Here is a 71,133-nt window from a genome sequence, read left to right on the forward strand (position 1 = left end):
CCGGCGTCATGTTCCGGCATCTCACCTACGCCGTCGACGAGAACAACGCCACCAACATCACCACCGCCGTGAACAATGCCACCAACAACAGCACCGTGGAAGCCAGCGCCACCACCGCCGTGAACAACTTCACCAACAACAGCACCATGGAAGCCAGCGCCACCATCGCCGTGAACAACGCCACCAACAACAACACCGTGGAAGCCAGCGCCGCCGCCACCACCATCGCCGAGAAGAACGGTACCAACAACACCATTGTCGAGAACAACACCACAAACAACAACACCGTGGAAGCCAGCGCCACCAACACCACCGACACCGCCGAGAAGAACGGCACCAACAACAGCATTGTCAAGAATAACGCCACCAACAACAACACCGTGGAAGCCAGCGCCACCAACACCACCACCGCCGCCGAGAAGAACGGCACCAACAACACCATCGTCGAGAACAACACCACTGGGAATGCCGGTGACGAAGGAGACCTGAAGAGGAACGTGGCGCTGAGCCACATCGAGCGGCACCGGCTGGCCGGGGTCGTCCACTTCGCCGCCACCTCTGCCATATATGACCTCCGGTTCTTTGAAGAGCTCAGGCAGACTCGGTGCGTCCTGCTTTCCCTTCTCTTGCAGCTTTGCAACATGTTTCTTTCCATTTTGCGAATTTTGTCACCCAGCACAAGAGCAACATAATAACATCACTTGTACAATTCTTGATCCAGGGGCGTTGCAGCATGGCCAACGGCAACTGTGTCATCAGCAGACCAGAGAGTAACACTACAAGGACCAACCTGTAACTCATCACAGATAACAGGCTGGTACTCCGAGGACTCAGGAATCAATGCAACAGCGACACATACAACAGATGCGGCTGCTGCACAAGATACAGGCGCAATCCGCAACAGCTCCTGTTTACCTCCTGAAATAAGCATATCTGGACTTGGGTTCAGGAGCTCAATACTCTGGGAATGGTTCATCAACAGCAACATCTCTTCAGGAGGCAGCTCTCAGGACTACATCCAGCTTGTACGACAAATGGCAGTCGGCGACGAGGACGGGTGGAAGGGCATCCCTTCTGACTGCTCCGAGTCACGGATAATGATGTGGCACCTTGAAATGCCAAAGCACACTCCAGAAGTTGAAGAACAGGAGACTCCACGAGAGCAAAGTCTATTGGAGGAAGACGAAGAGGACTATATGAATTGATATTGCGAGCTAGAGAAGAACCATATTGCAGTACAGCTATATCAATAGAGTAGATAGATGAACAAATGTCACGCAAAACTCAACACGCATGTAGTACATCATTTATTCCTTAACCCAGCACAACTTTGGTCTTGGAAGTGTCAAACAGTCAAAGAACCTGCTACGTCAAGACATCTAATGTTCTTTCTCCAGAAATTTCAGTGATACACCAAGGCTTTTGTCTGCCTTCTAGTTCTAGGTGCAGAGTCTGGAGGTGCAAAAATAATAGTATCTTCATCCGGTGAGCACATTTTGCATGATATATGATCAAAAGGCTGAACCACCTCCTTTAGTTTTCCCCAGCAAAACATCTTTTGCCTCGTTGATCTTCGACGCAAGGTAATGGCTTCCTCCTGCATCCGGGTGATTGGCAACCATGACCCTCTTGTGTGCCTCTTTCACCTTATCAGGACGGACGTTTTCCCTGAAGGAATCAAAAGGAAACATGGCAACTTAACAATGATGATAAGACACACAAAACACGTCTCAAATCATAAATCACAAACAAAATTGTTGAATCACAAGTAAATGGCACTTATTCAAATGTCAGAATGACCAGTCTGGCATGCCAAGATGCATATAAATTTAGAAGGAAAAAGATGAAGACCTAATTCTACATGTTGGTCATATAAGTACAGGGGACACTATCAACGAAAAAAGATAGCAGGTCAATAATTGATAACTCCTCCTTCATGAGCTCAACAGTTTGTTTTTAATCAACTGAGTAAATATCTTTCTGGCGACGTGCAGAAAATTCAGAAGGACAGGCCTGAGGCAGAGGTGAAGTACTCAGCACTTGTGCCAAGAGGTTCTGGGTTCGACGCAGCCTCGCTGCATTGGACTTTGCAGGAGTATGGTCCTGGGTTTGACGCAGCCTCGTATAATCCTTCCCCAGACCCTACCTGGTGTAGGAGCTTCTAGCAATGGGTCTTTCTTTTCTTTTTTATATGTACAGAAAAGTCGAGACATATCATTGCAAGCAGGCGCTCAATTTGCCAGGGAATTATTTGCTGATGCATTCAACTGACCTCCAGGCCAAACTAGAAACATATATACAACATTGCACCTAGTTTGAGATGGCAATTCTATCCTTTTATACACAGGTAATTACTCAAAAGGCTCCTTTGGATAGGTTCAGATTTCAGAACTAAGATCCATGTGAATTCGGTCAGGAACCAAGCATTTTAATCCAAATCAAATCTAATGGGGTTGTGGGGTGATAAATTGATCCAACAGACTGTTCGCAACAAACTTAAGCCCAGATATATTCTCACCCCAAGCCCAAATATCACTACAGCTGTGGGCCTGTGGCCTACTTAATCTCACTCTTAAATCTTGTTCCACTTTAGCCACTATGATGGCCTGAGCCTTTACAACGCAACATCTGTCTCCTTATTAACACCGATCTGCAGAAGGGTGACGGGAACACAGGAGCTCAGCTCGGTTAAAGTTTAGACTTTGTCAGATGGCAAGCCAGTTCTATAGTTCGTGACTTGGCTGAGATGCAAGCAGTGGTCAACAAAGGTTGACTAGGTTCTCCACTCCATTATGACACTAAATGGTCAAATCTTACACCACAATTTAAACCCACTGAAAGCAAGCTATTGCTTTTGATCTTAAATGGCATTTGTAAAGTATTCTGTAGTTGGAAGTGAGAGAGTTCCCTTTGCCTTAATTGCAAGATGTTCAGCTGTAAATTAATGAAGCAGCTTAAAACCACATTTACAGCTTATGGTATAATTATTTGTTAAGTATAGCTATCAATCTGTACATGTGTATGCTAGTGTGTTAATGTCAGAATGGAGTATGGACTAAAAGTGAATCTGTTTTTAGTATGGAATTGTACAGTATCGCCACATGACTTTCTGCAAGGTTCCAAGTATCTTCTACGTACTGCAGGGAACGAAATGAAGCTAGGACAACTAACTACAAAATATTACAATTAGCTATCTCAGCAGACTACTCAGAAAGCATAACAGTTGCAGCATACGTAAAGGAAGCTAATGATGGCTATTATCCTTTTACATCACTTTTAGGGGATTTCTAGTGTCCATTTGAGAATGGTACCGGTAAAAACAAATTCTTCCCACGAGTCTGATGGGCGGGCGAAGGGGTCAAAGTAAGTTCCCTACGTGTGCTGTGCTGCATAAATTGTATCTTTCCGTGCTATTCCTGTTCTGTACAGAAGTAAATGTAATTTCAATGGCATGAGATTGAACTAGAGTGCTACATATGAATACATGTATGCTATATATAAGAATACTTGACTATGGTATGCAATGTTCAAGAAAGCGGAAAGCGTAAGCGAAGCGGAAGGCCACAGCTTAGAGCAATGAGCGCTTAAGCGCAGCTTAATCGCACTTGAGCGTTTTTTGAAATTGGCTAGAATTTGACAGATTTTGAATGATATACACATGAAAATAGGAAGCATGGCACATGGGTAATTGAAGTAGCATCTGAAATACAGTTCACACAATAGCAAATACATATCAGGTTCGCATAGCAAGCAAAATAACAACTAAAATGCAGTTCAGTTCAAATAGACATAACCTAACAGATATCATGTGGACAGAATTTTGCCAAAATATGAAGGAAATAGTTCTTGAACATAGCCTAGTAAAAAGATAAATAGCATATTTCCATTATTGCACAAGCAGACCAGCAGAAGTAGTACAAAAATTGCCAAATTTTGGTCAAATTTAGATAAAAACGCTTAATCTACCGCTTAGGGCAAAAGCGAAGCGCTTTGCCATCGCTCAGCGCTTAATCGCGCTTAAGCGTCGCTTAAAAACGCTTTCTTGAACACTGATGGTATGGGTGTTATGCTTTTATGCAACACAGACCTGATACCCAAGATTAGACCAGCTTCCCGTCGGGTCATTGTAGCTTGAAAGCCACCTTCATAGAATTTACGCATCCTTGGAACTATGGGCCTTGCCTTGTAAGCTTGCCAAGCCTGGATGCCATATCTACCCGCAAGAGCAGTGGCTGCCACAGCAAGTCCAGCTATGAGTGGTGTGGCCTGCAGAAATTGGATAAAAGTAAGTACAAACAATTGTAGCTTTACCATGTTGCATATCCATATTTACCTATTTTTTGGACACTCTACATTCATGCATCAAAGTGGAATTGAACTATCAGCTGGTCAAATAATCCAAAAGATGATTAAATAAATAAGCGTCTACTGATGAGATGCACGTAGGGAGAGAGGGACAGTAGGAATTCGCTTGCAGATTGCAACATAGCTCAAGGTACATAACTAAACATCCATGTGTTGTTACTTGTTAGTAATCGACAACCACTGTTGAGTTATAATCAATATTTAACCATCAAAAATAGATCTAGGACTATCCAGTGGGGTAAAGTCTGAAACATCATTTCTTCCCAAAATACATCTGAAATTCAGAACGATAAACATTGAGCAGGTGAAAAAACATGTGAACTGGAAATTGTGATTTACACTAATCTGGTCTCATTCTCGGCCAGCTACTAAAAGCCACTTCCATCAGCTACCAGAAGGATATAAAGTTGGGACACAAAATGTCGTGAAAACCAGAAGAATTTTTCTAAATCGCTCCCATATTTAAGTTTAACTGAACAACCATGCTCCTCCCTAAGGCCAGCATTTAAGCAACATTTGATCCCCCTAGCCGCACATTGACATCACTACGCTCAGAAATGTCACAAAATGTGGATGCAACCTCCAGATTAAATTACACCTTGCTTCGATAGAATCGATTCAATCTAACGGTAACAAGCACGCAGCGATAAAAACTACTATTAATAAAAAGAAGCGTGATCTCGCGTGTTTGAATAGAGCTCACCATCTCCACGACCAGTAACTCCGGCGAGTTGTTCAAGGCGGAAGGGCGCAGAAGACGCGGCCGGTGAGTGGCTACACGCAGGTGCGTACGTGGACGGCGTTAGGGCCGGAGAGGAGAACGGCGTCGGCGGCGTCGCGTCGCGTGGAGGGTACTGGAAGCTTCGCGGCGGAGGGAGGGATGGGTGGATCGTGGAAGACGGAACCCTACTTGGGCTGGGCCTTTGGGAGCGCCCACGAACTGAGCCGAAGAGGGAAGCAGGTACATGGGACCCACTTGTCAGTTGCCACTGAAACGGAATATGGACCATTTCGGGTGCCGTCTTCCAGGTCCGAAAGCGTACTCTGGTAGAGTTGGAAAGTTGCTCAAAAAAAAAGGATAGAGTTGAAATTCGGTCTTGGATTCCCTCAAAAAGAAATTATGTCCTGATGATTTCCCCGCACGTTGCTGCGAGAATTTAAAGTTTAATTTCAGATGAATTGTCTACGAGAAAATCATCTAAATCAAAAGATACTATTTTATTACTGTAGAAATGTTTCGTACTTACACTATTTTGTGATGTGAAAGGTCACATGTTAAGAAAAATATAGTTAGTAGGGGTCAACTATCTAAGAATAGTAGATGCACATTGTTATCTTTCTTGATAAAGACGGGTTTGCCCTATTTCATTATTGTAAACCAAATAGGACTTTGTCACACCAGCTACCAAAACCAAAGAAAACCAAAGTATTAGCCTTACAATAAACCGGATTCTTCTCCAAAACCATGCAATAAGCACATTATATTTTTCGTACAGAAATGTGCTCACACCATTCACCAATTGAATAAAATTAGAGTACAAATGAAGAAAAGGTCATCTTCCACATGATTACTTCGAGGATAACTAGCAAAATGTCGAAAAGCTGAGTGTCTCTGGTAGTGCGGCGAAGTTTTGAGCATTCACCATGCTTCCGTCATTTTAAATGAAAGAAACGGGGAGGAAGATGACTTCATCTAGATCAAAACCACTCCCCTAACATTTCTCCTCAATGGCATTTCTAACTCCTACCCGCCCCCCACACCCCACCACCACCACCACCACCACCACCACCACCAACAACAACAACAACAACAACAACAACAACAACCCTTTTGTCATTCGCTTTCCTTCAGTAATGCTCCACTGACTTCTTCCATTACTAGTCAACATTTCCTATCGTAGTCTAGTCCTCCCACACCTGTAACCGTATTCAGGCAAACATAAGTTTTTGTCCATGTCCAAGGTACCACTGGTGGTCTTCACATATATTTTCTCCAGCTAAAATTAATTAAAGTTTTAGTTTTGTCTTAAATATAAAAATCTATTTGACTAGATAACGAACGTTTGGCTCTCGGCCTCCATGGAGGTCTTTTCTTGAAAACAAATCAAAATTCAAACTTTTTGGTTTCAAAAAAATCTGAAGAAAAAAATTGTGCAAGTAAACAAGGATGTTGTGTGTGTGTGCGCGTAAATTTTTAGGATGAAAAACGTTGAAATGTGACCTGTACAAAAAAAAGACAAATTCATGACCTGGGAGGATGAGTAGTATCATGTGTTAAAAAGGCCCAGATTTGTCTTTTTGCAAAGCCCTCATTTCAATGTATTTTTTCCTTGAAAATTTATAAACATGTGTGTTATGCCTTCATGTATATCTGTGTTTTTTTCAGAATTTTTGACACATAAAAAATATGAAATTTGATGAAATTCAAACTTTTCAAAAACGAGCTCCATAGAGCTGGCCTCCAAAGACAATATTCGGTTTGACAAAGTTTATATAAAATACTCATTAGATAGGCTATGTCTCATTGGATGCCCTGTCTATTAGTCTATACTTCCTCCATCACAAAATAAGCGTCTCAAAATTAGTGTCTTGAGACACTTATTTTGGACGGAGGAAGTATAAAATAGTTTGGCCGGGTCTATATAAAAACACAATGACAACTAGCAAAGTTAAACAAGACTGAAGTTGTGCCTTATAGTGGAGACAAAAGAAAAAAACTTCAAAACAGTTATCAACAATCTACATCCCCAATTATATCTGCATCAACAATCTCTTGACATCAGTTGTGATGTTGCTACCACTTTTCGTGATCTCCACGGCTACTTGCATAGCACAATCATGACATGAGGCGCCACTCAAGTGAAGACCATGCTCACACAAATTAAAAGTCGACTTGTGACAAGAGCCGGTCGCCACTAAGAGCATCGAACAACAAAGGTCACCACCACACTTGCAACGGAGATCGAGGGAGGAAGGTCACCAACACCGTCAGATCCCATTCGGCACGCTCCGACAGGCGCACCGTCCTTATGCTTTGCCATCCTCATTTGTGGCAGCAAGATCGGGTAGCAAAACAAACTCGTCGTTGCCACCGGATCTGAAGATCCACGATACACGGGCCCGTCTCGGCAATCACGTAGCGGCGCAAGATCACGCCATCGCCTACGTGCCCAAGCAGAGAACTATTGTAACAGGACAATGTCGCCCACGTACGTGCAAAATGGGATCGTGGCCACCCAGTGTCTCACTACCGGAGACTGCCGACCCGGCAAGAAAATCCATCGTCGCTGCTGCACATCCATGCCCTCTACCTCAAGCTGTCGTCCATAGATCTCACTTTAGAACAACGTTGAACATGCTACTTCTGGCTCTGACGATCGAGTTAGCTCCAAGACAATGCCTCCAAGAAGGTCAACGGCAAACCACCACCATTGTCTGTCCCGAGAAGGGAGCTAGGGTTTCCCCGTAACAGACACCATGAGGAAAGGAATGGAGCAATGTAGCAACACCTTTAACAAGGGATTACAACGCCCAAAGGCACCGTCGTCGTTGCTCCTGGCACGAAGCCGAGACAGAATTTCCCCAGCTCCCCTCACGCCCTCCCCTACGCATCAAACACCAGGACCAAAGGCTTCTTGCCCAACACGCCAATGAAAGAAAGACAGGCCGCTGAAGACCCATCCTAAGCGACGCTAAAGATCAGACCACAGACCTCCGTGAACCAGGCCACCACGACAAGAGCCGTGTTGTGAACTTGTGCATGTGGTGGATATGATGATCCAGCGATCATTTGTTTTTTACTTTTTTATGATCAAAGAAATATTATAAGATTCTTGGAGGATCGAAACTCTTAAAAAATAATCCTACGTTGGTCCTTTAATTATAGGAGTGGATTCCATAGGAATTTTTTTCTATGAAATCTTTTGTACGACCACATGTCATAGGAAATCTAACATCCATTCAAACATTTTTTTACAATTCCTTTGTTTTCTCCGTGACATCAAACATCCCTTGCCATTCTTATTGGATTTATTAAATGAATATTCCACTTTGATTTTATACTTTTTCTATTTCTGTATTTTCAGAGCCCCCCGAATCAAAAGGGCCTAAAAATACACAGTACAATTTCATAAAAAAAACATCTCATTCTACTCGTCCTGGCGTCCAGCGGAGTCCTCTCCACAGTTAAGAAAAAAAGAGCTCCCCACCTCCTCTGTCTTCACAGCGAAGGAAGCGAGCCATCGTCTCCAGCGTCCACGCCACGCGCTTCGCCCGCCCTATTTTACTCGCCTCCCTCCGCTCCCCCCTCCCTCCACGCTCCTCCGAGTCTCCTCCCTCCTCTCAATCCCCTCCGCCTCAACCCGCGACGACCCCGCTCGCGCTAGGCTACCCCCCCCCCCCCCCCCCCCCCCCTCTCGCCATGGCCGCCGCCGACGAGCACCACGAGGAGGCCAGTCCCCTCCTGCCTCCGCCCGCCGACGAGAAGCTCCCCCCGGCGCAGGATCCCGTCAAGGGCTGTGCCGATGGTGTCCCCGTCGTCATGGGTGAGCCGGTCGCCGCCCCCGACGGCGCCGCGCCGCGTGAAAGCTGGGACTCCGGGATCCTCTCCTGCCTCGGCCGCAACGACGAATTCTGCAGCAGCGACCTCGAAGTCTGTACGTGCCCCTCGTCCTCCCAGATCTCTCTCGGTTTCGATTAGGCTTCGTGGTCGGGGTATGGATCGAGAGGAATAGGTGCCTGCGCTGCTTCTATATAGCTCGATTTTGGCGGAAACATAGAATTGCCTAGGATTTTTAGTAACTTTGATAATGAGATACCTGTGACGTGTTAGACTCGGTGTGCGACTGTTATAAGATTTGTAATATGTTCGCTTCTTATTTGAAATTTAGGCGTAATAGTAGAACCAAATAGGACTTGGGACGCAACATTTTGTTGGAATTGGGTTGCTGTGAACTAGTATCAGTTGCAAAATGTGTTACATATTGACGTGGAGGTCGGGATCATGACTCCTGGAGGCCTTGAAAGTAGGAATATGCATACTTGTTTCAAGGATTAGGTAAAGTTGTCATGATACATTACATTCATTCTGAGTATGGAAGTTGCTTCTTCGAAGGCGACCCTAGCACTAAATTTTCTCTGTGCCCTTTCAAATTTCAGCTATATTGCCCCGACTGGGATGCAACTTAAGCAATATTAGTATAGGAATCTGCAAATTAGTGTTGGCTGGCTCACACATGACATTCTTAAATTTGCAGTACACATGCCTTGGAGAAGATGCATTGTTCAGTTCTAATTAAGTAGTTATGGACCCGTTGAATTACGGGCCAAGCCCAGTGGTGTGCTAAATGTTGTTATCTACCTAAGCACCTGGAATTTTGTATGCAGAGGGTTATCAGCTATTAAACATATGACAATCCTGTTCTAACTGGCCAACTAACTTGGCCATCTGAAGTTTGTATGTTTGAGTTGTTGGTGTTCGTTGTAGTGCATGAGGCGGGATTTATGGTGATGGCTCTTTCGAGTCTGCCCTTTTTGTTTAAACTCCAAAAAAATAACTAAATGGTTTTTCTATATCATTTAGGTCTTCTTGGAAGTGTAGCGCCATGTGTTCTGTATGGTAGCAATGTTGAGAGGCTTGCAGCAGCACCAGGAACTTTTGCAAACAGCTGCTTGCCTTACACTGGTCTCTATATGCTCGGGAACTCTCTCTTTGGGTGGAATTGCCTAGCCCCATGGTTCTCTCATCCCACTCGTACAGCCATTCGTCGAAGATACAATCTTGAGGCAAGCTTTCTCTCATTAAGCATTGCAACGATATATCATATATCTGTTTCTAGTTTTCACCCTTGAACATTATGAAGTAGGATGCTGGGCCGAAACTTGCCTATTGTAAAATGACTAGTCTAGTTTAAACAAATTTCTAAGACTTAACTTCTATGGGCGCTTATCCCGTCCTCCCATGGTAGCGCTGTTGCAAGCAATATACTGACATGGCTGCTCTGCATGTTTACAGGGTAGCTTTGAGGCTTTCACTAGGCAATGTGGGTGCTGCGGTGGCCTTGCTGAGGACGAGGAGAGGCGTGAGCACCTGGAGGTCGCCTGCGACCTTGCTACCCACTACTTCTGCCACCCTTGCGCCCTCTGCCAGGAGGGGCGCGAGCTGCGCCGCAGGGTTCCCCACCCTGGCTTCTACGGGCGCTCCGTCGTCGTCATGATGCCACCCACGGAGCAGACTATGGGGCGCGCCATGTGAACTGGTCCAGCTTGTACCCTGCCCTAGCTGCTCTTGTGCGCCTTGATGTTGTGTTGCCTTGGTTCTTTTCACCTCTCAGTCCGTAAATACAGAATAATGACATGTGAACATGTTGTAATGTGATTATGTGAATGTGAATCTCAACTGTTTCTATTCGTTACCAACTGCTGCTGTGTCCGTGTGAACTGCAATATATGATGTGTGCTTTTTCTCTACTCCTGAATTTTCAATGTCGAGCCCAGTTTTAGTGGGCATCCTTGCCTTTCCTATTGGTTAACATGCTGAAATGCTTGTTACCTTTTTTTACTGCTAAAATTTTGGCAGAAACAGTTGAATTTTCTGGAAAACCCTTTATTTTGCCTGATTGATTCCATGTTTTGCCTTTCTAAAATTTTGGCAGAAACAGTTCAATTTTCTGGAAAACCCTTTCTTTTGCCGTCAGCCGCGTCAGAGGGATCAACACACGTCACATGGGCCCTATGCACCACTTCAAGCAAGCGTTCCTCTTCCATCGATGATGATCCTGGAGTTCGTCTCTCACCATTTCCTCTTCCCCATAACCTCCCTTCGGTCCCTGCCCTCTTCCACCCTGGGCGGCAAGCTGTTGCTGTTGCTACAAGAGGCGCCGCTGCACTGCAATGGCTGATGTTCGACAATGGTGAGGAGAAGTTGTTGTTGCGAAGGGGCGTTGAAGCTAATGCGGCGTGCCGCCGGTGCTGCACACGACGATGGTGTGGCAAGGCAGCCGCCGCTCATTGTGCACATTGCAATCGGGGGCCAGGGAGAGGAGCTGCGCAACATGGGCCGATTCACCGCATGGTGGTGCAGGTTGGCCTCTGGGTTTGCAGCTGCAAACCATCCTGTCGCAACAATCTCCGTTGCTATAGGGGCGTCGGGACGAGTTGTAATGGGGTCACGTGGGGTCACGTGCTAGGTTGTCGCAACCGAGGGGGGGGGGGGGGGAGACGCTTTGCCCGTGCTACAAGTGAGAGCCCGGTGTTGCAACCAGGGGGTTCGCCAGTTTTGCAACATCACCCTTGCTGCGCATGGAGCATCCCGGCCCACCGGTGCCAGAATGAAGCATCACTGGGCCGCCCGTGCTGCACTGGAGCATCGCCGGTCCACGGGATGCTATGATGGATTGCCCGTGGTACAATGGCGGGGCTACTGGTCGACCGACACTCCGACGAACAAGAGACGTTGCACTGCCGTCCAGGGGGGTGTTGCTGTGATGATCGAGCACCTACACTACCTTGGTGGATGTGACGTGAGAGGAGGATGTGAGGCGAGAAGAGGAAGATGTGATGTGTTCATGCGAGCTTGCGATCAAACGACCACGTGCACTAAGATCATTCCCTAAGATCTTTCTCTAAGATCAGCCGACCGACGCCTAGCAGCTGCCCAATTTTCGGTACGACGTAAACCCTACTTGCAAAATCCTGTTGCGCAACAAAGCGATGTACATTCCAAATTGCCAACACCTTGGGTTGAGTATGATTTTCGTGCACTCCCCCCTACATGTTTGCTAAATCCATCATTTAGTTTGTGCTGCGAATTCGTCGTCAATTAGGTAAAAACAATTTGGAAAAGATATTATAGTAACTAGCAAAAATGCCCGTGCGTTGCAACGGGAGATGAAAAAATAGTACATATCTCTAAAATGACAAGCATTTCAAGACCTTCATCTATGCACGTCCTCTGTTGTAACATGACGTATCATCGATCGATTGAGGGTAGGTTATTTAGGATGCCATTTCGAAACATGAGATGTGGTCGCAGGCCACTTATTAGTTCATTCTGGAAAAAAAATGGACGTAATGCCACAAGCTAAATTTAAAAATAAACGGAAAGAAATATATGGACGTAATGCCACAAGTTTTATTGTTGATCAAATATATGGCACTCCATAGATAAACAAAGAGTGGTCAGAATTTTATTGGTGAATTTGGATTAAATTAAATTTCCTTGGTTCATCAAAAAGAAATAAACTTGCTTCCAATTGGAAAATAACCTCTGCACATGATGCTCAATGGAAGCAAATATTTGTGTAAATCTATGCAAAACTAAATCAGTGAAATACATGATGCAATTTCAAAGAAGAAAATGCAATATCGCTTATATTATGACAAAAGGTCCGTTCAGCTATACTTATCGCTGTTCTTTGGAATATTTGGAATATTCGAAAATGTATTTTGTTTTGATTTTAATTAAGTGGCTCAGGCCGGTGTATGTCTGTCGTAGTCCCCCTCAATCGAAAAAGGAAAATAACTTGAGAAACTCACGTCATGTATTCATGTAGGCAAACAACTTAAGCAAGACACCAAGGGCATCGTTCCTCTCCTGAATAAAGAACAGGAGGTGCAGTAGAATAATAACATCAGAGACTAATTTAGTTAGGAGATGAAGTAGGGATGCAAGTTCGTTACCGCCGGCTCGTCGTGGCCGAAACCAAGTGGCGCTCCTGCCTGCACACGTAAGTTGTCGCCTCGTCCATGGGCTGCTCCAGCCCGCACGCTCAGCAAAGAATCATGTTTTCCTGAACATCCACTTTGATCTCGGAACCTTCTCTGAATTGCCGTGGGGCCGCGTGGGGTCGGGTCGCGCGCGCTGACAGAACCCGGCCATGGCGTCCGCAGAGCCCCGCACCATAGACGGCATCTACCTCACACGCGCTCGGCGGCGCGGACCTCGCGACAGGCCCTCACCAGCGGCATGTATTTTCCCCTCATAAACGATCATATATCCATCCATATTCCTCCTGTTTAGATGCGGCATATCTTTTCTCATTGGGTCATCACCATCCATCTTCTTCCTCAGTTTTAATTTCTTTGTCCACCCTTCCCTATTGATCCCAACTGGCTTATTGATTTGAATTTGCAGTCATACTTAAATTGGCTTATTTGCGTGTAAGGTAGCGAGGTGGGATTATATAATAGGGGACTAAACCATCTTTTCTGCACATACTCGTGGCTGGCTCAGTTGGACGTCCCCTTCTCTCAATTGTTGGTTGTGAGGAGGCTGCTTGATTTGTTTGATGGGCTGAGGCCCATGCTGCTAGCTGGTTGGGACGCCTTTGACTTACGGGAATTTTAGTTAGATACTCCCTCCGTTCCGAAATACAAGTTTTTTTAGACATTTCAAATGAACTACAACATACAGATGTATGTAGACATATTTTAGAGTGTAGATTTACTCATTTTGCTTCGTATGTAGTCATTTATTGAAATCTCTAGAAAGACAAATATTTTGAAACGGAGGGAGTAGATTAGTACCACCTCGGATATAGAAAATAATATAGACGAAGTGGACGAACGACGGACGGACCAAAAACGGACGAAATTACGGTGGTAAGAAGCAATAACCCCTTTATTAGTAGGTATAGATATAGATATAGATATAGAGGTATAGATTTTGAATTCATTTTTTTGGCAAAATCTTGGCTGAAATGTGCATAACTCGATATAGGCCTTTCGTACGTCGCGCTCACACCACCCCTTGAGCGTTCTTTCAAGGACCTATGACATTTCGTTTTGTCAGAAGAGGAGCCGGAAGCTTCTGATCCGGGGTTTCGCCCCCCCCCCCCCCCCCCCCCTTTTTTTCTTTCTATTTATGTTTTTTCTAATTAGTTTAGTTTAGTTTTTTTTCCTTTTTCATTTTATTTTTAAAACATGATTTTTTAATTCGTGAACAGTTTTTTCCAAACTCTGTTTTTTTTTTGCAAAATTCACTAATTTTCTTAAATTCATGTTTTTTTTTGAATGTATAATTTTTATCTATAAAAAACTGGTTTCCGTTTCATTCCTGTGAACCAGTTACCAGTTGCTTTTTTTAATAGAAAAATTACCTTTTTCCTTAGGCTTGAGAGAGAAAAGTTACCAGTTGTTGGGGTGGTGAGCGAGTTTTTTTTTTTTTGAGAAACAGGTGAGCGAGCTTGGAGTGGCTAACGAGAACAGTTAATGGGCCGCGGCCTGCCTAGTCCATAGGTGAGGTCTCTCGTGATATACACAACAATAGGGGCCTAGCCCAGGCTGCACTGGCTGCACGATAAAACTGAACTATCTCGAACCCGGCCCACCGTACGGTCTTGCTTAGTCTCCGCCCCGTCCCCGGTTTGGTCCGTTCCTATCATCACCGAGCCTCGCAGCCGTCGAGCTCCGCCGCCGTAAACGATGGCCGACGGCAACGCCCCCGGCTCGCCGGCTTCTTCGCTCCAGAGCCACCGCTACGCCATCAAATCCTCAGGTCCCCACTCCAACACTCTCCTCCTCCTCTTTGCTCACCTCGCCGTGCCTCTGGAATTCCGTCGAACAGTTCGCGCACGGCGGTGGGGGAAGCCCTAATTAGTCTCCTAAGCAAGCCCGGAAGTCCCTTTGATTGCGGGGATAGGAGCGGCGAGCGCGAAGTGTCTCTTGCCTTCTTGGGGCAAGAAGCATCTCGCCGACATGGTTCAGGCAGTGCTAGGTCGAGCCGGTTCGAAAGTTTAACAGTAAGCTGGTACTAGTAGCGTTTTATCGTGCCCACTGCCTACAAACCCTTGATTCTGGTTTGTGCATCTAAAACCGGGCAAGTTAGAATTGGTCAGACATCAATTTGGCATGTTGTGAATTGGGACCCCGAAACTTAGGCAGTAACTTGAAATAGACTTGTTCAAGATAGTTGGCCAATTATAGGAGTTTTGAACAAGGTCACCATGACGGCGTGTCGGTGTGACCGCGCGATGCACGCACCGGCTGCCACGTACACGTGGCGTCGCAGCACGAAGTTTCGCATGACCCGCGTGACCGATCGTGTGGAGTAGAGACCATCGCACCCAGAGATGGCGCTCTGGACGTTCATGCTCTATGATTAAGGTTTGAACAATTTATAGGAGTGAAACTTTATCAGCTTTATTGTAGTGTCATGTCTGCTGCCACGAGAAAACGCTGTTAATTTTCTAGTGTTTTAACTTCACAAGGGCGCTTAAATCTTATCTGCGATTTGCCAAACTACCATAAAAATTTATCTGGTGTAAATCACAGGTTAATTATGTGTCAACGTGGACTAATCACTCATGACAATTATAGAAGGTTCAACATATTTGTATGGGAGCTTGCTGCTTGAGTGTTAGTTATTACTTATTATAGTCTTTAATTGGTTGGAAGTCTGGTTGCAGTGCACAATACGGCAGCTAGCCGGAGGCGTGAACAGGCTATAGCAATAGGGAAGGAAAGAAGGGAAGCCTTAATGCGTGCAAAGCGTGTGTGCCGTGCCCCACTTTCTGGCAGCGATGAGGCTACAATTGAAGATGGTGATATGGTTATTGACGAGAAAGCAGATCTTGAAACAAGAACTGCTCAAGCTGTTGAAGAATTGAAATCAGCTTTGTCAAGCCAGTATGTGCGGCCTATCTTTTTTCTTCTTCTTAAGCAATGCAAAGAAACCCACTGCCTCTAACTAGTTAGGTTTGTGGTTCTTCTTGGATATTCCATATGCTGGAGATCACAATTCATCTTGTAATATTTGCCTATTTGGTTGTGGTGTGTGTCCGTGTGGGGAGAAGAATTTTCATTATCCCTTACACATCTTATTATATTGGATTCCAGAAATATATGCTTCCATCATTATGATTTACACTACAAAATGCGACCTTAGTATGTTGGAGATTCTTTTTTTTACCTGGCTTAGTGGTTTTCCTCTATGAGGATACACATCTTTAAGTTGTAAGGTTTGGTTTAAGCACTTGTGGATTTTGGAGAAAATTTACACTCTGGATTACAGTTACTTATTTATATGAGAAAAATTTATGGTGTGTATTTTCCAACCTTTTTATGCTTCTTAGGGGAAAAGGGGCCCAGAAGAAGAAGATAGAGGCACTTCGTGCAGTGAGACGCGTGTTGTCACAGTCTGAAGTACCTCCCATTCAAGTAGCAATTAAAGCTGGGGCAGTTCCTCTTTTAGTGCAATATCTGTCCTTTGGATCTTCAGATGAACAGGTTGACCATTTTGCACTGGAAAAATACAGACTCCAGCTTTCTACATAACCTGGAAAACAACTTCTATGCTATCTGTTTACTGTTATACAGTTAGATATGTTCATTGTTAGCATTGCATTTTTTTCTGTGCACATCTGAACTATGTCTTATGAAGATTATTTATGCTTTTATTATTGCAGTTGCTAGAGGCTGCTTGGTGCCTTACGAACATAGCAGCTGGGGAGCCAGAAGAAACAAAATCCGTGCTGCCCGCATTACCATTGCTTGTTGCTCACCTTGGTGGTTCGTTTTCTCCATTTTGTTGGACAATTTTTTTTAATTCCCATTAGGAATATATATTAATCTCTGGTCCTATGTAATGCACATTTCTCACGAACGTTGGCTAGGTAGACATTTGCAATTCAGTTGGAGTTGGAGCTTTCCTTATATTAAAAATGTTTCCTGGTCTATTTTGTTAGAGAAGAGCTCCACACTTGTTGCTGAGCAATGTGCATGGGCCATCGGTAATGTTGCTGGTGAAGGAGCAGACCTGAGAAGCACATTAATTGCACAGGGTGCTTTGTGGCCTCTTGCCCGCCTAATGCTATCAAGCAAGGGTTCTACAGCAAGAACTGCTGCTTGGGCATTGTCAAATCTCATCAAGGTTATGATCTCTTGCTTTGACTGTATGAGTCTCAAGTTTCTTATGCCAGAGTTCAACAGTTATCTCTTTCCAAGTTCTTATTATGGATTAGGAGTGCTTCGGCAAAAGCGTAAAGTAAGCCCTATTTAGGAATTAGGATTGCTTAAGCTAAAATTAACTTGATGGTAAGCTTGGGTCCTTCTGTTAGATATATTAATGAAGGGTTTCCTTAGTGTAAGACTTATTTGATCTCAGCAAAATTTCAAGCCATATTCAAAACATTTCATGGCATGCATACGTTATGAGGTTTTTAGAATCTGAATCCCTCACTCACTCATTTTCTTTTCCTTCTGCTTAACAGTTTTTATCACTTTCAGACTGGTACATATGCACGTAGCTGTTCATGAAGCATCATTTTTACTAAAGTGTCAAATGTCTGTTCTCTTATAATCCAGGGGCCTGATCCCAAGGCTGCGTATGAGCTTATTAACATCGATGGTGTGCTAAATGCGATCATAAGGAACTTGGAAAAGGCGTATGTCTCTTAATGGACATCTTTCTATTTTGCATTCAACTTTTATTAATCATTTTATTACTGTACATTTATGAGTTTCTAAAATCCAAGGATTGGCTTCTTACTCATTACAAATGGTTGCAGTCTTTATTCTTAGTTCTTACAGTTACATAAAGAACACTGTTCAAATTCACTGACCTGTGCTTTCTGACATGTCTTCACTGTATGTTCATTATATATGCATGTAGCAGTACTTCCTTTCAATCTCTTCATTAGTAACCTAGATCGTGTGCCAAGTTGTATTTACTGGACACTTGCTACTCTTCTCCTTGTGCAATTGTTTAGTCCTTGTTATATTTTGTGGTATTTCTGAGATGCATGAATGACATGGAAACATTTACTAAAGTTTTTCAGAGTGACATGCATGGTTTTGCTCATTACTGCCACTGATGAGTTAAGTGATCTTTCAGGGACGAAGAGTTAGCAACTGAGGTGGCATGGGTAGTGGTATATCTTTCAGCACTTTCAGAAAAAGCTATCAGCTTAATAGTACGAAGCCATGTGCCTCAGTTGCTGATTGGACGCCTGCTGGCATCTGAGAACCTGCAGTTGCTCATTCCGGTATTGTCTATTTGTTTCTCTCTCTCAATTTCATAGTGTTCCTTTATCTTATTAACAATTTTGGTGCTTTCCCTGGAAATGCTTATTGCTTACACTTTTCATCGTACTTAACTACTGCTGAGCAAAATGACCATATCTTTTAAGAGGAACACGGAACACCTCATAGTTCAAACTCCAAACTTTCATAACCCTGTGTATACATGGTTGTCAATTTGGTAACCAATGTAATAATGAGCAGGTAATTTCTGTAGAGAGGCATGCTTTTATTAGGAGGCGTATTGATTATGATTTGCAATTAATATATAGCTTTTCTAAATATATTTTCTCAGTTATTGTAGAATTCTGCACTTTGTATGAACATCCAATAATGTATACGATGTTACTGTGGGGTAGTGTATGTGATTTCACAACGCAGCAAATTGACACTTCTACGTTGAATCAGGTGCTTCGTGGTTTAGGGAATCTTGTAGCCGGGGATGAATACATGGTTGATTCAATCCTAATTGTTGGAAACAGTATCACAGGTTAGCCAATCATCCTTTTGTCTCCAGTTACATAACAGCACTTATGATATTCATCACGAGGTACAGTTTGCAAGTACTAACTAAATATTGTTCTCAGATCAAGCTTTATCAAGTCTCATAAAATGTTTGAAGAGTGACAATAGGGTTCTCAGAAAGGTCCTCTTTCATTTGCTGGTTCAAGTTTACTTCATCTAGCCGACATATACTATATTATTTTTGATTTATTTGTGCTTCGAATTTGTGGACTGGTTATGTAGGAGGCTTCATGGGCATTGTCAAATATAGCAGCAGGCAGCTTTGAGCACAAGAAATTGATTTTTACCAGTGAGGCGACGCCTTCGCTAATACACCTCCTGACGAGTGCACAGTTTGACATTCGCAAGGAAGCAGCTTACACCCTGGGCAATCTGTGTGTTGTACCAGCAGGAAGTACCGAGCCCCCGAACATAATCACCGAACATCTAGTCTCGATCATAAATGGTGGAGCCCTTCCAGGATTCATAAATTTGGTCAGGTCTGCTGATATAGAGAGCGCAAGACTTGGACTTCAGTTCCTGGAACTGGTGAGGGAATCTTACCGCCTTTTAACTATTCCTATCTCATTTACTAACCCGGTTCTTACAGTACTTTTCAAATGTAAACTGTCTCTTCAAGTTGCGTGTGGGTGGATGTATCGAATTTGGAAGTTACATTTAGACCCAACTTACCATCTTTGCAGGTCATGAGGGGATACCCCAATGGACAGGGTCCACAGCTTGTGGAGAGGGGGGACGGCATCGAGGCCATGGAGAGGTTCCAGTTCCACGAGAACGAGGCGATGAGGAACATGGCCAATGGGCTGGTCGACAAATACTTCGGCGAGGATTACGGACTCGAGTGAGCGGCGACTGTGGCCGCCAATCCTGCATCTGTTTGTGAACCCAGCAGCAGCTGCTCGTGTACTCAAACTGTAAAATGCAACTTTTTTGTAACCGTGGAATGTATACAAGACTGTCTGAGGTAGCGTAGTTGCTGTGTAACTTGGCCATCTTCATGGATGTGTGTGTCGATGGGGTTGTTGTAGCTGGAAGCTTGAAGTGAGCTTGGTAGCTACCGTAGTACAGTGTGACCTGTGTAAGAAGAGAAGATTTTGAGTCTTTGAGCTATATATTGTACTAGAGAAATGCTGTTCAAACTCTTGCTGAAAACCGTTGCGACTAGCTTTGCATAGTTCCACAGATCATCTAGATGGGATAAGCACTTGTGTGTCCTTTGCAAAATCGATATTTAACGAATCCCAGCTTCAAGATGCAGAAAACAACGTTGAGAAAAAAAAAAGCAAGGGCAGAAGCTTCAAGATGCGGGCATCAATATCACAGACGTGGCATCATCGGGCAAATCTGGACCGGGGTCGTGCATGGCAGTGGTTCCACGTTCCATGTCATAAACATATAACCCCTTTTCTCCGCGCCTCAAATAGTAAACGCAGTTCCCCTTGAGACCAGCTCCTTCCGCGCCGAGCGACGCGCCAAAATGGGCTGCATCGACCAAGAAGGCCCGATCCCCGATGGCGTCCACCTCCACCCAAGCCCTCGCCGGCAGGTCGAGCCTGCGGACGACTATCTGCGCAACCTTGTCACACCGCTCCATCAAGGGGTGGTACAAGGAGACGCTGAAGAGCTCCCCGCGCGACTCCAGCAGGTGAAGGCTCCAGACGCGGTACATCGGGATCGGGTGACATGGCTGCTCCGCGATGGGGGTTTCTGTGAAGGCCGGGCCCGCCGGCGAGAACTCCAGCGTCAGGACGGTGGCGCCCAGCAGGCTCGCGTAGAACTTCCCGCTCGCCGCCGTCACAAGGCTCATTGCATGGATGACATCGTCACGACCGTGGTGGACGCCCAGGCCGCCTGCCTGGTAGTAGCCGTGCTCGGACCACTCGGCTGCTCCCGGGCGGCAGTGCCAGAGCACCGTGTCCACGGAGTTTACGACGAGCACCACGCAGCTTGGGTCCGTGGGCTCGTGCGAGAGCGCGCACCTGACCGGGTTCCTCGTGAGGAACCTCTCTCGGTCAGGGGGCAGGTCGATTCTCCGGCGCGTGAACGGGTTCCACAGGAATGTCAGGCGTGAGCCAGGGTGCGCGTGCGCCATGAGCAGCCAGCCGTGCGGCGTTGTCCAGTACAAGTGGTCTCGGAGGTCGTCCACAATCTTGCACACCGAGCGTCTTCTGCTTATGCTGTAGAAAAACATCGGGTCTTTTGCCGTCTCGTCGTCTCCTCTTTTCGTGGCCTCGTCGGCGTCGGTACCGTGAGGCCCAGGGTGCTTGCGACCGAACAGTAGCAGCGGGGAGAAGCTTCGATCCAAAGCTGAGTCTTCGGTTCCCTTCATGGCTGTATATGTTAATGCATGGTGAGTCAATTAGCATAATAGAGGAAAAGGGAACGCTCATGAAAACAAGATATAACTACGTTAGCAGCATTGATCGGTTCTTATTTGATCTTTGGCTGTGGCAGTGTGTTTTGTTAAGCTGTTAGCAGGACCATTTTCTAATGTGACCCTCCGTGTCACATAGCATAATGCCTATTGATTTTCTTTAATTAAAGTAAAGACTTTTTCTTTTTTTTTTTGAACATCAGTACAAACGCAAGCTCTCATACATACGAACGCACACACGCACACCCTACCCCTACGAGCACCTCCGAGAGACTGAGCCGGCATGTTATCTTGAAATTTACGAAGTCACCGTAGGCGCCTCGTCATCGACGGAAATGTCTCCTCCCACTGAAAGCGCATCGCCGGAAATCCTGAAATAAATCCAGGAATAATGCGAGCACCAGGACTTGAACCCTGGTGGGCTGAGGATACCACTGTTCTTCTAACCATCCAACCACAAGTTGGTTCGCAAGTAAAGTCTTTTTCGTGATAAATGCTCCAGTCTATTGATAAAATGCAATGGCAGTACAAAAATACAATGGATTAGCAGAAATTGCAGCCACTCTGAACGCCTTCGTGTTGCTTTGCTATTGGCATCTATTTTTTTCTTTCTTTTGAAAAAGAGGATAACCCCGCTGTCTATATCAAGACGGTGCTCCAATCTGTTGATTATTTCTATTGGCATATGTGGAAGTAGAGGAAACCCCCTCGTCTTCATGGGGGTGTCACCCTCCCTCTCCCTCACCCCCAATTGATGTCGGGATGACGCGATGTTATGGCCCGACCGGCTCCCGATAGACACAGTCACCTAGATGTTTGGTTGCGTGCTCTGGTCGAGTCGCACCTTGCCGGCAGGGGTGTGGCGTGAGCGGTGTGTACTTGTTGTGTTCCTGTGATATGTTTGTTGTGTGTGGCCCCCTCCCCCTCGCCCTCCATTCTCCTCCCACCGCTAGAAACACTTGGGGTCTTGGCCCTTGTATTATAAACATTCAGGTGAGGGAACCTCCCCTGTTTGAAAATTTAGAAGATAAAAATCACAGCAACCTAACGATGACTATAAGCATTGGACCAAACTAAAGGTGATCCTCCGTCATCACTCCTCATACGACAGAACCACACAAACCTTCTTGCAGCGGATAGTCGCCCAACTAAGCCCCCCAAAAACTTGCACCGGAACAGCAAAAGTCTCTTACAAAAATAGCTATGCGTAGATCGGAGCTACCACACCTGCAAGCGCGCCGACTAAAACGAGGGTCGACCGAATATATACGAATCGGTCGAAGAGAAACGTCGATTAGATTCAAACAGATCCATCAAAGACCAACAGCGAGTAAATCTAAGGAAATTCTTCGAAGACACACCTTCACACAGCCTTTGCGGTAGCTAGGGCAAAGAAAACATTATTCTAAGTTCTAACTAGGGAACGCCACCGCCGCCTCGTCGGCGCAACTTGACACGCAAACTACTTCCCTCCTACCGCGTGCTCCGTCTTAGTAGTATCTCCAAGGCCCAAGGGCCATCGGAGTCTAGCTTGCAACCTCCGTCAGAAAGCTATATATTATATAACTCCGCGTACCTTCGCGTGCTTATCGCAGGCGCCGCTACTTGCTGAGTTCCTCTCCCAGCTTGCCTGCCGCCGGCGTCCTCTGCATGCACTTACGATCGACGGTGCCTTTGGGTTTGCTTTATATACGTTATTATAATAGCAAAAGAGCCCGTGCGTTGCAACGGGAGAGAAAACATAACACACACTCTTAACCCAACAACCATCACTCAAGACCACAATAGGTCCATCTCCTTTATTTTTGCGAGGCATCATATTTGTGTTGCCGCTTATCCTCCTTCTCACCCTCGCCGGCGATGGCCCCGGTGTTCACACAAAACAAAAAAGACGTGTTTGAATATGTTTAATCCTAAGGCGTCTCTCTCCCTCTCTCCTCCCTCTCCCTCCCCACTAGTAGGAAAAGGGGCTTTTACCCCGGTTTGTAAGGGCCTTTTGTCCCGGTTTTCGAACCGGGACTAAAGGGTCGTTACTAAAGCCCTAACCCTTTAGTCCCGGTTCTTACACGAACCGGGATAGAAGGTCCTCCACGTGGCCGCTGCTGCCAGCCCAGGCAGGGGGGCCTTTTGTCCCGGTTGGTGTCACCAACCGGGACCAATAGGCATCCACGCGTCAGCATTTCAGGGGCTGGGGTTTTTGTTTTTTTGAAAGGGGGGGGGGGGTTTGGGGGGTTAATTTAGGTGTTTCATATATTGTGTTAGCTAGCTAATTAATAGAGAGAAGTGTCCTCTCTTATCTCCGTGCTTGGTCGACGCTACGTACTATATACGTATGGAGAGGACTAGACACGCTAGCTAGTAATCAAATGAAGGAAACAGAAGATCGTCATGAACATATGCATACAGAGAGAAGTTATATCGACCACCTCTCCTTCTCCGAGAGATTGGTCGAACAACAAGTTCTCGTATATCTATCCGACACTACCGGCTACATATATACAATAATTATCTCTTACAATACAATCTCCTAATTAAATTGTAAGAACACAGGGTCCACATAGTATTCTCCGTTTTCAGCGATCACGTGGTCAAGGAAGAATGCCGCCAATTCCTCTTGAATTGCTCGCATACGATCTGGTGCTAGGAGTTCATCCCGCTTCCGAAACATATAATTTGAAGAAGGGGGTCAATACATATATATATATATGAATAAATGAAACTCAACACAAATGATGGTAATAAAATAAAATTGTGAATATTATTGCTTACGCACTTCATATTGTTCGTCAGAGTAGCCCCGCTCACAGGTCGTGTAGCGGATGGACTCGCAAACGTAGTATCCACAGTAATTATTCCCGGGTTCCTGCCACAACCACTTTACAAGGAATAGAGGTCAATCAAACTGATAAGCAAGCATGCTAAATGGTATTGATGAAACTAGCGCTTGAATCACTAGGAGATGCGCGGAACATGCTACTATAGTACTTACTTTCGGGTGTTTAAATTGCAGCTTCTTCGGCAGTCCCGGAGCTTTTGTGGTGAATTTTCTCCAAACCCTGCCAGACAAAGAAAACAATTACTTGATATCAGGAAATGAACAAAGTTGCTGATATGGTGGATAATGATCGATTTAACTTACTTCTCAAGTATTTGAGTCATGTTCGCATAGTCCTGGGGATCTTTTCGTCTCGAGTCTAAGACGGTTACTACTCCCTGCTCAAGCTTAATCTCTAGGAGAATATAGTGAAAGCTGCGCATGCATGCATAAGTCATCAATTACATTACCATAACCTGGACTAATAAGGGAAACCGAATATGCACAAGACAGTAACACTCACTTGAAGTTGTAAGGAAAGAGTATTATATCTTTGTTTTGATTTAATACCAACGATCGTAGCAAGTTGGCCTCGGCTTCTTTGGCATGTTTTTCAACCGTATATGCATCTATGAGATTTGTGTTAATGAACCCAATATCACCGATTTGTCTTTTCTTCAATTCGGCGATCTTCAATCTGCATAATATAATGAGGATAATTATAAATACATGCAATGAAAGAGCTGACCTATATAGAGAGACTTAATGACAGAAGTAGTACTACTTACAGACAGTAGCAAGTGATCGTTGTTTTATTGAGGGCCTTTTGATTGTAAAACTGGAAGAAATCCTCAAATGAAATATTCAGCAGTTCAATTCCAACGAGGTCATGCTCCGGTTTAACTCTCAGCGTCAAAGTACTCATCCCATCAGACTCTCTGCAGGTTTTCATGTACCAATCATGTAATCTTCGCATCATCGTTGTTAGAGATCTTTCATCTTTGACGAGAGGCTTCCCATAATGGTATTTGTGTTCGTCCACCTCCATGATTTCATAATGTACATCGTCGGGCAGGTAATCTCCAAGATTGCTATAACCGGCCACCATCCTCGGATCATTAGCGACGATGTCTTTTGACACCTTGAGCGGGGGGCACGATTGGTTCGCTTGTTCGCTGAGCTGGGCAATTTTTTTCCCATCTCGTCGTTCTTTTAACCTTTGATCACTGACAGTACTTCCCGACCGCTCCGCTTCGGCATATGTCTTTGCAAGAATGCGCTCATAGTTGCCTCTCGGCGGAGACTTTGGTGGTTTTGTTAGGGTAGCCAGAGTGCGCTTTGCTTTCACCGGATCTACCTTCTCCTCCGGAGGTGGATGTTTCTTTGCTTTCACCCCTTCAAAGAAGTTTGTCACTTTGGCCCGCATGATCTTCCTGGTTTCCTCCTCGGTCCTCTTGTATGGTAACTTCTCTGGAGTCTTCAGAGAAGGACCAAATCTGTATTGCCTCCCGCCTCTGGCAGCTGTACTGCTAGACGCCGGCAGAGCAGATGGAGCGGCTGCGGCTGTCTTCTTTCCTTGCTTACGAGGCGGAGGAGAAGGACTACGACGCGCCGGAGCAGCCGCAGCGGCGGCGGGTCTCTTCCGCCCTTGCTGATGAGGCGGAGAAGGAGGAGGCTGGCTGCTCTGGCGCGCCGGCGCAGGCGGAGAAGGAGGCGGAGTGCCGCCACGCGTCGGAGAAGGAGGCTGAGTGCCCTGATCACTCGCCGGAGGAGGAGGCGGAGTGCCGCCACGCGTCGGAGAAGGAGGCTGAGTGCCCTGATCACTCGCCGGAGGAGGAGGCGGAGGAGGAGGCGGAGTGCCCTTACTCGCCGGAGCCGTCCAGTTCGGAAGGTTGATGAGCTCCTTCCGCCATAGGTATGGAGTCATCAGAGCTGAACCCAGCCGAGTCTCCCCTTCACCGGTAGGGTGGTCAAGCTGGAGGTCCTCAAATCCCTCCGTTATTTCATCCACCATCACCCTAGCATATCCTTCTGGAATCGGCCGGCAGTGGTAGGTTGCGCCGGGTTCAGGAGGTAAAATAGAGCCAACAGCCGCCTTGACTTTGAAGTTCTGCCATTGCGCCATAAGGTGGCAATGTTGAGACTCCGTGATAGCATCCATGGGGTAGCTAGCAGGAGCCGTCAAGACATGCTCCAGCTGAAGCAGCTCGGTGGAAGCCACGCTGCTTCTCCGCTGAGATGGCGGGGCAGCTTCAGGGGTAGTTTCGGCATGTCGATTGTTGTCTCGTTCCTCTAGCGCTTGAACCCTTTCGTGCAGCTTCTGAATTTGGGTCTGCTCCATTTTTTCCTCCTCTCCTGGCTTTTGTAACCGCCTGCGTCCGGAAAACCAGCCTTCCACGGAACGGAGCCTGGCGTGCCTCATGTCCGTCCAGGGTGCTCAGGATTCCCGAGGGCCATTGTGAGCTCGCCGTTCTCTCTGTCTGGAACGAACGTCCCTTCCCGCGCTGCATCGATATATTGCTGAATCTTCTTGACTGGTATTCTCAAAAGCTCATTCGTCCAAACGCACCTCCCTGATACAGGGTCCAAGGTTCCGCCAGCCCCGAAGAACCAAGTCCGGCAACGGTCTGTCCAGTTCATTGTCTGTGGTTCGATCCCTTTTTCAAGCAGATCATTCTCAGCCTTGGCCCACTTAGGCCGGGCTTTGAGGTAGCCACCTGACCCCGTGCGATGGTGAAGCTTCTTCTTCGCAGCATTCTTCTTGTTTGTCGCTGACATCTTCTTACTCTTTTCCGATGTCTTGTGGGCCACAAATGCGGGCCAGTGATCTCTGATCTTCTCATACCGGCCGATGAATTCTGGTGTCTCTTCTTTGTCAACAAACATTTTCAGCTCATTCTTCCACCTCCTGAATAGGTCTGCCATCTTCTTAAGAGCATGAGACTTGATTAATTGCTCTTTAACAGCCTTCTCCGGATCCTCCTCTGGCGGTAGGGTGAAATTTGCCTTCAGCTCAGTCCAAAGATCATCTTTCTGCATATCATTGACATAAGACACCTCAGGGTCTTCCTTCTTAGGCTTATACCATTGGTGGATGCTGATCGGGATCTTGTCCCTAAATAGAACCCCGCACTGAGCAGCAAATGCATCCTTTGTCCGGATGGGTTCAATCGGTTGGCCGTTTGCTGTGATCTCAAACCTTTCATCCGAGCGCAACTTTCTCTTCGGGCCTCGTCTCTTTACCGCAGTTGTGCTCGATCCGGAGGGCTAGAAAAAAGAAGAAAGACGAGTGTTAATTAATATGTGTACATACCAAAACAATGAATGCATCAATTAGCTAGTCAGCACAGCCTTAACTAATATATTTACCTGGCCGGACTCTGTTCGGTCACCGGAGCCATCACCACGGGCTCCTTCTTGCACCAGCATTGGGTCACCGGAGCCATCATAATCATGTCTTTCCTCCTCCACTCTTCGATCACCGTAGCCTGCTTCTTCACCCTGTTCTTCCAGACCATCATTGTCGTTAAGATACGACAAGATATCACCTCCGGCTAAGATTATGTCCCCCAACACCTCTTCTGCTTGCTCGTCTCGTCCTGCTCCATTGTTTCTGCAAATATTACAACATGGCAATCATTACACAAACATGACAGCAGGTGGTTAGTGCAAACGTAGACCTAGCTTATTCCGGGTTTGGGGTGGCCTCGGCAACGCTTCAAGGGTAGGGGCGCGGCGGGAGGGGGTAGGAGACCGACATCATTTTTTTCTAGGGTTTGGGTGTCCTCGAGAGTTTTGGTCGAGCGAGAGGGCCGGGGGGTGCTCCCGTGGTATAAGTTATCACGGTCGAGAGGGGGTATAAGTATCGACCGTCCATCATGTCAAAGTTATCTGGGAGGGAGTTATATATATCGACAACGACGACATACATACATGGAAAATAATGTTATCGGGGAGGGGGTATATCGACCCCCCCACGTGTTGAAGTTATCGGGAGGGGGTTATATCGACAACGACAATGAACGTACATGGGAAAATAATATTATCGGGGAGGGGGTATATCGACCCCCCCTCATGTTGAAGTTATCGGGAGAGGGGTATATCGACGACGACAGACCCGATAAAACATAAGAAAACAAAGAAGAAACAAAAAGAGGAGAAGAAGAAAATGAATAGAGGAGAAGATCAAAGAAAAAAAATAAGAAAAAAAAGAGGAGAAGAAGAAAGGAATAGAGGAGAGAAGAAGAAAAAATAGAATTTTTTTCTATTTTTTCTTCTTCTCTTCTATTCCTTTCTTCTTCTCCTCTTCTTTTTCTTCTTTTTTCCTCTTCTTATTTATTTCTCCTCTTCTTCTCCTTTCTTCCTCTTCTTATTTTCCTTTTTCCTCTCATTCATAAAAAAATGTTCAAATAGAAAATTTCGAAAAAAGTAAAGGTTTTGCCTAATGCATTGTTCATATGAATATACAAACATTTGCATATTCTACAATAATTAATATCACCAAAAAAATCTATGAACAGAAAAAAATCCCAACTTTTCTAAAAATCTATCTTTTGCATATATACATGAACATATACACAGAGAACATATATACACAGAGAACATATATACACAGAGAACATATATACATGAACATACATATATACATTTTTATAAAAATGCAATAAAAAGACAGGGAGGAAGGGGGCAGTGCCGACCCTGACCAAGGCGACGGCGGCGCGTCGGGGCAGGGGCAGAGGCGACGGCGGCGTGGTCGGGGCAGGGGCAGAGGCGTCGGCGGCGAAGGGCGGGGCAAGGCGACGATAGGGACGGGCCGGGGCGGCGCGCGTCGGGGCAGGGGCGCGGCTGACGGCGAGGGCGCGGGCAACGGCGACGGCGACGACGCGCACGGGCGACGGCGACGGCGGGGGCGGCGGGCGGCGTCGGGGCAGCCTGGTGGCGTCGGCGTCGTCGGGGCAAACTGCAGATGAACTCTGAAAAATTTCCTAAGTGTTTGCTTATATAGCAAAGCCTTTAGTCCCGGTTCGTGGCACCAACCGGGACTAAAGGTAGGCATTAGTCCCGGTTGATGCCACCAACCGGGACCAAAGCCCTCTTTTCAGCAGCGCAAAGGGCGGGAAGCAGCGGCCTTTGTTCCCGGTTGGTGGCACCAACCGGGACTAAAGGGGGGGCATTGGTCCCGGTTGGTGCCACGAACCGGTACCAATGCACCCCTTTAGTCCCGGTTGGTGGCACCAACCGGGACCAAAGGCCTCTTGCTGCCTACGTCGCGGCCAAAAGTTTAGTCCCACCTCGCTAGCCGAGGGGCGCCCGCACCAGTTTAAAAGCCCCGGCGCGGCTGCTGTCTCGAACTCCTCTCTATAGCAGGCTTCTGGGCCTAACTTTGGCGCGCTGCCCGTTGAGCCCTCTAGCCCTTCTGGGCCTGTATTTGCAAACCCGAGGGTTGGAAGACCCAGCGGGCAGCGCCCCAACATTTTTTTTTGCTGTATTTAGTTTTTTTGTTTTCTTTATTTTGTTTTGTTTCTACTTACAACAAAAAACTTATTTATTTTATTTTATTTTGTTTCTAATTACTTATTTATTTTACTTTATGGTAATTCTTTTTGCTATTAAAGTTTCTATCAAAAAAATTTCTTTATGAAAATTGTTTTTGCTGTATTTAGTTTTTTTGTTTTCTTTTTTGCTTTATTTATTTTATTTTGTTTCTACTTACAACAAAAAACTTATTTATTTTATTTTATTTTGTTTCTAATTACTTATTTATTTTACTTTATGATAATTCTTTTTGCTATTAAAGTTTCTATCAAAAAAAAGTTCTTTATGAAAATTCTTTTTGCTGTATTTAGTTTTTTTGTTTTCTTTTTTGCTTTATTTATTTTGTTTTGTTTCTACTTACAACAAAAAACTTATTTATTTTATTTTATTTTGTTTCTAACTACTTATTTATTTTACTTTATGATAATTCTTTTTGCTATTAAAGTTTCTATCAAAAAAAGTTCTTTATGAAAATTCTTTTTGCTTTTAATGATTTTGAACAGAAAATACTTCGATAATTTTAGTTGCATCAATTTTATATGATTTTAGTTTCAATAATACTAGAGGTTTCTTATAATGTTTTGAACAGAAAATACTTTGTTAATTTTAGTTTCATAAATTTTATTAAAGTTTATTTTATTTTGTCGTAACACAAGAAGTCCGGAGTTGTAATAAGTTATTAAAAATAAAAAAGAGGCGCAATGCTCGTTGATTTGCTTCAAGCCTTTCGAAATAGTGTAGACTGCACTGCACATAGCTCCATGCAGTCTACCTTATTCCTCAAGGCTTGAAGCTAAGCAACGTGAGCATTGCACCTCTTCTTCATTGTCTCTGCACTCAGGGCTTATAAACCGCTCCTAGTGCCTCCCAGCTAGCGAGGTGGGACTAAAAAACTGCTTAGTAAGAAACTCTAGTAGCGGTTCGTGCCACGAACCGGTACTAAAGGTGCTCGTGGGGCCACAGCCTCATTAGTACCGGTTCGTGGCACCAACCGGGACCAAAGGATGGAATTGGTCCAGGTTCGTGCCACCAACCGGGACCAATGGCCTTGCACAGCGGCGTGGTGGTGGGAGTTTAGTCCCACCTCGCTAGCTGAGAGAGAGCCGCACCTGTTTATAAGGTGCGGTGCGCCTGAGCTGTTGAGCTCCTCTCTAAAGCAGGCTTACGGGCCTAACCTCTCTGTACATGCCTGTGGGCCTACTGGGCCTTCTGCGGGCCCGAATCCTGGCCCATGGATGGGTTTCTAATCGTATGCAGGCCGTGGTGGCCCAGTAGGTGGCATAATTTTTAATTTTTGGCCCGTTATTTTTCATGCATTTACTAATTATTTTGAGCTATAAGACCCTAAAATTGAAAAGCATTTCAAATGAACTCTGAAAAGGTTGAAAGTTGGCATGGTATCATCATTTCATCCACATAGCATGTGCAAGAAAGTTGAGAGGGTTACGGCAAAAACTAGATGCACTTCGTGTACAAAACGGACAATGGTATGATGTATCATACTCGTCTGTTACAAAGTTGGCATGGTATCATCATAATAGTTGCGGGAGAAAGTCTTCACTTTTTCTTCGCTTGTGTCATTTGCTTATTGCACCGTAACCATGGATAATCTTCATCGTTTATCAGGATGCTTGGGTCAGCCTTGACTTTGAAGGGAGGAATTTCATGAAACTTTTCATAATCTTCAGACATGTCTGTCTTGCCCTCCACTCCCACAATGTCCCTTTTTCCTAAAAGAACTATGTGGCACTTTGGCTCATCGTATGATGTATTCGCTTCCTTATCTTTTCTTTTTCTCGGTCTGGTAGACATGTCCTTCACATAGATAACCTATGCCACATCATTGGCTAGGACGAACGGTTCGTCAGTGTACCCAAGATTGTTCAGATCCACTGTTGTCATTCCGTACTGTGGGTCTACCTGTACCCCGCCTCCTGACAGATTGACCCATTTGCACTTAAACAAAGGGACCTTAAAATCATGTCCGTAGTCAAGTTCCCATATGTCCATTATGTAACCATAATATGTGTCCTTTCCCCTCTCGGTTGCTGCATCAAAGCGGACACCGCTGTTTTGGTTGGTGCTCTTTTGATCTTGGGCGATCGTGTAAAATGTATTCCCATTTATCTCGTATCCTTTGTAAGTCAATACAGTCGAAGATGGTCCCCTGGACAACGAGTACAACTCATCACAAACAGTGGTGTCACCTCTGAGACGTGTTTCCAACCAACTGCTGAAAGTCCTGATGTGTTCACATGTAATCCAGTCGTCACACTGCTCCGGGTGTTTGGAGCGCAGACTGTTCTTGTGTTCATCGACATACGGGGTCACCAAGGTAGAGTTCTGTAGAACTGTGCAGTGTGCTTGAGACCAAGAATATCCGTCCCTGCATATTATTGAGTCCCCTCCAAGCGTGCCTTTTCCAGTCAGTCTCCCCTCATACCGCGATTTAGGGAGACCTATCTTCTTAAGGCCAGGAATGAAGTCAACACAAAACCCAATGACATCCTCTGTTTGATGGCCCATGGAGATGCTTCCTTCTGGCCTAGCGCGGTTACGGACATATTTCTTTAGGACTCCCATGAACCTCTCAAAGGGGAACATATTGTGTAGAAATACGGGCCCCAGAATGACAATCTCGTCGACTAGATAAACTAGGACGTGCGTCATGATATTGAAGAAGGATGGTGGGAACACCACCTTGAAACTGACAAGACATTGCGCCACATCACTCCTTAGCCTTGGTATGATTTCTGGATCGATCACCTTCTGAGAGATTGCATTGAGGAATGCACATAGCTTCACAATGGCTAATCGGACGTTTTCCGGTAGAAGCCCCCTCAATGCAACCGGAAGCAGTTGCGTCATAATCACGTGGCAGTCATGAGACTTTAGGTTCTGGAACTTTTTCTCTGGCATATTTATTATTCCCTTTATATTCGACGAGAAGCCAGTCGGGACCTTCATACTGAGCAGGCATTCAAAGAAGATTTCTTTCTCTTCTTTCGTAAGAGCGTAGCTGGCAGGACCTTCATACTGCTTCGGAGGCATGCCGTCTTTTTCGTGCAAACATTGCAGGTCCTCCCGTGCCTCAGGTGTATCTTTTGTCTTCCCATACACGCCCAAGAAGCCTAGCAGGTTCACGCAAAGGTTCTTCATCACGTGCATCACGTCGATTAAAGAGCGGACCTCTAGCTCTTTCCAGTAGGGTAGGTCCCAAAATATAGATTTCTTCTTCCACATGGGTGCGTGTCCCTCAGCGTCATTCGGAATAGCTAGTCCGCCGGGACCCTTTCCAAAGATTACGTGTAAATCATTGACCATAGCAAGTACGTGATCACCGGTATGCATGGCGGGCTTCTTCCGGTGATCTGCCTCGCCTTTGAAATGCTTGCCTTTCTTTCGACATTGATGGTTGGTCGGAAGAAATCGACGATGGCCAGGTACACATTCTTCCTGCATTTGTCCAGGTATATACTTTCAGTGTCATCTAAACAGTGCGTGCATGCGTGCTATCCCTTGTTTGTCTGTCCTGAAAGGTTACTGAGAGCGGGCCAATCGTTGATGGTTACAAACAGCAACGCGTGCAGGTTAAATTCCTCCTGTTTGTGCTCATCCCACGTACGTACACCGTTTCCATTCCACAGTTGTAAAAGTTCTTCAACTAATGGCCTTAGGTACACATCAATGTCGTTGCCGGGTTGCTTAGGGCCTTGGATGAGAACTGGCATCATAATGAACTTCCGCTTCATGCACATCCAAGGAGGAAGGTTATACATACATAGAGTCACGGGCCAGGTGCTGTGATTGCTGCTCTGCTCCCCGAAAGGATTAATGTCATCCGTGCTTAAACCAAACCATACGTTCCTTGGGTCAGCTGCAAACTCAGCCCAGTACTTTCTCTCGATTTTTCTCCACTGCGACCCGTCAGCGGGTGCTCTCAACTTCCCGTCTTTCTTACGGTCCTCACTGTGCCATCGCATCAACTTGGCATGCTCTTCGTTTCTGAACAGACGTTTCAACTGTGGTATTATAGGAGCATACCACATCACCTTCGCAGGAACCCTCTTCCTGGGGGGCTGGCCGTCAACATCACCAGGGTCATCTCGTCTGATCTTATACCGCAATGCACCGCCTACCGGGCATGCGTTCAGACCCTTGTACGCACCGCGGTAGAGGATGCAGTCATTAGGGCATGCATGTATCTTCTGCACCTCCAATCCTAGAGGGCATACGACCTTCTTTGCTGTGTATGTACTGTCGGGCAATTCGTTATCCTTTGGAAGCTTCTTCTTCAATATTTTCAATAGCTTCTCAAATCCTTTGTCAGGCACATCATTCTCTGCCTTCCACTGCAACAATTCCAGTACGGTACCGAGCTTTGTGTTGCCATCTTCGCAATTGGGGTACAACCCTTTTTTGTGATCCTCTAACATGCGATCGAACTTCAGCTTCTCCTTTTGACTTTCGCATTGCGTCCTTGCATCGACAATGACCCGGCGGAGATCATCATCATCGGGCACTGGTTCCTCTTGATCTTCAGCAGCTTCCCCCCTTGCAGCATCATTGGGCACATCGTCTAGTTCCTCTTGATCTTCAGCAGCTTCCCCCGTTGCAGCATCACCGTATTCAGGGGGCACATAGTTGTCATTGTCCTCTTCTTCTTCGCCATCTTCCATCATAACCCCTATTTCTCCGTGCCTCGTCCAAACATTATAGTGTGGCATGAAACCCTTGTAAAGCAGGTGGGTGTGAAGGATTTTTCGGTCAGAGTAAGACTTCGTATTCCCACATATAGGGCATGGACAACACATAAAACCATTCTGCTTGTTTGCCTCAGCCACTTCGAGAAAATCATGCATGCCCTTAATGTACTCGGAGGTGTGTCTGTCACCGTACATCCATTGCCGGTTCATCTGCGTGCATTATATATAGTTAAGTGTGTCAAAAACCATTACAGAATATCATGAATAGATAATTAAGTGACCAAATTAATAGAAGTTCATCATCACATTAAAACCAAAGTACATACGTAGTTCTCATCTAACAACATATATATAGCTCTCCAGAGCATCTAATTAATTAAACCATACATTGAAACTATGTAAAACATTTCAATGCGAAAACAAATGCGATCATAATCGCAACCAAGGTAACAATTGATCCAACGGCATAATGATACCAAGCCTCGGTATGAATGGCATATTTTCTAATCTTTCTAATCTTCAAGCGCATTGCATCCATCTTGATCTTGTGATCATCGACGACATCCGCAACATGCAACTCCAATATCATCTTTTCCTCCTCAATTTTTTTTATTTTTTCCTTCAAGTAATTGTTTTCTTCTTCAACTAAATTTAACCTCTCGACAATAGGGTCGGTTAGAATTTCCGGTTCAACCACCTCCTAGATAAATAAAATCTATGTCACGTTGGTCGGTTGGTGGCACCAACCGGGACCAAAGGCCTTGTGCTGCCCCGCGTCAAAAGTTTAGTCCCACCTCGCTAGTTGAGAGGGCTCGAGAGTGGTTTATAAGCGCTGCTGCGCCCACCCTCTCGAGCTCCTCTCAACTGCAGGCTTTCGGGCCTAACCGTTCTCTTTGCCTGTGGGGCCTACTGGGCCTTCTGCGGGCCTTAATCCTGGCCCACGGATGGGTTTCAAGTCGTATTCACGCCGTGGTGGCCCACTAGGTGGCATAATTTTTTTCTCTGTTTTTTGTTTTCTCTTTTGCTTTATTTGTTTTGTTTTGTTTCTACCTACAACAAAAAACTTATTTATTTTATTTCTAATTACTTATGTATTTTACTTTAATTATTTTATTTTTATTTATTTTACTGCTGCTATTTTTATTTATTTTACTGCTGCTATTTTATTTAATTTATTAAGGTTAATTTATTTTAGTTACTATGATTTATTTTATTTTATTTTATTAAGGTTTATTTATTTTTATTTATTTTATTAAGGTTTATTTATTTTATTTACTATAAAAAATCAACATAGATACGCCTATAGAGAAAATTCAACCTAAATTCATAATAAATTTCTATGAAATTCAAAGAAATTTACTATGAATTTAGGTCAAATTCCCTGTATAAGGGCATCTATTTTGACTTTGAGAGGAGCTCAACAAGGCAGAGAGGGACGGGCTTATAAACTGGTGTGAGCGCCCTTCGGTTGGCGAGGTGGGACTAAACACTGGCCGCAACTAGGACCAGCCCTTTTAGTACCGGTTTGTGGTATGAACCGGGACTAAAGGGTGGTGGGCCAGGAGCGTGGCCCATTGGTCCCGGTTTGTCCCACCAACCGGGTCCAAAGGGGCCGGACGAACCGGGACCAATGCCCCCACGAGGCCTGGCAGGCCCCTGGCCGCACGAACCGGGACCAATGCCCCCACGAGGCCCGGCAGGCCCCTGGCCGCACGAACCGGGACCAATGCTCGCATTAGTCCCGGTTCGTGATTGAACCGGGATTAATGTGAATATTGCCCTGTGACCAAAGCCCAGTTTTCTACTAGTGCCCTCCCTCTCTCTCTCTCTCTCTCTCTCTCTCTCGCTTTCTCTCGCTCTCGCGATGAGAAATCTGTTATTTTCCCCTACGACATTTTTCAGAGGTATGCATGTGTAGTTATCGATGTTTTCTTTTTCCTATATTGTTATAGTGGGGTGTTTACTTGCAATCCGGGTCGCCGCCGGTATGAAAGGAACGAAAGGAAAACGGATCTTACGCTATAAATTATAAGTTGCTCCCAAAACAATATTTTAAAAATATTTAATAGGTAAAATTAACATCATATTTAGTTTCCACATATTTTTCTAATAAAATTTCATATATAATATGTTAAAATCGAAGTTACGGTTTAAAAGATACGGATAATTTAGAAAATCATTTGTTTGACTTAAATATATTCTAAAATAATATTTAAAAATACTTAACAGGTGAAAATAATCTCATATTCATACTCTACATATTTTTCTAATCAAATTTCATATATAACATGTTCAAATCGGAGTTACGGTTTAAAATATATGGATGATTTAAAAAAACATTGTTTGACTTAAATATGATCCGCGGATGAATTACCTAAAACATCAGGGGGTTTTCGGAAAATGTAAAATAACGGTTCGGATGTGACTTAAATCCGGACTGCTGGTTGATTTCAACAAAACACAGGGACTTTTGTATAAAATATGAAAAACGTTTCTTTTTAACTTAAAACAGGGATGCGGGTTGAATTCTCTGAAATAGAGGGACTTTTTTAAAAAATGCCATGACGGACGAAAGAAACCTAATTTGCTTTATTATTAGGTAAAGATAAGGACTCGTGCGTGTCCTGAACTCTATCACGTTTCAATATTTGCATAGGGTTTGTCTATGACACATTAGATGTGACATAGTTCGGGTGTGAGCATAAGGCGGTGCACGTACGCTACGGCCGGTACGTGCTCGATCATGTCGACGGGCACGAGCGACGGCGAGACGGAGGCGGCGACGTCGCAGGATCGGGACTGGTCGTCTCTCCCGACGGACCTGCTCATCGAGATACTGCGGCGGCTCCGCTAGTCCAGCCACCCCAGCTTCGCGCTGGCGTGCAGCCGCTGGCGCTCCGCCGTCTCCCCCTTCTTCCCGGCGTCCGTCACGCGTCTCCTGCTCAACGCCACCAGCGTCGGCTCCACCAACGCGCGCTTCTACAGCCCCTACTTCGACAAGAGCTTCGAGCTGGCCGCCACGCTGGGCGCGCCGGGCGCCAAGATCTGCGGCGCCGCTGGACGGCGACTGACGCTGGCACTGCCGCACCTCGTCCGCAGCGTCGACCTCGGGACGGGCGTCGCCCACGACATGCCGCCGGTCGATCAAGTCGGGTTCGACTTCGTCGTCTACGAGACTACGACGGCGGCGACGGCGCGGGCAGGATGGTCGGTGTCAGCGCGGTCATGTTTCTGCGGCTTCAGGCCGCGCTCTCCGTCGGAAACGGCGACGGCGGGTGGACAGACTGGGGCTTCACCCCGTACGAGTTCGGACCGGCGTTCGTGCCGTCGCCGAGCTGTAACCCGGTCTTCCACGGTGGGTTGCTCTACCTGCTGGGACAGGACGGGAGGCTAGCGGTGTACGACCAGCGCATGCACGACCAAGGGTTTGAGATACTGGAGAAGCCCCGGAGCTTCGGGTTCGAATGCGAGGACAGCTACCTCGTCGAGTCCGGCCAAGACGAGCTCATGGCCGTCCTGGTCGGCCTCCGTGGGCCGCCGGTCAACGTCGTCAAGCTCAACGAGCACGCCATGGAGTGGGATAAGGTGGAGAGCCTGGAGGGGAGCGTCCTGTTCACCGGCACGCTCACGACGACGATGAAGAAGACCGGCGCCGGGTGGATGCAGGACAGGATCTTCCTCCCCAGGCTCTTTGATTGGCCCGAGACCATCCCTGCCGACCTTGTTCAACATGACGACGAACTCGCATTTGTGCCGAAGCGGGAGTGCACGTGGCCTGCTGTGAGAGATGACACCTATGTGACAAACATGTGGAGTTATAAACTGGAACAAAGCAGTGAAGAAGCAAGAGAATTTTGGGAAACAGGAAAACTAGATTATAGTGTCTGGGTTGATTTTGGTAGTACTTAGCTTCATTGTTACTCCCTCCGATCCATATTGATTATCGATGAAGTACTCTATATATGTTCGATACTACTTACATATGATGTTTTGCAATGATGCAAGGCCAACCCTATTGACATTCTAATGTATTATTGTGGGATAAAAGAAATTTTAAGACAATAATCCTACACCTACGAGCCATAAGCTACGGGACATGCCCGCTTGCTTGGAGTGTTGTGCGTGAGGCCTTCGGGCAGAACTGGAACCCCTCGTTGGGGCTGATCTTGTAAACATGCCAGACGGGGCGCATTTGCTAGGATCGTGTGGCGTAGAGTTGGATGTTGTTATGGTCGTTATGGTCCATTAGAAACAAGAATACTATTGAGAAGAGTTTCCCGTCTCATCCGGCTGATGTTGTTTTCAAATGTCATCTTTTTCTTTAGACCTGGATGTCGGCGTCGTATCACGTGAATCCGGCATCCATCGTGAATCCATGTATCCGCTCATCGCCAATCCTTCGATCAAGATCTTGTGCCTGCTGTTAGTTCGGCCTCTTTTTGCACAAACACGCCCGCCTCCAACCGTGTTTGCCCTGTCAGTTTTGTAAAATAAACCCCAGCGAGGGCAGCTCTCCCAGTTCACCACTTCCCAATCGTTTCCCAATCTCAGAGGAAGCCCGCGACCTGTATCCCAACGACGGCCACGGCGGCATGCATCTGCCCGATCAATCACGGCCACGGGTAATCGCCACAACGACCACGAAGGAATCCATCTCCCAACTCCCGATCAGCATGGTGGACAAGTCCTCCTTGCTGGATATAGCGCAACCAACAACCATGGCGATTTCTGCTGTCAGGGACAATGAATCTGCATCGACTTCGATGGCTAGAACCTGCTTGCCCTCGTTCCTCCCTAATTCATGTGGGGACCCTGAATTTTCCTCAGCATGTACCCATCAGGAAGCCCATCTCACTTGCACTGCTATGGCCACAAAAGCCGCTACAACTGCAGACAATGAACTGAATTTAAGTACGACACATGGAGCGTCAGGTAACAAATCAGAAAGAACTCTAATTGATTTGTGTACGTTGTAATGGATGAAAAATAAGTCTTTTGTGAAAATGTCTCTCTGTTATTTTTATGACTTGTTGCCGTGTTGCATGGAGTATACCAAGTTCCAGGAGCACCATTATATACTAAATTATGTATCAGATTACTTTGCTTCAGTCCTTTCCGTTAGCATTGTTGGTTGAATACAGATTGGGATGTACTACCTATGCCAATATTGTGTCATTTCTCCGGTTAATTTACAAGGCTTATCATGTACATGTGGGTGCAGCAATGGGATCAACAAATAGCTGGCAAATGCAGATGAGCAGAAAGGATTTAGTACACCCATAAAGAAAGCAAGTGTGCCTCTCTTTGTAAGTCAATTGCTTTCACTGACTATGGTTGTATTCAGTTCAGTATTTTGTTAATGTAGGTGCTTATTTATTCATTATTTATGTTCCAGTGCTCGTCTTTTATACCTGAGTGTGAAGATAATTCGAAGCCTAAAGTGGGGATGACATTTGAAGGACTGAAGGCTGTGGAGGAGTTCTACAAATCTTATGCACATCACTCTGGTTTTGGAGTTCGTATCAGACAACAAAAGAAGTTGGAAAATGAAGTAGTTCGTACTAAATGATACATGTGTAACAGAGAAGGATTCAAGTCAGAGAAGGGTAACATGATTGGCGATCCATCAAAGAAAAGGCGTAAGAACACGGACACAAGGTGTGGTTGTGATGCACATATCTTTGTGAAGTTGTGTGCTAATGATACCTACAAGATAGAATCATGGGTCGAGCACCATAGCCATGGTCTTGTGTCACCTGATAAGCGTCATTTGATCAGATCAAATCGTCGAGTTAGCGAGAGAGCAAAGAACACATTGTACACATGCAGCAAAGCAAGCATAGGCACCCGCCAGGCATACAGGCTCCGCCACGTCAACGAGGGTGGGTTTGCGGAGGCTGGATGCACAAAGAGAGACTTGCAAAACTACTACCGTGGCCTCAGATTAAAAATCAGGGATGCAGATGCACAAATGTTTGTGGCCCAGCTAGGTAGAAAGCAGGAAGTTAATTTAGCATTTTTCTATGACTTTGTTGTGAGTGATGAAGGAAAGTTGGTGTATGTGTTCTGGGCAGATGCCACAAGTAGGAAGAACTACAAACATTTCGGTAGTGTGGTATCCTTTGATTCTACATATACTACTAATCAGTATGACATGATCTTCGCACCATTTACAGGAGTTAATCATCACTTACAAAGTGTGTTCTTTGGTGCTGCATTCTTACTAAATGAGAAGAAAGAGTCATATATTTGGTTGTTTGACACCTTCCTGAGAGCAATGGGAGGTGTAGCGCCGAGACTCATCATAACCGATGAAGCTACTACCATCAAGCATGGAATTGATAAAGTTTTTCCAACCTCAGTACACAGATTGTGTGTAACGCCCACGATGCGGCTATATCTCCCACGTGTCGAGGCACGACTTAGAGGCATAACCGCATTGTAGGTATTGTCGCAAGAAGGGTCATCTTCACACAATCCCATGTAATGAACAAGAATGGGATAACGAGAGTTGGCTTACAATCGCCACTTCACACAATACATAAATAAATTCATACATCATCCAAAATACACACATAGACCGACTACGGTCAAATCCAAATGAAACGAAGATAACCCCAAATGCTAGTTCCCCGATCGTCCCAACTGGGCTCCACTACTGATCATCAGGAAACGGAACATAGTAACGACCACATTCCTCGTCGAACTCCCACTTGAGCACGGTTGCGTCATCTGCACTGGTATCGCCGGCACCTGCAACTGTTTTGGTAGAATCTGTGAGTCACGAGGACTCAGCAATCTCACACTCGCGAGATCAAGACTATTTAAGCTTATAGGAAGGATGGGGTAATGAGGTGGAGCTGCAGCAAGCACTAAGCATATATGGTGGCTAACATACGCAAATAAGAGCGAGAAGAGGAGCAACGCAACGGTCTCGAAGCTAGAAATGATCAAGAAGTGATCCTGAAACTACTTACGTTCATACATAACCCAGACCGTGTTCTCTTCCCGGACTCCGCCGTACAGAGACCATCACGGCTACGCACACGGTTGATGTATTTTAATTAAGTCAAGTGTCAAGTTCTCTACAACCGGACATTGACAAATTCCCATCTGCCTCATAACCGCGGGCACGACTTTCGAAAGATAATACCTGCAGGGGTGTCCCAACTTAGCCCATCACAAGCTCTCACGGTCAACGAAGGATATTCCTTCTCCCGGGAAGACCCGATCAGTCTCGGAATCCCGGTTTTACAAGACATTTCGACAATGGTAAAACAAGACCAGCAAAGCCGCCCGAATGTGCCGACAAATCCCGATAGGAGCTGCACATATCTCGTTCTCAGGGCACACCGGATGAGCAGTCCGTACAACTAAAACCAGGCCTCAAGTTTCCCTGAGGTGGCGCTGCAAAGGGCTCTAGTTAGGACTAGCACTCAGAGGAGCACTGGCCCGGGGGGTTAAATAAGATGACCCTCGGGCTCGCGAAAACCCAAGGGAAAAAGGCTTAGGTGGTAAATGGTAAAACCAAGGTTGGGCCTTGCTGGAGGAGTTTTATTCAAGGCGAACTGTCAAGGGGGTCCCATAAATCACCCAACCGCGTAAGGAACGCAAAATCAAGGAACATAACACCGGTATGACGGAAACTAGGGCGGCAAGGGTGGAACAAAACACCAGGCATAAGGCCGAGCCTTCCACCCTTTACCAAATATATAGATGCATTAATTAAATAAGAGATATTGTGATATCCCAAAATATCCATGTTCCAATCATGGAACCAACTTCAACTTCACCTGCAACTAGCAACGCTATAAGAAGGGCTGAGCAAAAGCGGTAACTTAGCCAAACAACGGTCTGCTAGGAAAGGATGGTTAGAGGCTTGACATGGCAATATGGGAGGAATGATATAGCAAGTGGTAGGTAGCGCAGCATAGCAATAGATCGAACAACTAGCAAAGCAAAGATAGAAGTGATTTCGAGGGTGTGGTCATCTTGCCTGCAAGGTTCTCAGAGTTGTCGAAAGCTTGATCCTCGTAAGCGTTCTCAACAGGTTCCTCGTTCACGAACTCGTCTCCCGGCTCTACCCAAAGCAAGAACACAAGCAAAGGACCAACAATCAATCACGGGAAATGCACAAGCAACATGATGCAATACATGCATGATATGCGAGATGTGATATGCGATGCATATGCGTGCTCCGGAAGGGAAAAGATGAACAAGGCATCAACTTGGCAAACCAATTATGCCTCTGGAAAGATGAGATGATTTCGGTCGAAATCGATATAAAGATCACCGGAAACGGATGCACGGTTTGCAAATGGCAAGCAAAACAAGAATGTCACAATTATGTGATTAACAGCATGATAGCACTTGGAATACATCAAGAAACTATGCTACAACACCACAACATAGCAACAAAGTATATGACAGTGATGTACTAAAGATGCTTGACAAAAGATGAACACTGAGCTAAGGCTAGATCACAATATAACAGGTTTAAATAAGCATGGCAAAAGTGCAAAAGATATCAGCTTCACAGACAGTGAAAATACTGGACATGGCATAAACAGTAGCAGGTAGCAATGTTTAGAGCAAACAATCAACATGCTACAGGAACTTATCATAGCAAAACAAGGCATGGCATCAATCTACAAAGCATTGCAAGAACAAGTTCATATCATGTATGGATCAACTACAACAACCTTGGCAAAATTGAATATCATGTTAACATTCTGCCAGGAACATTTTATAGCAAAAGTAGAGCAAGATTGAGACATGCTAGGGCACTCCATAATTGCCAACAGGGGCATGGATGGATATAGCACAACTATATGTCCAAAACATCCTTAATGAACATACTCAAAAGCAGCATGGATCTCACTGTAGCCACATGGATACCTGAGATCAAAATAACAGCAGGAAAAGACAGCAAAATCCTGTCCCTGAAAACAGAAACATCACGAGGCCTAGTTTGCATGCTTGTGCCAGTCACCACATATATCACAAAAATTCATGGCAAGCACCCCTGTAAAGATAGCATGGAATAGATCAAAACACATGTAGAGCTCATGCTCCTAAGATGCACACATCAGATGCAACAAAAATAACAAAACACCAAGTTCTGATAAGTAACAGCAGTAAACATCATATAGCACTCTTGCATCAGAGATTTTAGCACCCAGATGAACTCAAACGAGCATGGCACAATGGTACAAAATGAAGAGCATCTCGTGATGAACATTTCTATATAACATGCTCATGAAACGGAGCAGTATGCAAGGAGATATGACTGGTCAAAGGAGGCAACATAATATAATAGCAAAAGGACTTGGAGGAATTTTCGGGGTCAACCTCTCAGATCTAGGGTTCTTCGCACGCGAACTGAGGACCGTCGGGGTAGTCGGCGGAGTTGGAGTGCGCGGCGACCGAAGACGGAGGTAGATGGCCGGAGAATAGCTCGGGGGAGGTCGGGCCCGCCAGATCTGGGACGGCGCCGGCAGGACGGCGAACGGGGCGGCGACGCGTGGAGGCGCGGAGGCGGACGGAGGCGGCGACCGGGGCGACGCGGGCGGCGGGGAGGCGCTCGGGGCGCGGGCGGCTCAGGCGGCGAGGAGCCGCGGGAGGCGCGGGGCGGCGACGGGCTCGCGGGCTGGCGGCGGTGGTCTGCCACGTGGCAGCACGGGACTGGTGCGGGCGCGGCGGCGGGTTCGTCCGGCGCGGACCGGACGCGTCCATCGGCGGAGAGGGAGCGGGCTAGGGTTTCGGGACCCGGATTTGGAGGAGGGTGCACATATTTATAGCTAGAGGGAGCTAGGAGACTCCAAATGGGGTGTAATTTTCGCCCACACGATCGTGATCGAACGACGGAGAGCATGGAAGTGACTTAGATTGGTTATTGGGCTGTTTTGGAGGGGTGTTTGGCTGCAACACACAAAAGGCCTTTGCGGTTGCCCGGTTAACTGTTGGAGCATCAAACGACCTCCAAATGGAACGAAACTTGACAGGTGGTCTACCGGTGGTATACCAAGGCCACTTGTCAAGACTCGGTCCACTCCGAGAACGTTTAACACCCGCTCATGAAAAGAGACAAGAGGGGTGCGCCGGTGCATGTGGGAGTGTCGGATTGCAAAACGGACAACGGGAAAAATGCTCGGACGCATGAGACGAATACGTATGCAAATGAGATGCACATGATGACATGATATGAAATGCAAGACATGGACAAAATGCAAAACGAAGACAGAACCCAACCACGGAGGGAATATCATAACACATAGCCGAAAATGGCAAGAGTTGGAGTTACAAATATGGAAAGTCACATCCGGGGTGTTACAACACTCCACCACTACGAGAGGATCTCGTCCCGAGATCTAGGACTGAAAGAACTCCGGATATTCGGAACGGAGGTGGTCCTCGCGCTCCCAGGTGGCTTCTCGGTTGAAATGGTGTGACCACTTCACTTTCAGGAATTTGATTGACTTGTTGCGAGTCTTGCGCTCAGTTTCTTCAGGAATAGCAACAGGGTGCTCATGATAAGACAGATCTTCTTGGAGATCAATCTCTTCGAAGTTGATGGTGCGCTCAGGAGTCTTGAAGCACTTGCGAAGCTGTGACACGTGGAACACATCGTGCACGTTCGCGAAGTTGGAGGGAAGCTCAAGTTGATAGGCGAGGTCGCCTCTTTTGCCAATGATCTTGAAGGGACTCACGTATCTAGGGGGCAAGCTTCCCTTTGATACCGAAGCGACGAGTGCCTTTCATTGGAGAGACACAGTGGTAGACATGGTCTCCGATTTCAAAAGCCACATGACGGTGCTTTCTATCATAGTAACTCTTCTGGCGCGATTGCGCGGCTTTGAGATTTTCACGGATGACTTTACACATTTCTTCAGCCTCTGTGATTAAGTCATTGCCAAGAAGTTGGCGTTCACTGGTCTCTGACCAATTGAGAGGAGTACGGCACTTTCTGCCATAGAGAATTTTGAATGGGGCCTTGCCCGAACTCGCTTGGAAGCTGTGTTGTAGGAGAACTCGGCATATGGGAGGCAATCTTCCCACTTCATGCCAAAGGAAATGACACAAGCCCTGAGCATGTCTTCAAGGATTTGATTGACTCGCTCGACTTGGCCACTAGTTTGAGGATGGAAAGCTGTGCTGAAGCGAATGTTGGTGCCCATGACCTTCTGAAAGGAGTCCCAGAACTTAGAAGTGAAGATGCTTCCACGATCCGAAGATATCAATTGTGGAATGCCATGCAAGGAGACAATCCTGGAGGTGTATAGCTCTGCCAACTGAGCTGCTGTGATAGATTCTTTGATTGGAAGGAAATGAGCCACTTTTGTAAGCTTGTCGATGACAACGAAGATAGCATCATTTCCACGCTTGGACTTAGGAAATCCAGTCACGAAGTCCATTTTGATATGATCAAACTTCCATTCTGGAATAGCAAGAGGTTGGAGGAGACCAGCTGGTCGTTGGTGTTCTGCTTTCACCCTTCGACAGACATCACATTCGTTCACGAATTGAGCGATTTCTCGCTTCATTCGAGTCCACCAATACGACTGCTTGAGGTCATGGTACATCTTCATACTTCCAGGATGAATGGAAAGAAGAGAATTGTGCGCTTCGTTCATTATGACCCTCCTTAGATCACCTTTAGGAACCACAATCCGGTCCTCGAAGAATAAAGTGTCTTTGTCATCAATGCGATAGCACTTGTATTTGGAAATGCCCTTGTCGATACCACGTTTCACCTTCTTCACCATGACATCAAGAAGTTGTGCCTCACGAATTTGATCTTCTAAAGTAGGAGAGACTAGGAGGTTGGCAAGAAAGCCTTGAGGAACAACTTGGAGATTGAGTTTGCGGAAAGCTTCGCAAAGATCCGGTTGAAAGGGCTTGAGAATTAAGCTGTTGCAGTAAGCCTTCCTGCTCAAAGCATCTGCAATGACATTGGCCTTGCCTGGAGTATATTCAATACTCGAATTGTACTCTTGAATCATTTCGACCCATCGAGTTTGCCTGAGGTTGAGGTTGGGCTGAGTGAAGATGTACTTGAGACTCTTGTGATCGGTGAATATGTCCACTTTCCTTCCCAACAAGAGATGTCTCCATGTTATTAATGCATGGACAACTGCCGCCAACTTAAGATCGTGAGTGGGGTAGTTCTTCGTTGGGCTTCAACTGACGAGAGGTATAGGCCACAACTTTCTTCTCTTGCATTAGCACAGCACCGAGACCTTGAAGAGAAGCATCACAGAAGACTTCGAATGGCTTGGATTCGTCAGGAGGAGTCAAGACAGGAGCTGTGACGAGTTTCTCTTTGAGAGTGTTGAAAGCAACGTCACACTCAGGAGTCCAGACATACTTGACATGCTTTTGGAGGAGGTTGGAAAGAGGCTTTGCAATCTTAGAGAAATTCTCAACGAATCTTCGGCAATAGCTTGCAAGACCAAGAAAACTGCGGAGCTGCTTGACATTCTGAGGAGGTTCCCAATTCACAATTGCAGACACCTTCTCGGGATTAACAGCGATGCCCTTGGCAGAGATGATATGACCAAGGTAAAGAACTTCATCAAGCCAAAACTCACATTTGGAAAACTTCGCATAGAATTGATACTCTCTGAGCTTGTCGAGCACCAATCGCAAATGTTTGGCATGATCCTTCTTATTCTTGGAGAAGACCAAGATATCATCGAGATACACCAGCACGAACTCATTGGTATAGGGGTTGAAGATGAAGTTCAGCATTCGAGAGAATGTTGGAGGACCATTGACAAGGCCGAAAGACATGACAGTATATTCATAAGAACCAAAACTTGTTCTGAATGCTGTCTTGGGAATATCTTCTTCACGAATGCGAATCTGATGATAACCCATACGAAGGTCAAGCTTGGAGAAGACTTTAGCACCTTTAAGTTGCTCGAATAGCTCATTGATGTTGGGAAGTGGATACTTGTTCTTGATTGTCTTCTTGTTCAATGGACGGTAGTTGACACAAAGTCGGTCTGTGCCATCCTTCTTCTGGACAAAAAGAACACCACAACCCCATGGAGATGAACTCGGTCTGATCAGACCCAAACGCTCTTGTTCATCGAGCTGTTTCTTCAATTCTTTCAGCTCCTTGGGTCCAAGCTTGTAAGGACGCTTGCAAACGGGTTTAGTGCCAGGCCCAAGATCGATAATGAATTCGACTGGCCGGTGAGGAGGCATACCTGGAAGCTCTTCCGGAAAAACATCTTGGTACTCACAAACGACTGGAATCTGAGAGATTGCGTCTAGCTTGCCCTTCTCATTGAGAGAAAATAACCGAATGGTCTCATCACGAGCGGCATAGATGATCACATCCTCAGAAGAATGCGTCAATTGAATTTCCCTGGCAGCACAATCAAGTTGAGCCTTGTGCTTAGAAAGCCAGTCCATCCTGAGAATTAGATCAATATCCGAGTCACCAAGAACAATTGGAGAAGACAGAAATTTATAATCACCCATCTTGATAACGGAATCCCGAACGAATACTCGAGAAGTCATTTGCCGAGCCGGGGAAACAATAGACAATGGACTCGACAATACTTGAGTAACCAAATCATGCATAGCCACAAAAGGTCTTGAAATGAAAGAATGCGATGCACCAGTATCAAATAAGACTTTTGCAGGAATATCATTAACTGGGAGATTACCCATTATCACATCAGTAGATTCCTCTGCTTGAGCTGCATTCATCATGTTCACCTTTGCAGACTTGGGATTATGCTTGACCACTGCAGCGGAAGGCGCCTTTGGTTGAAACACTTGTTAGCATAGTGACCTTTCTGCTGACATTTGTTGCAAGTCACCTCTGAGAGCGGACGATGATAAGGAGCATTAGACCTTGGAGCTTGATTCCGAGACTTGTTCTGATAGCCAGGGTTGGGTGGGTGGGAAGATCCATGGCCACCTTTGTTCTTCTGCTGGAAAGGCTGACGAAACGGAGGAGGTGGAGGCAACCAGAACTTCTGTTGCTTAGCAGCCACTAGTGAGGAAGAAGAAGACTGAACTGCGTCCCTGACTCTCTTCTTAGAAGCCTCACACTTGAGCTGAGCAGCTTCTTGCTTCAGTGCCGGCGCAAAAAGCACGAGAGGTAATTGTAGATCTTCTCTAAGGACACCTCTGAATTGATAGATCATACTCTTTTCATCAAGAACGTCTTGCTTAGCGAAGCGAGCGAGTTTCTGAAACTGGGTATTGTATTGATACACGGACATGCTGCCTTGCTTGAGATTGCGGAACTCCTCACGCTTGCTCTCAACAACACTTTGTGGAATGTGGTGAGCTTTGAAGTCTCGGCGGAAATCATCCCAGGTAATCACACGACCTCCTCTGGAATCTTTGTATTGTTGATACCACTCGGCAGCTTGATCCTTGAGTTGAAAAGAAGCAAACTTGACAAAGTCCTCAGGCCTCACATTGCTACATTCAAAATGCTTGTTGATGTCCACGAGCCAATCATCGGCGTCTGTGGCCTCGGCACAGTAGCTGAAAGACTTCGGCTGATTTGCGAGGAACTGGTTGAGGGTAGCGAAGTGAGGCTGATTGTTGCCTTGGCCTTGATTTCCTTGGTTGCCTTGCCCTTGGGTGCGCTCTTGCAAGAGTTGCAAAATCATCTGAGCATTGGCGTTGGTGGCTGCCATGATAGCTTGCCATGCCTCCGAAGGCGGAGGTGGCGGCGGAGGGTTCGCCTGACTTCCATCATTGCGTTCCGGATTCTGACGCGTTGGCGGAGCCATCCTGAAGAGGGTGACATCCGTTAGCATCTTGATAGACAAGTTGAATCAACAGATAGAAATTGCAACATATAGTCTTCACAATAAACATTCGAACAAAGATGAACAAATGAATTCCAGAGCTAACATCACATGTACATTAAGGTGAGAAGCCACTTGATAAGAAATTGATGAATGAAATAACAAGGTACGACTGGAACAAATAAGTGGTAAGGATTACCCAATCACAAACTAAATATCTGCAGGAAGAAATGCTAAGAGCTACTTGAATCCCACCTATAAACTCCCGAAACTTTCTGGTTATGCAATCTGGTGTTGGGGATACAGGGGACACAAAATATATCACCCAAACTAGCAATCCCTAGATCCAGCTGTATCCATCCGTCAACACATAACCAAGAAACCTTCGGAAATCGTGTACCTCAACCTTCGAAAAGCATCCGTTATACGAGTTATGGCAATACTCCCGAACTCCCGCCCCAGTACTGGGTGGCGTCGAGGTGATCTCACCAACAACTGCATAAAAGAGATTTTCGATGTCGGCGAAACTCAGGTATTCCAGAAGTGCAACGATAAAATTGTGATGACAACACCTCGGAGCTCAACTCCCCGGGACACTGCCACAACCCCTAAATGTCAGGAGGCACCAAGAACAATGTTCTCATCACAAAACCATCGGAACGATTCCAAGATTCCCGCATGATCCTAATTTTTTTTTGTGAAATTTGAGGAGAGAAAAGTCAGAACTTCTACGTCAGGAGGCCTCACCAGAGCGACGAAGGGATTGAGGAGTAAAAAGAATCCTACTCTCCGATATATAATCCGAAGACTCAAAACATTTTTGTTCTAGACTCAACAACGCCAGCGATTCGATCAAGCAGGGGGCTCCTAAGTCGGGGATGGCTCTGATTACCAACTTGTAACGCCCACGATGCGGCTGTATCTCCCACGTGTCGAGGCACGACTTAGAGGCATAACCGCATTGTAGGTATTGTCGCAAGAAGGGTCATCTTCACACAATCCCATGTAATGAACAAGAATGGGATAACGAGAGTTGGCTTACAATCGCCACTTCACACAATACATAAATAAATTCATACATCATCCAAAATACACACATAGACCGACTACGGTCAAATCCAAATGAAACGAAGATAACCCCAAATGCTAGTTCCCCGATCGTCCCAACTAGGCTCCACTACTGATCATCAGGAAACGAAACATAGTAACGACCACGTTCCTCGTCGAACTCCCACTTGAGCTCGGTTGCGTCATCTGCACTGGTATCGCCGGCACCTGCAACTGTTTTGGTAGAATCTGTGAGTCACGAGGACTCAGCAATCTCACACTCGCGAGATCAAGACTATTTAAGCTTATAGGAAGGATGGGGTAATGAGGTGGAGCTGCAGCAAGCACTAAACATATATGGTGGCTAACATACGCAAATAAGAGCGAGAAGAGGAGCAACGCAACGGTCTCGAAGCTAGAAATGATCAAGAAGTGATCCTGAAACTACTTACGTTCATACATAACCCAGACCGTGTTCTCTTCCCGGACTCCACCGAATAGAGACCATCACGGCTACGCACACGGTTGATGTATTTTAATTAAGTCAAGTGTCAAGTTCTCTACAACCGGACATTGACAAATTCCCATCTGCCTCATAACCGCGGGCACGACTTTCGAAAGATAATACCTGCAGGGGTGTCCCAACTTAGCCCATCACAAGCTCTCACGGTCAACGAAGGATATTCCTTCTCCCGGGAAGACCCGATCAGTCTCGGAATCCCGGTTTTACAAGACATTTCGACAATGGTAAAACAAGACCAGCAAAGCCGCCCGAATGTGCCGACAAATCCCGATAGGAGCTGCACATATCTCGTTCTCAGGGCACACCGGATGAGCAGTCCGTACAACTAAAACCAGGCCTCAAGTTTCCCCGAGGTGGCGCTGCAAAGGGCTCTAGTTAGGACTAGCACTCAGAGGAGCACTGGCCCGGGGGGTTAAATAAGATGACCCTCGGGCTCGCGAAAACCCAAGGGAAAAAGGCTTAGGTGGCAAATGGTAAAACCAAGGTTGGGCCTTGCTGGAGGAGTTTTATTCAAGGCGAACTGTCAAGGGGGTCCCATAAATCACCCAACCGCGTAAGGAACGCAAAATCAAGGAACATAACACCGGTATGACGGAAACTAGGGCGGCAAGGGTGGAACAAAACACCAGGCATAAGGCCGAGCCTTCCACCCTTTACCAAATATATAGATGCATTAATTAAATAAGAGATATTGTGATATCCCAAAATATCCATGTTCCAATCATGGAACCAACTTCAACTTCACCTGCAACTAGCAACGCTATAAGAAGGGCTGAGCAAAAGCGGTAACTTAGCCAAACAACGGTCTGCTAGGAAAGGATGGTTAGAGGCTTGACATGGCAATATGGGAGGAATGATATAGCAAGTGGTAGGTAGCGCAGCATAGCAATAGATCGAACAACTAGCAAAGCAAAGATAGAAGTGATTTCGAGGGTGTGGTCATCTTGCCTGCAAGGTTCTCAGAGTTGTCGAAAGCTTGATCCTCGTAAGCGTTCTCAACAGGTTCCTCGTTCACGAACTCGTCTCCCGGCTCTACCCAAAGCAAGAACACAAGCAAAGGACCAACAATCAATCACGGGAAATGCACAAGCAACATGATGCAATACATGCATGATATGCGAGATGTGATATGCGATGCATATGCGTGCTCCGGAAGGGAAAAGATGAACAAGGCATCAACTTGGCAAACCAATTATGCATCTGGAAAGATGAGATGATTTCGGTCGAAATCAATATAAAGATCACCGGAAACGGATGCACGGTTTGCAAATGGCAAGCAAAACAAGAATGGCACAATTATGTGATTAACAGCATGATAGCACTTGGAATACATCAAGAAACTATGCTACAACACCACAACATAGCAACAAAGCATATGACAGTGATGTACTAAAGATGCTTGACAAAAGATGAACACTGAGCTAAGGCTAGATCACAATATAACAGGTTTAAATAAGCATGGCAAAAGTGCAAAAGATATCAGCTTCACAGACAGTGAAAATACTGGACATGGCATAAACAGTAGCAGGTAGCAATGTTTAGAGCAAACAATCAACATGCTACAAGAACTTATCATAGCAAAACAAGGCATGGCATCAATCTACTAAATGCATAGAACAAAAGTCCCTTACTAACCGTGAGCAAAAAAAGGCACAGAAGATATGATGGCACCCATGTAAACATAGCAAGTTTCGTTAACAGGTTTCAGACTCAGCAGAAAACAGAGCATGGCATTAACAGAATTATGAAGGCATCTTTGTGAGCTCGATTCACTCATCACAAAGCATTGCATGACAAACCAAGCATACCAACAGCAAGAAGACATGTTCATGAAACTAACCATGGCAAGAACCAGTTTATATCATGTATGGATCAACTACAACAACCTTGGCAAAATTGAATATCATGTTAACATTCCGCCAGGAACATTTTATAGCAAAAGTAGAGCAAGATTGAGACATGCTAGGGCACTCCATAATTGCCAACAGGGGCATGGATGGATATAGCACAACTATATGTCCAAAACATCCTTAATGAACATACTCAAAAGAAGCATGGATCTCACTGTAGCCACATGGATACATGACATCAAAATAACAGCAGGAAAAGACTGCAAAATCCTGTCCCTGAAAACAGAAACATCACGAGGCCTAGTTTGCATGCTTGTGCTAGTCACCACATAGATCACAAAAATTCATGGCAAGCACCCCTGTAAAGATAGCATGGAATAGATCAAAACACATGTAGAGCTCATGCTCCTAAGATGCACACATCAAATGCAACAAAAATAACAAAACACCAAGTTCTGATAAGTAACAGCAGTAAACATCATATAGCACTCTTGCATCAGAGATTTTAGGACCCAGATGAACTCAAACGAGCATGGCACAATGGTACAAAATGAAGAGCATCTCGTGATGAACATTTCTATATAACATGCTCATGAAACAGAGCAGTATGCAAGGAGATATGACTGGTCAAAGGAGGCAACATAATATAACAGCAAAAGGACTTGGAGGAATTTTCGGGGTCAACCTCTCAGATCTAGGGTTCTTCGCACGCGAACCGAGGACCGTCGGGGTAGTCGCCGGAGTTGGAGTGCGCGGCGACCGAAGACGGAGGGAGATGGCCGGAGAAGAGCTCGGGGGAGGTCGGGCCCGCCGGATCTGGGACGGCGAACGGGGCGGCGAGGCGTGGAGGCGCGGAGGCGGACGGAGGCGGCGATCGGGGTGACGCGGGCGGCGGCGACCGGCGGGCCGAGGCGGCGGGGAGGCGCTCGGGGCGCAGGCGGCTCGGGCGGCGAGGAGCCGCGGGAGGCGCGGGGCGGTGACGGGCTTGGCGGGCCCGCCTCGGGCTCGCGGGCCGGCGGCGGTGGTCTGCCACGTGGCAGCACGGGACTGGTGCGGGCGCGGCGGCGGGTTCGTCCGGCGCGGACCGGACGCGTCCGGCGGCGGAGAGGGAGCGGGCTAGGGTTTCGGGACCCGGATTTGGAGGAGGGTGCACATATTTATAGCTAGAGGGAGCTAGGAGACTCCAAATGGGGTGTAGTTTTCGCCCACGCGATCGTGATCGAACGACGGAGAGCATGGAAGTGACTGAGATGGGTTATTGGGCTGTTTTGGAGGGGTGTTTGGCTACAACACACAAAAGGCCTTTGCGGTTGCCAGGGGGACTGTTGGAGCATCAAACGACCTCCAAATGGAACGAAACTTGACAGGTGGTCTACCGGTGGTATACCAAGGCCACTTGGCAAGACTCGGTCCACTTCGAGAACGTTTAACACCCGCTCACGAAAAGAGACAAGAGGGGTGCGCCGGTGCATGTGGGAGTGTCGGATTGCAAAACGGACAACGGGAAAAATGCTCGGACGCATGAGACGAACACGTATGCAAATGAGATGCACATGATGACATGATATCAACTGCAAGACATGGACAAAATGCAAAACGAAGACAGAACCCAACCACAGAGGGAATATCATAACACATAGCCAAAAATGGCAAGAGTTGGAGTTACAAATATGGAATGTCACATCCGGGGTGTTACATTGTGCATGTGGCATATAATGGAAAAACTTCCCGAGAAGATTGCACCCGTGATTAGAGAAGAATCTGAATTTTGGAAGAGGATGAACGCATGTGTATGGGGTTCAGAAACTGTAACCGAGTTTGAGTTAGAGTGGAATTCCATAATTTCAGACTTTGGGTTGGAGGATAATGAGTGGTTGACTAAAAGGTTTAGCCTTAGAGAGTCGTGGATACCAACCTATTTCATGGACATATCACTGGCAGGCATTCTGCGAACTACTTCAAGGTCCGAAAGTGCAAATTCATTTTCTAACCGATTCATTCATCGCAGGCTCACTTTTGTTGAGTTCTGGCTTAGATTTGAGACAGCTTTAGAATGTCAACGTCAAGAGGAGTTGATTGCAGACAATTCAAGCATCCATAGGACCCCCCAATTAGTGACACCATGGGCAATGGAGAGACAAGGTAGTGAAGTATTCACATATGAGGTGTTTGTGAAATTTCAGGAACAAGTTATTGCTGCAAGAGACCACTGTTGTGTTCAAGGAATTGCACAAGATGAGGGAATTAAGATAGTGACCTTCAAAACAGGTGCTAGTAGGGTAAGGGAGGTCCGATGTGACACGAAAACCATGATAGCTAACTGTTCATGTAAGTTATTTGAGTCACATGGAATCCCATGCCGCCATATTATGCAAGTGATGCGAACTGAAAATCAACAGGAGCTTCCAACCTTCTATATCATGGAAAGATGGCAGAAACGGTGTAAAAGGTATGAAAGTTATAATAATTACTACTATTATTTTTTTCCAAATCATATGGTTGACATCATTTTTTTGTAGTGAGAGTGTTTACGATGAACAAGGGAACCTTCTAGAAGAAAAGCCCGCCGACTCCTTGGATGCAGCTGCGAGGAAGAAGATTTCAATAGTGCGAAACAAGTTGGAAGATCTAATTCAAAGAGCCAAGCAATCAGATGAAGGCATGGACTTTTTGGTCTCAAGTGTTCTTAGCATTGAGGAGCCTCTGAACCAAATGGTTCCTAATGCAGTCAAGCACACTAGGCAAGAGGAATACGAGGCATTTATTGGTTGCAACATTCCTACTCAAATTGACATACACCCGCCAAATGATGCTCATTTGGTTGGGAGATGTAAAAGAATAAAAAGAGGAAAGGAAATGAATGTGGAAAAACAAAAGGAGAGGAACAAAGAAGCCAAGGCCAAGGTTGCACGCTTGTGCAAGACATGCAACCAAATAGGTTTTCATGATAGTCGCAATTGTCCAAGCAAAAAGGGTCAAGGAAAAGAAACCATGAATGTGCAAGACATGCTTCCAAATGGTTAATCATGATAGCCGCAACTCAGTAAAAGACACATGGCTTATTAATTCCATTTTGTTAGTTTTACTGAATTTTTCAATCTGTGTAATGGATGATAAGTTATTTTTATTCTCCAGCTTTTGTCTTATTTCTATCACATTGGATGTGTGTTTAATTCAATCTATGTAGTGGTCAGAACATGCTTTGAGTTCCAGTTGTGTCTGGTGCTTTGGAAGCTTGTTCTTGTTTATGTATTGTTCAAGAAAATTTGAGTGCGACAGAGGCACTATGTTTCCAAGGAGCAGCAACAGGCAATTTTATCCATGGATTCATTTGGGCTGCTAGCTACTGTTAGCCTGCATCATGTCCAGAAATTTTGAAGATACATCAGACTACCATCATTTGAGTTATATTGCATGATGCAGTATGTAAGGGGCACCTCAAATGCCAATAGGAACAGGTAATAAGAAATAGATGTGTGTTTCTTTAATTTCCATTCACAACTCTGAAGCTGTACAAGATTACAACTCTGAAGCTGTACACCCAACAACAGTTGCAGTCTACAAGATCACAATCCACATTCAGAAGCTCGTTTGCAAGTACTACATGCATACATCGAACAAGAAGAAGTAGCACAAGCATTCAGAAGCTCGGTGTGCAAGTAGTACAGGCATGCAGAGACTTGGTTGTCATTGCTCTCCAAGGGAGTCTACAGCAAGTCGCAGTACACTCCGTACTCTGCCAACGCTAGTCTGCAGTGTGTAAGTACAAGGTGCAGACGTTACGACCGTCGGTGGCGTCGGCGGCTGGGCCGGCAACGAGGTGAACAACTGCAGAGGTTGGGGCAGGCAGTTGCCTCGGCGGGGACCGCTGACGTGCTGGACGACCGCGGAGTCCAGAGGTTACGGCCGTCGGTGGCGTCGACGGCTGGGCCGGCGACAAGGTGGACGACTCCAGAGGTTGGGGAGGGCGGTTGACTCGGCGGCGGAGACCTCCGATGAGCTGTACAAGTGCAGAGGTTTGCCGGCGCCTGGACAGGACGAGCCAGATCGGCGGGGCCGTCGGGAGAGCAGCGTGGGCGGAAAGGTCGCGGGATTGATCGGGCAGATGCATGCCGCCGTGGCCGTCGTTGGGATACAGGTCGCGGGCTTCCTCTGAGAATGGGAAACGATTGGGGAGTGGTGAACTGGGAGAGCTGCCCTCGCTGGGCTTTATTTTGCAAAACTGACAGGGCAAACACGGTTGGAGGCGGGCGTGTTTGTGCAAAAAGAGGCCGAACTAACAGCAGGCACAAGATCTTGATCGAAGGATTGGCGATGAGCGGATACATGGATTCACGATGGATGCCGGATTCACGTGATACGACGCCCTGGATGTCGTTGGGGAAACAACGAGACATTGAGCTCATGCAGGAGGCCATGGAGCGAATCAGGTGCATTCAGGTCATCGCGCGTCAAGCTTTTTCTCACACCTGATCATATTGTGTTGGAGTATGTGAACTACTAGGTAGAACTGGGGCCACTTGCCCCCCGTCAGCTGCATTTTGTCTCTTGTTGGCTAGTTTCCCGGTGCACACAGTGTACTATGTTCCGGTTAGTGTTTGTAATTTTGTTGTGAACTTGTTCAGATGCTGCCTGTGGTGGGATTTATTAATTTATAACCGGATGTTTCTTGCGTCTTCGTTCTAAAAGAAAAGAGCTTACATGCTATGTGTCTTGGTCTTATTAATCACTCGCCCTCTGAATTTCGCTAGCGGGGTCACCACTAACCAACCATAGGTTTACATCTCAGTATGTGACTACATCCATACAAAACAGCCCGTAAGTGTAGCATTGTTCCTCCAATGATCTACATTGAGCACAATGACAAAACATGCAAAGTACTTTCTTTTTGCGGGAAGCCTTTGTATGTATACTATAGTCATAAATAGAAGCAACATCTTCTAACTTTCACCAAGCCTACATCGTCGTTAACCCACCCACACTTCCCCTGCTTCCATTGCCCTCCGCGTTCTCTAGCAGCATGCCCAAAACCCTCTTGTTACTGTCCCTAGCCCCTACCACAATGTTCACATTAAGCGTCATGATGAAACCAACAACCGCCTATCTGATTACATAGAAACCGCGAGCGCTTACGGTGATTCCCGCACCACATTCTCCAATGTACCACTTCAGAAACCCCTACAAGACATATCCCATTTGTATCTCTAGCATCAACAACTATGTTGTCCTCATCATCATCAAGATTAGTAACGTTTCTAATTTGGCGCCTGCTACGAATCAACCGACTTATTTCCCTGAGAAATGAGTCGAGTCTAGGGCCGTCGGATCCGGGCTTGTCGCTCGTTGGATTTGGTCAACAGAATCTCATGTGGTCATCCCCCTCCTCTCATCGCAGCCGCAAGCCCGCAAGGGGATCAACCGAAGCGCGTCACTGCGCGAAGCAACGCCGCCATAGCTTGCAGCGGGAGCCGCATCATCTCGTAGCCATGCTCCACCATCGGCGACGCTTCACTGCAGTGCCAACATCGGCGTGGGGACGCTCCCTCACAGCACCCGCCGCCGCCGGCGATGCTTCACTGCAGCACCAACGTCGGCATGGTCGTGCTCCATCGCAACAGTCCATGGCAGCCGGTGATGTTTCACTGCAGCGCCACCACTGCGCAACGGTGCTCCATCGCAACACTAGCTGTCCCGTCGAAGCTCCATTGCAGCATCCGAGCCGTTGATGAAGCTTCACTGCAACAAAACCACCGGCGCGGCGGTGCTCCATTGCAGCACGACGACGATGGGGTTCTCTGACGAAGCACGCCACGCCGGTGGCGGATGTTGCGATGCAGCACATCGGTGACGAATTGCGGCGACGCAGCACACGTTGGGGTGCCAGGGGATCACGACGTGTTGAAGCACACGACGGCGGCAGATGCAAGGATGCAGCACGGTGCCGGCGGCGGCAGATGCGGCGACACAGCACGGCCGCGACAAATTTTCTGCTGGTGGGTGATGCGATGGGATCGCGGCGTGGTGGCTGCCATGGCCTGCAGCTGCGGTTCCGAGGTTGTATCCCATGACGAGAGAAATGAGATGGGAAAGCGACGGGAAGAGCGGAGGGAGAATATAAGGTTGGGGGTGAAAAAGCGGTGAGTGGACCTGCATGCCACGTGTCGCCTGAGAGAGGAGGTTTACGTGAGCGGAAAATCATCCGAATGATTTTAAACATTTTCCTTCTAATTTGCCACAAACTCTTGTTTTGTGGGCTCGTGACTATTGCTGCCAACCTGATCTACGCCCTTCCTCTTTCTCGGTGATGGTTTCGGTAGGTCTCTTGCTTCGCCTCTAGGACCTCTATTTGACGAGGGTTCCAATGCAACGACGACATTCTTACTAATGTTTTTGCCAGCTAAGACTCTACTCTCATTGTTCTTCTCCTTCTCTTGCTGGGACTTTGAGCCGTGTGATTGAAATGCTTGGTTAGGCCTCTCCCTGTGCATAGGTGTTTAGATGAGGTGCTAAATGCATGAAAGGGTTAGCAACTAAATTCCTCATTGCGTAGGTGCTTAGCTTATTGTTGCTAAGCTTCCATATTTTTTTGTGAAAAGGACCTAGATCTATGTAAAAGTTCATCAGATGTACAAAGCACCTCAAACATAATAAAAGTTACACCGAGGTCTCTAGACCACAGAACGACCAGTACCACCGTCAAAACGCGCCGATGTCGCCGCTCCCCTACTCGAGCCGGCTTGACCTTGTTGATGACAGTGAGAAATCTTCATGCACGTGACCCTAAGGACCAAAGCCCTGGAGCTGCAGTGGACCCTTGAATAGATCTCAAGCAACTAGCGCCAAATCCCATCATCGCGCATGCATGATGAGAAACCCTAACCTCCCAACCCCAAGGATATGGCACTAATCTATGTCAGAGCTTTGTCAACTGCCACCCAGTTGGACGAACCTGAGGATGGTCAAAACCGAAAGACGAACTCCAAAGAAGAAGCGCCATCATTTGCCCGAGCATTGCACCTGCGAGCACTAAAAAAACCTAGGGCCAGTTCTTTTGGCAGCTTAAAAAATAAGCCGTCTCCTTCCCAGCTTATACCTTAAGCCGTCTCTCTTATTTATCGTGGCTTCTAAACTAGTTATGGAATAACTAATTTAGAAGTCTCAATAAATTTAAGGAGCGCCTTATTTTTAAGCTAGGGAGAGGCAGCTTATTTTTTAAGCCGCCCAAAAAAGCTGCCCCCTAACCTAAACTACTAGTTGGAGTGAAGGCTCCAGGGTTCCCGTCGCTGGCACGGGTCGCTAGTCCACACGCTCGTCGGCGAACTCTGAAGGGGAAAGCTTGCTCTAGCTGCCGAGGGGAAGGGGAGAAAGCGCTTGGGAAAAAAATTCTCTTTACTAAGTTTTTGTTGGTTTATTTAATTAGTTGTATAGTATTTCTCGCATTAAGCGAGAGACCATGGGAACTCTCGCTAAAGGGTGTACAACAATTGGGCCGGCCAATTTCGCGGACAATTAAATGAAAAAGAGAACGATATGAGAGAAGCAGGGATAGATCCCTGGTCTCCTCGGAGGTGGCTCGCTCTACTAGCCATTACGCCCATGTCTTGCACATAGTAAACACTAGGCGAAGGAAGACGATTTTTCCATTGGATTTTACAGGTTTTTTTCTGTTTTTTTCTTTTTTTGACAGAGTTTCCTTCGTTTTTTGTTTGGTTTTCTTTTTTCTTCTCCATTTTTTTGGTTTTATCTTTTCTTCTCCCATTTCTGTTTTTATTTTATTTTTTCTCATGTTTGTTTTCGTCTTCACTCTAAATTTTTGTGTATGTCAAAAAAATAATTTTCTAATACACATTTAACATTTTTTCAATACCAATTTAACATTTTTAATACATGGTCAACACTTTATGTTTACACATTTTCAATAATTTTAAAATACTTGATTAACATTTTATCAAATACAAGATTAACATTTTTTCGAATAGGTGGTCAACATTTTTCCAATACACACTTTTAAACATTTCCAAATTGTTGATTAACCTTTTTTAATACAAGATTAACATGTTTTTAACACATGGTCAATATTTTTTCTATACGCATTTAACATTTTCCAAACGCTTGATTAACATTTTCAAACAATGGTTCAACCTTTTTTTAAATGCTTGATTAACATTTTTATATACATGATAAAAAAATCTCATCATTTTTTACTACATGGTCAACATTTTTTATACATATTTAACTTTTCCCAAATGCTTGATTAAATTTGTTCAAATACTTGTTCAACATTTTTTAAAGTACTTGTTCAACAGTTTTTTAAATGCTGGATTAACTTTTTTATATACATGGTCACCATTTTTTCTGTACACATTTAACATTTCTCAAATGCTTGATTAACATTTTTCAAATTTTGTTCTACATTTTTTTTTTCAAAATTTTTGATCAACATTTTTATATACATGATAAAAAATCATTATTTTTCTAATACATGATCAACATTTTTATATTTTCATTCCAAATATTTCGAATGCTTGATTAACATTTTTAAATACTTGTTCTAAAAAAATTACCCTCACCATTTTAACTTCAACTTCAATGTTTATAAGGCCTTACATTTTGTAGTTGTGATTAATTCACTTCATTTATAGGAATCCCTCCCCTTGATCAGTTTTGTAATCGTGGCGGCACCAGGACGGATGCGGCGAGGGTGTGGCTACGGGGCACGGGCGAGCAGGCTGAGGGGCTAGGCGGCACCCTGAGAGCTCCAGGAGCTGGAAATGCAGCATGGGGAGGCTGTGGGAACTCTATCGCGGTGCTCGTTGGTCATGGCGGCCGCCAGATCTCGGAGCTCGCAAGGCGGTGGCTAGAGGACTTGCACGATTGAGGGAAAGGAGGGGAAAGGAGGTGGTGCTCATAGAGGTTCCGCAGGGCTAGTTAGTGGGCTCTCTGGTTACAGGGATACAACAATGACTACCTTCGGATGCCGTCGGTGAAGAAGGTGGTCTCTCGTCCAACTCGGAGCTCCTTGGCTGTGTTTTGTCGGTGGAGAGGTGCATGGCATCGGGGCGGAGCGGTTCGACACGACGAAAAAGGCCAGGTGGTGGTTTTGGCTCGCTGGTTCATGACGCTCCGGCTCCTCATGGTGGAGCTCAAAAACGAGAGAGGGGAAAGGGAAAATGGGCGGAAACGAGACAGATAAGCATGGGGTGTGCATGGCACTCTTAACCACGCCTTGCGGTGTCGGGAGAAGCAGCAGGCAGCGAGGCGCGTGTTCGCACGCTCTGTCCACGGGCTCGCGATGAAGGATACGACTGGTGCCTAGCCAGTGGGCCATGGCTGCTTTGGGCCACGCGCATGCAAACGAGGTGATTTTGCGTGATTAAATATAAAGCAAGGGGGTTTTTTGCAAAAAACATGGACACGACACGCCATGTTAGCAACTGACAAGCAGACCCTGACTGTCAGTTTCCGTGTCAAAATGTGTTTAACCACGTATCAGATTGATTTGTTGCGGCGTGCCCCAGACTAGGTATTGATCTGCGAAAAAACGTATAGTGGTACCAATTCAAGCCTCAGTTATGGTACTTCTTCTCGAATACGCACGAACGTGCGTACTATATATTCAAGAAGAAAGGGGGAAAAGAGCCCCTCCATGTTGGTGATTACATAGTTCCTCAGTTATGGTACTTCCTTCGATCAATATTATTTAAGTACCAACGTACAATTAACTCCTCATATAAGCTGGAATAATCCCCCTGAAGATGAAGTCTTTCTTTGTGATCGAAATTGCCCAGCAAATATGAATGATCCTGAATCTTTAAGGGAGCCAAGCTGATCCTGAATCTGAATGTGCCTCTCGCCTGATGTGGAAATTGATACTACGGAAATTCATGTCGAAATTGAACTTGTTCGCTGTGAACTTTCTGGACATGAACTGTGGCAAGCAGCACGACATTTTTACTTTCCAGTAATAAAAGAACACAATGATCACACTCGCGCACTCTCGATTTACTTTTCAGTACAAAAATACTAAGCCGTCGTCGTCGTCTTGTTGCTCTCCTCCCTCGCGCGCATTTCGTCGAGCAGGTGCCTCGCCGGCGGCGAGACCCTGGCCTCCCACTCGGCGAAGTCGGCCTCCACCTCCGCCGCCTCGGCCTCGAGCCCCAGCCGCTTCATCCCCCGCGCCATCACCCGGTACATGTACTCGTCCACCTCGCAGCCTCCCCTCCTCACCGCCGCCTCGTACACCCGCCACGCCGCGCGCGCCCTGCCCTTGGCCACCAGCGCGCGCACCAGCCTCGTGAGCTTGTACACGTCCACCCCCACCCACGGCCCCTCCGACTCCGAGAGCCGCCCGCCGCCGCGCCGCTCCTCCTTCTCCTCGAGGAACGCCTCCACGAGCGCGTCCACGGCGCCGCCGGCGGCCTCGGAGGGCGGCGAGGAGGAGACGAACGTGGCGTAGAGCTCCGGGTCGGGCCGGTACCAGGGCTCGGCGCGCGCCACGTGGAGCGCGGCGAGGGCGAGGGACCAGTGGCCCTGCCGCTGGAGCTCGGCCATGGCGGCGAGGAGATCGGCCCGGAGGAGGCGGCCGAGGGACGCGGAGGCCGCGCCGCGGGCGGCCGACGGGGAGCGGTCGGCGGCGGTGAGGCGCTTGAGGGACTGCACGGCGTGGATGGCCTCCGTGGAGAGGGAGCGGCCGCGCTGGAGCGGGCCGCGGTTGTCGCGCGGGCCGCAGGTGATGGCCCCGGCCCTGGGCCTGGCCGCGGCGCGCGGGGAGGCCGTGGGCGTCGTGTGCGGCAGGAAGAGGAGGGACGCCATGGGAGGCGAGTGTGGGAGCTGAGCGGGGGAGAGTGGTCGTTTGGAGGCTGGGAGCACGACGAGGAAGGAAAGGGGATGATGCGTTTCGCTGCGGATTTTTACGGGTGGCTTGGGAACCGTCTGATCCCTCGAAACTCTACTTTCATCCTATGTGTGCAAAAATTTCTAAACGAAGAAGGATGGATAATTGGCTAGTGTACAGAACATCCCAAAATGCATCTTGCGGCTTTGTTTACTGAAGGAGCTCAAAGCTTCATGTGGAACTCATACTATGGGCCTACTTCTTATGAAGTGAATCTGCATCATATGCCGCTGTCGACGACATTTTTTTGGTGTCGTTTGCATGCTTTGAGACATGATCGAAGATTTGCTATGCAACTTACCTTGGATCTGGATTTTTTGATTGAACTCGGCCGGGGTGCCTTTTTTTTGGGCGTGCTGTAACGGTTTTAGCACGGTTCTTCGTAAATTAACCGGGCAACTCTCTTTCGCTTTTTTAAAAATCCAGATCCTCAGGGGCTGAGTTTCGATTTTTTTAAATATATTTTAGGTTCTAAAATATGTATCCTTCTACCCTTAGGCATCGTTTGCCAAGGCCAACTTCAGCAGTGGGGGACCATGGGTTGTTGTTGTTAAGTTGATTGGGTGATGCTCCACTAAACTAGGAGGTGTTCTGTTGCTAAAGCTTTATAAGGATATCCTTTGATCAACGCTAATGAACTACGTTAATGGTTTTAATGTAGTTTTCTCATCAATTTGGCTAGTCCTTTTTAAGAATGAACATGAGCTCCTCTCTGACCCTTCCATAAGCTAAAGTGACTAACTCTAGTCGAAGCAATAGACAAAGAAAGGGAATGACGTAGCAAAAATTATGGACGTCCTTTAGAACCCACAACCCCCCCCCCCCCCCCCCCCCCCCCCCCAAGTGATGTGAATAGATTATGATTTACGAACACCATGATGGGAGGGCATGTATGACCATACTTCAACACTTAATATAAAGGTCTTAGGCATGGGGACTCCTTACCACTCTTCTCTTTGACCTAGTAGTCGATGCCCTAGCCCTAATCATGGAAATGGCTAAGCAACATGAGATGGTGAAAGGGGTGTTTGTCAATATGATACAATATGTTGATGACACCCATTTTTCTAACGCGTGATGATGAGGAGAGTGCAAATAAATTGAAATTCATTTTGGGTGCTTTTGAGAAAATGTCAGGGCCAACCATTAACTTTCATAAGAGTGAGTTGTTCCTTTTTGAGAAAGCAAAGAGCAAGTCCGATTTTATCAAGAAATATTTACTTGTCAACTTGGTGAAATGTTTTTGAAATATCTAGTGATTCCTATTTCTTTTTTTTTGACCAAAGAGCAGTAGGGTAAATCCCCTACTGTAAGTCATTTTTCATTAATAAATAAGGGTATCAAATTACATAAAAAATGGTTGTTGGGGGGACAACCAAGGAGGTACTATCTATAGGGAAAGTAGCAAGGAAATTATTGGAAAATTAAATATTGTCTATCCAAGAGGACATGCCCTCTTTTAGGGTGGGTTTAGCCCTTAGCATGGTCATTTTGAAATATCTGACAAATTCATTCTTGCATTCATTTATTGAACAGGGGATCCCTTCAAAAATCATCCCATTCCTTTGGTTCCATATGCTCCAGCATCCAAGAATCATGGCTTCCATGAAGTGGCCAATTTTATATCTGTGTTTAGCATCAATAATCATATTGTTGATTTCCAGATCCGAATTCCATTCAAAACCAATGTTCCACCAAAATCCCTGACTAAATGGACATGTGAAAAGAAGATGAGTCCTATCCTCAATGTCTTCATTGTTGCATAGAACACATACAGTGGAATCCAGATGCATATTTTTTCTGATCAAAAGATCACATGTATTTATCCTGTCATTTAGCATTAACCAGCAGAAAAATTTGTGTCTTGGTAGACAATATGATTTCCATATCCATTTAAAAGTAGCAGCAGCATCCTCACCATTCATAAGGTATCCATAGATCTTCTTGGTAATGTCCTTATTATTTCCCCATTTGAAAAGCCATCTGTCCTTATCATAGGTGTTTTTGATATTATTTAATTCTTCTGATAGCAAATGGAATTGCTGGTGCGCTTGTATGGATAGTGGAAGTTGAAACAGGCTGTAAAGATTATCCAGTTCCTTGGCTTCTTTGACTGATATGCTTTCCTTTTGGGTAAAAGAATGATTCCTATTTCTAATGATAGAATCTGAACAAACGTGGGAAAAGAATGTAAAGAAAATTTTGCTAGCAAGGCAAGTTGTTGAACATTGTTGGTAGGCTACCCTTGTTCATGCATGCCTAATTAGTATCACCTTGTGCATGATGTCTGTTTATCCCATGCATGTTGGATTCTAGAAGAGGAGTAACTTTTTTAGGGTTAGATTTGCATGTTAAGGGGATGAGGTCAAAAATAAATACCACCCAATTGTGCCCAATCTTCACAATTTGGAGATGGAACAGTGGAGAAACACAAGAACTGAAGGAGACGCAAGGGGGAAATTACTCAAAGAACAAGATCCACATCACAGATGTGCTCTCCAAGTAAGAAACACATAGATCCGCAATCAACAAAAGGAGGTAAGTAGGTGGTTCCTCTCAAACCCTAAGGGGAGCCGAGGTCTTGAGAGATAGATCTTCCTCAAATCTCTAGGAGAGATGGAGGCCTCGATAATCCCTTGGATTCTTCTCCACTTGGAGGTCTTGGTCTCCAGTGGAGAGGGTTGATGAGCAAAGCTCTCTCAAGATGTCTAGTTATGCTTTGCTAACCCTAGAGAGGAGGTAGGGGAGAGGTTATAGTCTAGAGAAAAAAGGGAGGAAGGGGAGGATACAAGGCTACTTGGCCCAAAGTGCATGTAGATAGGGGCCGAATGTTTGGTTCCTGGTCGCACGTCCAAAAAGCTCAGGCAAGACTGTCACGATTCCAAGCCAGACATCCGGTGGATGAAGCTCGTCCGAGTCGGAGCTGTATGTTCACTTGGCGCGCTCCAGGGGTCAGATGTCTGGGTATAAGTCCAGACACCTAGGTTAACGACAAAGCTTCTGTAATCGTGCACCATTCATTCCGCTCATCAGGCTGGTAGCCGGACGCCCGAGTGTTGTAGCTCCGACAGCCTTACTTCCTTGTCTTCTTGCTCCTCTTCCTCCATGACTTGCCGTTGTTCCCTTGCTTCTTGATGGTCAATTCCTTGTTACATGGGTGATTGCATAGGGTCCCCATTTGAGATAGTAGTCATGTCTCATATGAATGTAGAGGTAGTTCAAAGAGGAGTGATTTCACCTCGGTTTTAATGGCACGTGCGCGTGCTCTACTCATCGGTCCACTTGCTGTGTTGGTGTAGGCCCCTTGGTGATGTCCACGGGGTGCTCCGCATCGTAGTGGGTATAGTCGCTCTGTTCTGGAATATATCGATAAATAGAAACACTCTGTGATTTGAGGAAAAAAACATCCGAACCTTTTTGTGTTGCTTCCATTTGATTTGTCATCTGTTGACCGCCTGGTCGGTCTTCTAGAAAACATTAAGAAACCGAGAAGCGATGATGCCGCGGGAGGGGGGGGGGGGTGGGGGCTTGGGCTAGAAGATCGCTTCGATGAAGGCTTGTTATTCTGTATTTTTTTCCTACCACATGCATGATCCGATGACTATTTGGTCATTATCTATTTATTTTAATACTTTTATGTTCAATTTGAAGGAAATATGCCCTAGAGGCAATAATAAAGTTATTATTTATTTCCTTATTTCATGATAAATGTTTATTATTCATGCTAGAATTGTATTAACCGGAAACATAATACATGTGTGAATACATAAACAAACAAAGTGTCACTAGTATGCCTCTACTTGACTAGCTCGTTGATCAAAGATGGTTATGTTTCCTAGCCATAGACATGAGTTGTCATTTGATTAACGGGATCACATCATTAGGAGAATGATGTGATTGACTTGACCCATTCCATTAGCTTAGCACTCGATCGTTTAGTATGTTGCTATTGCTTTCTTCATGACTTATACATGTTCCTATGACTATGAGATTATGCAACTCCCGTTTACCTGAGGAACACTTTGTGTGCTACCAAACGTCACAGCGTAACTGGGTGATTATAAAGGTGCTCTACAGGTGTCTCCGAAGGTACTTGTTGGGTTGGCGTATTTCGAGATTAGGATTTGTCACTCCGATTGTCGGAGAGGTATCTCTGGGCCCACTCGGTAATGCACATCACTATAAGCCTTGCAAGCATTGCAACTAATGAGTTAGTTGTGGGATGATGTATTACAGAACGAGTAAAGAGACTTGCCGGTAACGAGATTGAACTAGGTATTGAGATACCGACGATCGAATCTCGGGCAAGTAACATACCGATGACAAAGGGAACAACGTATGTTGTTATGCGGTCTGACCGATAAAGATCTTCGTAGAATATGTGGGAGCCAATATGGGCATCCAGGTCCCGCTATTGGTTATTGACCAGAGAGGTGTCTCGGTCATGTCTACATAGTTCTCGAACCCGTAGGGTCCGCACGCTTAACGTTCGTTGACGATATAGTACTATGAGTTATGTATGTTGGTGACCGAATGTTGTTCGGAGTTTTGGATGAGATCGCGGATATGACGAGGAACTCCGGAATGGTCCGGAAGTAAAGATTGATATGTGGATAGTAGTGTTTGATCTCCGGAAAGGTTCCGAAATCCATCGGAAGGGGTTCCGGATGTTTCCCGAATTGTTTGGGCACAAGAACACTTTATCTGGGCCAAAGGGGAAAGCCCACGAGGTTTTTGGAAAGCGCAAAAGGAAGTTTTGCGGAGTCCAGGGGCCAGACGCCAGGGTCCCTGGCGTCTGGGTCCAGACGCCGGGAACCCTGGCGTCTGGCCCTGGAGTCCGAGAAGGAATCTTGCCTTTCGGGTGAAACCGACTTTTTGGAGGCTTTTACTCCAAGTTTCGACCCCAAGGCTCAACATATAAATAGAGGGGTAGGGCTAGCACCCAAGACACATCAAGAAACACCAAGCCGTGTGCCGGCAACCCCGTCTCCTCTAGTTTATCCTTTGTCATAGTTTTCGTAGTGCTTAGGCGAAGCCCTGCGAAGATTGTTCTTCACCAACACCGTCACCATGCCGTCGTGCTGCCGGAACTCATCTACTACTTCGCCACTCTTTCTGGATCGAGAAGGCGAGGACGTCACCGAGCTGAACGTGTGCAGAACTTGGAGGTGCCGTGCTTTCGGTACTTGGATCAGTCGGATCGTGAAGACGTACGACTACATCAACCGCGTTGATATAACGCTTCCGCTTACGGTCTATGAGGGTATAGACAACACTCTTCCCTCTCGTTGCTATGCATCACCATGATCTTGCGTGTGCGTAGGATTTTTTTTGAAATTACCACGTTCCCCAACAGTGGCATCCGAGCCAGGTTTTATGCGTAGATGTCATATGCACGAGTAGAACACAAGTGAGTTGTGGGCGATATAAGTCATACTGCTTACCAGCATGTCATACTTTGGTTCGACGGTATTGTTGGATGAAGCGGCCCGAACCGACATTACGCGTACGCTTACGCGAGACTAGTTCTACCGACGTGCTTTGCACACAGGTGGCTGGCGGGTGTCAGTTTCTCCAACTTTAGTTGAACCGAGTGTGGCTACGCCCGGTCCTTGATAAGGTTAAAACAACACTAACTTGACGAACTATCGTTGTGGTTTTGATGCGTAGGTAAGAACGGTTCTTGCTCAGCCCGTAGCAGCCACGTAAAACTTGCAACAACAAAGTAGAGGACGTCTAACTTGTTTTTGCAGGGCATGTTGTGATGTGATATGGTCAAGATGTGATGAGATATAAGTTGTTGTATAAGATGATCATGTTCTGTTGAAGTTACCGGCAACTGGCAGAAGCCTTATGGTTGTCTCTTTATTGCATAAGATGCAAGCGCCAAATAATTGCTTTACTTTATCGCTATGCGATAGCAATAGTTGCAAGAGCAATAGTTGGCGAGATGACCAGGTGACGACACATTGATATAGATCAAGATGATGGAGATCATGGTGTCATGCCGGTGATGATGGAAATCATGACGATGCTTTGGAGATGGAGATCAAAGGCACAAGATGATGATGGCCATATCATGTCACATATTTTGATTGCATGTGATGTTTATCTTTTATACATCTTATTTTGCTTAGTTCGACGGTAGCATTATAAGATGATCTCTCACTAAATTTCAAGATAAAAGTGTTCTCCTTGAGTATGCACCGTTGCCAAAGTTCATCGTGCCCAGACACCACGTGATAAGCTCTACGTCCATCTACAACGGGTGCAAGCCAGTTTTGCACACGCAGAATACTCAGGTTAAACTTGACGAGCCTAGCATATGCAGATATGGCCTCGGAACACTGAGACCGAAAGGTCGAGCGTGAATCATATAGTAGATATGATCAACATAATGATGTTCACCATTGAAAGCTACTCCATTTCACGTGATGATCGGTTATGGTTTAGTTGATTTGGATCACGTGATCACTTAGATGATTAGAGAGATATCTATCTAAGTGGGAGTTCTTAAGTAATATGATTAAATTGAACTTAAATTTATCATGAACTTAGTCCTGGTAGTATTAGCATATCTATGTTGTAGATCAATAGCTCGCGTTGTTGCTTCCCTATGTTTATTTTGATATATTCCTAGAGAAAAACTATGTTGAAAGATGTTAGTAGCAATGATGCGGATTGGATCCGTGATCTGAGGTTTATCCTCATTGCTGCACAGAAGAATTATGTCCTTGATGCACCGCTAGGTGACAGACCTATTCCAGGAGCAGATGCAGACGTTATGAACGTTTGGCTAGCTCAATATGATGACTACTTAATAGTTTAGTGCACCATGCTTAACGGCTTAGAATCGGGACTTCAAAGATGTTTTGAACATCATGGACCATATGAGATGTTCCAGGAGTTGAAGTTAATATTTCAAGCAAATACCCGAGTTGAGAGATATGAAGTCTCCAACAAGTTCTATAGCTAAAAGATGGAGGAGAATATCTCAAGCAGTGAGCATGTGCTCAGATTGTCTGGTACTACAATCGCTTGAATCAAGTGGGAGTTAATCTTCCAGATAAGATAGTGATTGACAGAATTCTCTAGTCACCGTCACCAAGTTAGTAGAACTTCGTGATAAACTATAGTATGCAAGGGATAACGTAAACGATTCCCGAGTTTTTCATGATGATGAAATCAGAAATCAAGAAAGAGCATCAAGTGTTGATGATTAACAAGACCACTAGTTTCAAGAAAAGGGCAAAGGGAAAGAAAGGGAACTTCATGTAGAACGGCAAGCAAGTTGTTGCTCAAGTGAAGAAGCCCAAGTCTAGACCTAAGCCTGAGACTAAGTGCTTCTACTGCAAAGGGACTGGTCACTGGAAGCGGAACTGCCCAAGTATTTGGTGGATAAGAAGGATGGCAAAGTGAACAAAACTATATTTGATATACATGTTATTGATGTGTACTTTACTAGTGTTTATAGCAACCCCTCGGTATTTGATACTGGTTCAGTTGCTAAGAGTAGTAACTCGAAACGGGAGTTGCAGAATGAACAGAGACTAGTTAAGGGTGAAGTGACGATGTGTATTGGAAGTGGTTCCAAGATTGATATGATCATCATCGCACACTCCCTATACTTTCGGGATTAGTGTTGAACCTAAAATAAATGTTATTTAGTGTTTGCATTGAGCATGAATATGATTGGATCA

The 71,133-nt window shown here is 46.0% G+C and overlaps 5 protein-coding genes and 2 pseudogenes across 5 annotated transcripts in view; 5 read left to right on the forward strand and 2 right to left on the reverse strand.

The window, feature by feature from the left end:
• The window catches only part of LOC109772773 (probable glucuronosyltransferase Os01g0157700), a 1,834-nt gene extending 629 nt beyond the window's left edge, over positions 1-1,205 (forward strand). Inside the window, exons 1-2 of the mRNA XM_020331475.4 lie at positions 1-604; positions 722-1,205. The exon at positions 1-604 is cut by the window's left edge and continues 629 nt beyond it. Coding sequence (XP_020187064.3) covers positions 1-604; positions 722-1,205 — 1,088 coding nt within the window. The remainder of the gene's footprint in view (positions 605-721) is intronic.
• Positions 1,206-1,230: 25 nt separating this feature from the next.
• LOC109772784 (mitochondrial import inner membrane translocase subunit TIM14-3) lies at positions 1,231-5,339 on the reverse strand. The gene is made up of 3 exons (XM_020331483.4): positions 5,069-5,339; positions 4,088-4,266; positions 1,231-1,668 (listed from the first exon to the last, which is right to left on the reverse strand). Exons 1-3 carry the CDS (start codon positions 5,069-5,071, stop codon positions 1,512-1,514), a joined length of 339 nt encoding a protein of 112 aa, XP_020187072.1. The 5' UTR covers positions 5,072-5,339; the 3' UTR covers positions 1,231-1,511.
• A 3,247-nt stretch (positions 5,340-8,586) lies between these two features.
• Positions 8,587-10,833, forward strand: LOC109772795 (cell number regulator 8). Its single transcript, XM_020331494.4, has 3 exons — positions 8,587-9,020; positions 9,947-10,149; positions 10,379-10,833. Exons 1-3 carry the CDS (start codon positions 8,786-8,788, stop codon positions 10,616-10,618), a joined length of 678 nt encoding a protein of 225 aa, XP_020187083.1. The 5' UTR covers positions 8,587-8,785; the 3' UTR covers positions 10,619-10,833.
• A 3,815-nt stretch (positions 10,834-14,648) lies between these two features.
• On the forward strand, positions 14,649-20,058 carry LOC109772804 (importin subunit alpha-2). The gene is made up of 11 exons (XM_020331501.4): positions 14,649-14,860; positions 15,771-15,990; positions 16,437-16,590; positions 16,770-16,872; positions 17,049-17,233; positions 17,668-17,747; positions 18,197-18,347; positions 18,790-18,871; positions 18,969-19,027; positions 19,129-19,434; positions 19,590-20,058. Exons 1-11 carry the CDS (start codon positions 14,788-14,790, stop codon positions 19,749-19,751), a joined length of 1,575 nt encoding a protein of 524 aa, XP_020187090.3. The 5' UTR covers positions 14,649-14,787; the 3' UTR covers positions 19,752-20,058.
• Positions 20,059-37,079: 17,021 nt separating this feature from the next.
• Positions 37,080-38,245, forward strand: LOC109757367 (uncharacterized; annotated as a pseudogene).
• A 1,011-nt stretch (positions 38,246-39,256) lies between these two features.
• On the forward strand, positions 39,257-56,695 carry LOC141042743 (protein FAR1-RELATED SEQUENCE 5-like; annotated as a pseudogene).
• A 5,717-nt stretch (positions 56,696-62,412) lies between these two features.
• On the reverse strand, positions 62,413-63,603 carry LOC109782987 (protein THYLAKOID ASSEMBLY 8, chloroplastic). The gene has a single exon (XM_020341619.4). The coding sequence runs from the start codon at positions 63,349-63,351 to the stop codon at positions 62,563-62,565; it is 789 nt and encodes a 262-aa protein (XP_020197208.1). The 5' UTR covers positions 63,352-63,603; the 3' UTR covers positions 62,413-62,562.
• Between the last annotated feature and the right edge of the window lie 7,530 nt (positions 63,604-71,133).

This window comes from Aegilops tauschii, chromosome 3, assembly GCF_002575655.3.
Source record: "Aegilops tauschii subsp. strangulata cultivar AL8/78 chromosome 3, Aet v6.0, whole genome shotgun sequence".
NCBI classification, from domain to species: domain Eukaryota; kingdom Viridiplantae; phylum Streptophyta; class Magnoliopsida; order Poales; family Poaceae; genus Aegilops; species Aegilops tauschii.

Excerpts from the sequence above, each read along its gene's own strand:
- LOC109772784 (XM_020331483.4), bottom strand. Across the intron at positions 1,669-4,087 it reads GGTCTAATCTTGGGTATCAG|GGAAAACGTCCGTCCTGATA; the intron begins GTCTGTGTTGCA and ends TGATTCCTTCAG.
- LOC109772795 (XM_020331494.4), top strand. The coding sequence starts at position 8,786 with ATGGCCGCCGCCGACGAGCACCACGAGGAGGCCAGTCCCCTCCTGCCT. Across the intron at positions 9,021-9,946 it reads CAGCAGCGACCTCGAAGTCT|GTCTTCTTGGAAGTGTAGCG; the intron begins GTACGTGCCCCT and ends TATATCATTTAG. Across the intron at positions 10,150-10,378 it reads GTCGAAGATACAATCTTGAG|GGTAGCTTTGAGGCTTTCAC; the intron begins GCAAGCTTTCTC and ends GCATGTTTACAG.
- LOC109772804 (XM_020331501.4), top strand. The coding sequence starts at position 14,788 with ATGGCCGACGGCAACGCCCCCGGCTCGCCGGCTTCTTCGCTCCAGAGC. Across the intron at positions 18,872-18,968 it reads TGTTGGAAACAGTATCACAG|ATCAAGCTTTATCAAGTCTC; the intron begins GTTAGCCAATCA and ends TATTGTTCTCAG. Across the intron at positions 19,028-19,128 it reads ACAATAGGGTTCTCAGAAAG|GAGGCTTCATGGGCATTGTC; the intron begins GTCCTCTTTCAT and ends CTGGTTATGTAG.
- LOC109782987 (XM_020341619.4), bottom strand. The coding sequence starts at position 63,351 with ATGGCGTCCCTCCTCTTCCTGCCGCACACGACGCCCACGGCCTCCCCG.